The sequence below is a fragment of the Patagioenas fasciata genome, chromosome 1, assembly GCF_037038585.1.
Source record: "Patagioenas fasciata isolate bPatFas1 chromosome 1, bPatFas1.hap1, whole genome shotgun sequence".
Classification (NCBI taxonomy): domain Eukaryota; kingdom Metazoa; phylum Chordata; class Aves; order Columbiformes; family Columbidae; genus Patagioenas; species Patagioenas fasciata.
In genome coordinates this window covers 175,060,522-175,132,252 of record NC_092520.1, presented here as the reverse complement: position 1 = coordinate 175,132,252, position 71,731 = coordinate 175,060,522, and the positions used below count along the sequence as shown (strand labels likewise).

The 71,731-nt window shown below is 41.0% G+C and overlaps 3 protein-coding genes and 1 long non-coding RNA gene across 6 annotated transcripts in view; 1 reads left to right on the top strand and 3 right to left on the bottom strand.

Annotated features, from left to right (window-relative positions):
- Window positions 1–15,781, bottom strand: part of SLC25A17 (solute carrier family 25 member 17) — an 18,891-nt gene extending 3,110 nt beyond the window's left edge. Inside the window, 7 exon segments of the mRNA XM_065842036.2 lie at window positions 2,112–2,207; window positions 3,788–3,933; window positions 4,607–4,723; window positions 7,170–7,321; window positions 9,116–9,182; window positions 10,234–10,294; window positions 15,611–15,781. Of these exon segments, the coding sequence (XP_065698108.1) occupies window positions 2,112–2,207; window positions 3,788–3,933; window positions 4,607–4,723; window positions 7,170–7,321; window positions 9,116–9,182; window positions 10,234–10,294; window positions 15,611–15,760 (789 nt within the window). The 5' untranslated portion in view covers window positions 15,761–15,781.
- Window positions 15,782–23,710: 7,929 nt separating this feature from the next.
- ST13 (ST13 Hsp70 interacting protein) lies at window positions 23,711–47,377 on the bottom strand. Of its 3 annotated transcripts, none has more exons than XM_065844993.2 (12): window positions 47,189–47,377; window positions 41,340–41,397; window positions 40,217–40,286; window positions 40,035–40,105; window positions 39,467–39,533; window positions 38,814–38,898; window positions 36,677–36,787; window positions 35,217–35,319; window positions 31,106–31,222; window positions 30,341–30,404; window positions 29,077–29,159; window positions 23,711–25,475 (listed from the first exon to the last, which is right to left on the bottom strand). In XM_065844993.2, exons 1-12 carry the CDS (start codon window positions 47,296–47,298, stop codon window positions 25,347–25,349), a joined length of 1,068 nt encoding a protein of 355 aa, XP_065701065.1. In that variant the 5' UTR covers window positions 47,299–47,377; the 3' UTR covers window positions 23,711–25,346. The 3 variants fall into 3 exon arrangements, with proteins under 3 accessions (XP_065701065.1, XP_071657709.1, XP_071657707.1); XM_071801608.1 differs by lacking the exon at window positions 47,189–47,377 and adding an exon at window positions 46,682–46,787; XM_071801606.1 differs by lacking the exon at window positions 47,189–47,377 and adding an exon at window positions 42,498–42,632.
- A 304-nt stretch (window positions 47,378–47,681) lies between these two features.
- Window positions 47,682–65,510, top strand: XPNPEP3 (X-prolyl aminopeptidase 3). The gene is made up of 10 exons (XM_065852573.2): window positions 47,682–47,831; window positions 49,442–49,558; window positions 52,109–52,516; window positions 53,632–53,834; window positions 54,751–54,813; window positions 56,167–56,280; window positions 59,388–59,473; window positions 60,127–60,310; window positions 61,815–61,935; window positions 62,776–65,510. The coding sequence occupies exons 1-10, from the start codon at window positions 47,771–47,773 to the stop codon at window positions 62,940–62,942; spliced, it is 1,524 nt and encodes a 507-aa protein (XP_065708645.1). The 5' UTR covers window positions 47,682–47,770; the 3' UTR covers window positions 62,943–65,510.
- Window positions 49,509–51,628, bottom strand: LOC139826311 (uncharacterized). Its single transcript, XR_011736250.1, has 3 exons — window positions 51,241–51,628; window positions 49,998–50,053; window positions 49,509–49,869 (listed from the first exon to the last, which is right to left on the bottom strand). It is a non-coding gene; the product is annotated as an uncharacterized lncRNA (long non-coding RNA).
- Window positions 65,511–71,731: the final 6,221 nt, after the last annotated feature.

Here is a 71,731-nt window from a genome sequence, read left to right as displayed (position 1 = left end):
TGGACAGCACAGGTATCACAGATGCATGTTTCTGCTGTTCTCACCAGAAGTGTTCAGGGTTTCTAGCTATTACTTCTTTCATAGAGCAAAGAGAAAGAAGTCACCCCTGGTAACTGCAGAACTAGATACAGCCATTGTACTCCCCATCATCACAGGGAGAAGATGGAGCAGCATGGAGAAGTAACATGCATATAAGCCACTTTATTTTGCAGTGGGCCACCGTCAGAAGAATCCCACCACCACCAGGACACTGCTGGTCAGCTGTGCTCCAGAGAGGCAGCTCATCCCTGCCCAGGCCAGTCAGCAGTGAACTAGCTGATTTCAGCAGAGCAGCAGCAGCTGGTTAGTACATCCAGTTGGCAGCACAACTTACCAGAGCTGCCTTTTTTTTTTTTTTTTTAAACAAAGAATGACACTGTCACCAAGAGACAGAAAAAATTTGTTCAAAAAGCCAAAAGGAGACAGACGAAACATGAAGTAATAGTCACAAGATCATAACTATTTCTATAGCAGCCATGAAGTGGAGTGAGGGTTGAAGGTGTTCTATTGATGTAGCCCCATGAAAACGGTGCTGCTGTGCAATGCCAAAGCTAAAATCGAGCACTCCATCTTTCCTTCCAGTTTTCCTTCATACCCACAGAAAACACATCACAAATTAAAACCAGACTGATGTTGCAGCTTATCCAAACAAAGCTCAATTTGCCTAAATGTTTTTCTGTATCAGTCACACCAGTAATAAAAGTCTGTGTTACTAAGTTTAACTGAGACACATCCAGGCTGTTAAAACAGGATAAAAGCAGTAGCTCAGCTGATCATCAGAAGTTATGAAAACTTCAGAAAAGATGACTGCTAAGAAAACTACAATGTGGCTGACACATCTACAGTATAGATGCCATTTTGTGCATCATCAGGGTGAAGCAGAAAGCTGTGCAGGCACAGTTGTTTTACCTAGTGTCTTCTCAGGGTAGTAGCAACCACACAGTAAATATTTTCAAGTCCTGATAGTTTGAAGTATACCATTGAAACGATGTTTTTACAAACTATCAAAAATCAAGATACATTTAGCCCACTCTAATTAGAGAGAAGAAAAAGTAAAATAATTACAAAATCACACAAAAATCACTTTTTCCAGATGAAAAATTAACTAGAAAAATGCCCTAACAGACAAGTCTGAAAAGCAATATCCTTAGTGCGGAAGGCTCATGTTCAATAGCTCAACTAATTCTCTAAATTTACAGAAGCTTTAGAACATTTCTAATGGCTTTACCATACATGCAAGCTACGACTTCTCCTTACTTTGGAAAATAGACTTTTAGTTCATGTGGAAACATTTATTAATATTTAACTGTTATAAAAGCCATCAAGAAACAACTTTAAAAAACAAATTAAAGAGCACAGAAATTACACTACAATATGCTTGCTTATGTGGCAAGGTCTCTTCCCCGACCCTAACCTTGTCTTGTTGCAATATTACAACAATATTGGTACATGCTGAAGGCAGCAGCACTACCCAGCATACAGACAAATTGCAAGTGAGAATAAACTGAAGTGTTTCTATTACCTCTACAATTAGTGTACAAGGCCAGGCAAGTGGTTAAATATATTATTTATGAGGGAGCTCAGCTTCCCCAATGAATCACATTCTGGCTACTGACAAGGTCAGGCCATCATCTGAATAGAACAAAACCTATGAACAGACCTTTTTTTGGGTTACCCTAGGTCATCTGAAAAGTAAAGCGTCTAAATCCAGTTTGTTTCAACTTCCCACTTGACACATCATCTATTTATGTTCAAAGAAGTAAATCTACATTTTTGTAGTGCCTTAAAGCAGTATTGTTCATCAGCTTTTGTGAGACACTGTGCTAATGCATTATGTTGTCAATCCTACCAGCTACTTGAAACATATGTGCACCAGTAATACCAAGTTCTATCAGAATCTGTCAGTACTGGATCAAAGAAGAGAGGCATCCTTAGCAGTGACCCGCACTGTGCAAAAGGAGCTCTCAAAATGGCAAGTCCATTAACACGAAGAAAAACAAGCCATATGAACAGGGCTTGCATTACACAGAATAAGTCAGAAGCAGTTCCCCAGAAATTAAATTATTACTTACCCGCAGAATCGACTGCACTGTCTGCAGAGGATACGTGAGGGTGGTGGCAACTGCTTTGGCTACTGCACCAATGACAAAAGCATCCAAGGATGTCAGCTGTTCAACAGATAAAGAACATATTACTTCTGCATAGTACCAAACCAGCCAATTACTCATATGTGTTTGGTGATTCCGTACTGTTACTCGCTACCAGGTTGCCTAAGTATCTTTTGCATAAAGATTTCATTAAGTCTCTGGTCTTCTAATTTTAAGGAGTTAGTTATAGCTCAAAAAACTTTCCCAGAACTAAGGTTTAATTGTAACGTCTGCTTGTTCACCAACTTTTGCATTTCTCACTTGCTTACTATAACTTGGTTACTAAAACATAGTGGAGATAAAGCTATACAGCTAGACCAAAGTAAAGCACCAAGAGCAGACAAAAGATAAGGGAAGTGGCACTTGAACATACCATCAATGCATGACCGTTTCAGTTTTTGCAACTTTTTAAACTAACAAGTCACACAGCACTTGTGAAGAAGTGACAATGAAAGACTCCTTGAACATCACTCTCTAATCCCAAGACATAATCACTACACTATCAGTCAGAATTTTAGTCTTGATTACATTGGCTAAAAATCTCAACTCCTATTAGTTAAGAACACCTGCTGGAAGCCCATCAAAAAAGACTATAATGTTCCATGATACACCAAATACGTTGCTGTGTTGTCCAAAACAAAAGTGTCTACACAAAGACCATTGCTAAGAGAAAAAAGTATTTTACCTCTCCACTGATCATGGACAAAACATGCCCTAATTTAAGGTAGAACTGATTTATTTCTGTGTTTATTTTAAATCACTATAGCAATTAGCCAACAGGCAACTAACAATGCAGAGGCAAGCTCAGCTCGTCAGTCAAAAAATGTATTATCCATAACGTAAGTGGATAGATCCAGCCAAATGCATTCTAAAGTCACAAATTAACAGCAAAGCACTGCAGCTTAAACATATAGTCTGTTATGACATACTAAAATATAACACAAATGTTTTTCAATTTGCTAGGATCCTGAGTTCAGGTGACATGCTCTATCTGATATAGAGAAAAAAGAAAAAGAATAAAGAAGGGGACTATAAAGCAGGGACAGAAAAATGATTCTATGTCTATCTAGAGAACTGGGTAGGTTCCATTGCAAAACTGTGTTCAATTCTAGCGTTGATCCTTGGAAAAAGGATATTGAAGAATATCAAGAAAAAAAAGTGTTATTAAAATGACAACGTCCAGAACAAATCTGTGATACTTGAAAGTCTCAATATACTTTCTGAACTGAAGAAAGGGTTAAGAGGCAACTTCAAAACAGTTTGTACGTACATACTTATAAAACAGATAAATTAGAATTGAAATCTCTTCTTTAAATGAAGACCTGTGAACAGCTCCACACAAATGTGGACAAGAGATGCAGTTTGATTTTTATAGGAAGAGGAATTAATCACAGGAATATCTTCCCTGGGGACATGAAAGAGTCACATCTCACTTCACAATCATGGATCTTTTTTAGAAGACACACTAACTCAAAAAAAGCCTCTAAAAGTACAAGAACCAAAACAAAACCTACATTTCTGAATTTGCTCAAGTAACACATGTCAAAGAACCTGTATTACAACAGAGAATGTCCCATCACCTGGCCTCAAAACATACTCACTTGCAGCTGCTTTTTCAAAAGCTTCCGTTTAAAGCCTTCATAAAACATGAACTGTATGGCAGGATTGAAGACGAGCAGCAAGGAGGGGAAAGTCCCATTCCATAAAGCTAAGACTCCTTCATCTCGTATTATCTGATGAAAGGCATCTGAGGGGAAAGGTAGAAAAAAAATTCCTTAAAATTTTGAGTACAAAGTTCTGAGTGTAGAAGATGAGAAAAATTACCCTTAAAGCCTAATATTCCAGGTGTAAAAAATCCACTGCAGTTTTCTATGTTACTTTTCTTCCATTCTAATCGGGAATTTACCGGAAAATAGTGACAAAAGAGGTTTTTGCTCACACTACCATTAATGTCATCTACACAGCCACTTTTTTGGTACAAACTCAGCATCAACATTAAGGTCTTCTAAACCATTTACAGAACAACAATATTTATTATTTATTTTTAAAAGGAAGACAACCTGAACACGTGGCCGATTAAGAGATTAAGGTGAGTGAAGTTCAATTTGCAGATTCTCTGTCCAGACTCAGACTCCCAGCTACCACCTCACCGGTCTCACTACTACTCCAGAGTTTATATGACAAGATACTTGCCTTTGCAAAGGGTGTTTTACTTACAGGTAGGCACACTACAAACTCTTAATTACCATCAGAAATGGCCAAGTCCAGTTTCCTGTAAAACCCAATGACTGCAAAGTGACAGCAAAGCACAGATGTTCCAGTGTGTAATTGTTTATGTGAAAAGTCCTCAAACTTCAGAGCCCTCGATATATTTATTTTAATGAACTTCTCTTTGGTTGAAAACAATAACAGGTGCTTACCTATTATGCCTTTATAATTGGTTGGTACAATGTCTTCATTTCTAAATTTTGCTCCCTGCAGCTTCAGACGTGTGTTCACAACCCAAAGAGGAGTGGTCAAAAGGACATTCACTACACCTAGTGCAAAACACACCACAAAGAAAGTCAGTCAGAACCAGAAGACTTCAATAGTTTCTTATTCCCCTTAGCCCCAATTCACACACTACTGAAACTACTGGGAAGAAGAAACAGCACATGGCAAAAGTAAACTGGTAATTTGTAGTAAACTACTTCAGTATCCCCCAAACAGAGCAGCCAATTTTATGCCATTGGGAAGAGATTTCTGCTTCTCTTTCCCAAAACAAAAACACCAAACCAAACACAAAAAAACCAAAAAAACCCACACCAACAAAACACACAACAACAACAACAAAAAAACCACCAAACAACCCACACCACAAAAACAACCAAACAACCCTCCCCCCTCCAAACACCAAAACACATTCAAATATGAACATGTTTGAAGGAATCTTAAATGAAATTGCTGCTTTGCTGCGTAGTACACCACACTGGAGCACAAGATAGTCTACTTTTCATGCCCTAGTTCGCACCATGACTTGCTGCCTTTGTACTTTCAGAAACAGTGATAAAGTTAGAAGGATTATTTTATGAGGAGAGATCAAAACAGATAAATGCATGCAGCTTCATTACCAGAAGAGAGCTCCTACACTGCCAAAAGAATGAGAATATCTGGTTTCTAGATTCAGTAAATACACTTAAAAGGGAAACACAGGATTCTGCAAATATTTTAAATAAGGCTTAGAAGCGTTGGGAAATTACACACAATAACAAATTCCAAAAGTAAAGTCTGAAAGTTGCATATCAGGAAGTAGAATGGGGGAAAAGACATAGACAAACACACATAAGGCTACAAAAAAGGAGGTATTGCAAAGTACAGTTTTAAAATAACAGGGAGAAGGATTAAAAGTTGCATTACTTCTGCAATCACCTAGTACAGGTCTCTCCTGTTAAGGGCCAAGGAAGTTACTTTGAAGTAACTATATAAAAACAAGCTTCTGATCTTTCTTATTAATATTTCTGCATCACAGGAATTACCAATTGTTTCTACACTGGTTTGCTTTGTCGGGCTGACAGACTGAATTATTCCTTTTTATTGAGCTGGACACAGTATGTCACTATCAAGAACAGCAAATCTGAAAAAGCTGAAGCTTTACTACGTACATTGTGCCTGTTTGTTCTTATTCTTCTCCTTCAAGAGGGTTCAGAAAAGCAGAATATAAACATAATATTTCAGTATCCTTCATAACGACTATATTCAGCTTGAAAAAAGTTTTAAGCAAAATCAAGCACTAGATAAAGTAAGATACACTAAAGTCTCTTAACCAAAATCACGGTGATTACATTATGGAGAAACAGGTTAGAACACAACATACTTGTAATTTCTCACCCAGACTCAGTTAAAGGAGATAAAACTTCTCCAGAGTGGGAAGGCAATTTTTTAAAAATATATTTTTCCAACCTGTATTTGCTACCAGTAGTAGAAATGAGAGATGGGTAGGGAAAATTAGTAAACACATCAAGTGGACTTTTTCAATTTACGCCAGGTATTATTCCATAATAAGGACAGAAACCACAGACACTGAAGAAGTCATTTAACTAACAAGCTATCACCCTAATTCCCATAGCCTTTACTTCAGAATCTAATTATAATAAAGCTTCCCTCAGTGAAAAAGCTGAGTTAAGAATTTCTTTCCTCATTTTCCCCCAAGTATTCAGTCACTGGAAAATGAGGAAAGAAATTCACAATGAAAGTACAAGAAACTAGCAAAAAGTAAACAACCACCACACCCCCAGTAATCAAAAGCCTTTTTTGTGTGTGATTATTATTTTTTTTTAATATCAGTTTGTTTCAGCATGGTTGCATGAGCAATTGTTCCTGCAGAAAGAGTACAGGCCAAAACTTGCACATAGGAATCATTTTTCACCTAGCATTTCCTAGAAAAGCCACTAATGTCATTATTTCTTCAAAGAAGCCACTGTAGCACCCATATGAGAGCAAGGGATGAAAAAGAATATAAAGTTCCCACTGTACTTGCACACATATAGGGACTTACTGTTACTTCCAGATCACGACCCGTAAAGAAGTCTGAAAACTGGCACTCAAATCCTTACACTAAAAGCTCTTACTTGTCCTAACAAAATATTTCAGAATTGACATATATCTTTCCCTCTGAAAAAAGTATCACCTCTCCCTGTCACTTGTCTTCAACATTCAAAAAATGATGATGCCATGGTAAACAGGACAACAGCCAAATAAAACACTAGACTGCTACAGCACTGTGCTGTGGGCCAGAATTCACAACAGGAACAGTTAATGCACCTACTTATGAGGTGAAGGAGGACACAGAAGAGCAACCAACCAAAGCTGTGCAACACAGCAGGTCTGCACACAGTGAGAGACATAAGCACTTGGTGTGATCTCCGGTGGTCTTCACAAAGAAAAACATTAGATAAAATAAACTAAAAATACATTTTTGATGAAATTGAGACTTCTAAGTATTACCTGCAACAACCCCAAGAACCAGGTCTTTTCCAGTGGTTGAATGCTGACCTTTGACCCAGAGAGCTTTAAGACTATTAAATGTATAAAAATAAACAAAATTGGAACAGCAAAGGCTGGAGATAACAGGGAACCATCCTCAATACGGTGCCAACCTAATGGAGAGGAAAAAGTCATGGTAAGGGATCAAGCAAACTGTTCCTAAGATCTGTCTGATTTCACATGCTGGTGGAGGGTCCCAGAGATACAATACTGTGAACTACATACAATGTTAACTAAATATGTCTTTATCATTAATGGTAACAAATCATACTAAACTCCTGACTGTACTATAAAAAAATTAGGCACTTATAATTTATAATAATCAGGGATAATTCCACTAAAGGAGCTGTGAAGGCAGAATACACTTACAGTGAGAAGCTTGGGGCTCACTGACTTCAAAAGTATTTGCTTTCTACCAACAGCCAGCAATGAGCTACAAACATCCAGCAGATTAACAGATCTTTGAAGTATGTATGTTAGCATATAGACTGATACAGTCAATTCAAACCATATACTAAAACATACCAAGGCATGAGGAGAATTTGCCTCTCCATTGATAAATTGACTTGTCAGTTCAATACAACAAAATAACACCCCAGTAGATTCTCACATCTCCAAGGAAACAAAGCAATGCTTAACATAGCTGGAAAAAAAATTAAGACAACTAATCCTTCAATTAAAAAAAAAAAAAAAAAAAACACAAACCAGATAAACAAAAACCAAAACAACAACAAACAAACAAACAACAAAAAAACTAGAGCAAGGAAGAAAAAAAAAAAAGTCTGGATTCTTGCGTTCTTGCGTAGTATTTAAAGATGGAAGACCAGTTACTGAAGTCAATATTCTTCACTAAGGAGAGTTTTCCAAAGAGATATGAGATACACAGGTGCAAGCAATTTCTAATAAATGCATTGCAGTAAAGTCTACAGCAAATCAGTTGGGTGAGAAAAATGACATTACTTATTTAAATTTAACTAAAGTAATCACAGATGAAAAACTGAATTACTGATTTTTTTGTTTGTTTCACAGAAAAAGTAGGTTGACACTTTTTCAGTCTTTTAATTTCAGTTAACCTCTTAATTTTTCTTTTTTAGTTTTTTTTTTTAAATGACATTTACTTGCCACCCTCATGTGACAAATGTAACGCTAGAATATGAACAAAAGAGATCACCAACTGCCTGAGAAGTACTCTTGCATACAACTGTCAACTGCTCAAGTTCAAAGGTGGCAAAACATTATTAGCCAAGCTAAACTTTTGTCAGCTTTAATGTCCTGGAAGCTCCAGTCTACAGAAGAGTTCCACAGATTCACTTAGGAAAATACTTGTAACAAGGACACGCATACAACTGTTTTACCAAGCCAGCTCAGCTCAGACTGTGTGGCAAATGAAGCACAGCATTGCTGAAATTTGACTGCTTGTAGACAGAGCTTCAATCTCATCAGCATAAAGAGTTACTTGTTGTTTACTTCCACATCCTTAGGAGGAAGAAAAAACCCAACTGGGAAACATGTCTCAATTCTCCTGTTGAAACTGTCCCAGCTTCCCAAGAGTTTCATCTTGGTTATGAGAAATGGACACACCCAAGAATCCAGGCAGACAAAGCTGGTTTATCAGGTACATGAAGGTACATTTGTGTACAAACTTGCATTTCCTGAAGACACACAGCTACTCCCTAGTGGAGGCACAGTTACATGACTGAACAGCTTGATTGCATAAGAAAGTTTATTTGGATTAGCTCAAAATGAACACATAGGATTGTGTAAATCATATCACACTTCTATGAAGACATTTTAATTCAAAGTAAAAATCTGTCCACATGGGATAACTATTTCACTTTAACAGCAAATTCAAATTAGTTGTAGATCTTGCCTACATGAAGACAAGAGGAAAATTAGTATCTACTCACAGGCCTTCTTCTTTGATTATTTCCAATAGGACTGCCGGTGTTGTCTTAGACTTCCGCTTCTCATCAACTGGAAAACAAAGGAATCAAAGTTTTAGATTATTCTGAGTTTTAGCACTCATTTTTCAACTCTTTATCCTACCTATTCTGAACATACCCCAGAAGAGCATGTTTGTTCTTCCTCATAAAGGACAGACATTCCCTGCCTCTGTAGCAATTCCAGAAAGCATTTCCTTATTGTCATTTGTTAGGTAAGGCTACCTCCTCTTTTTTTTTTTTTTTTTTAAATTTTTCCCCAGACTAGCATGTTCTGTTGGGCATCACAGTATCTGTAGTTACCAATTCCTAACCCGATAATTGTGCCATGAACTGAGCTTAGGTTCACCTCAGGTAAGAGACTCGAGCAGGGCCTGCCTAACTGCCTTCAGAATTGCATCTTGGACTCCAGATCCAGCACCACTAGCAGAACAATCTCTTACAGTTAATCTGCAAACAGCAAAGCCTTAGCAAAACACTGTCTTGCCCAGCTTCAAAAGCTGCTCAACAGTGATACGGTGCTAATTTCTCAACCACATATTTCTGACAACCTGTCTGATGATCTCCCTCTAGTTCCTAAAAACACTTTAGTCACTGTACTAAAATGCCTGGTGATTTTGAGACTTTTGATCGGGAGACGGAGTATTAGAATAACCTGCATTTTTTTAAATATTGGACATTCCTACTCCCAGTTCTCACCATGACTTTTCCCTTTAACCCATTCTAAGGAATAATTCTAGACTAGATTATCATGACACTGCCCCTGTTCTCAGCAGCCAAAGCAACAACATACAAATGTAATACTGTGTAATCTCACATCTTTATTTTTATTTTTGGTCTTAGATAACCGTTTTAAATCCATGTCTGGCCACACATCACACAACCTTTTACAGGTAATTAAAAGGTTGCCCAGTACTTTCAAAAGGGAGAATTACCTTCATCTGGAGAAGTGGTGTTAGTGCTTAAATAGTGTTAGTGTTACGCAAGTAAGATTCCTGTTCATGCAAGATAGGTCCCCCTGCAACCACCCAAGCAGAGATGAACAGAAACACCGTTGTATAAAGAAACTAGAGTTTGACACTTACCCTGAAGTCTAAGCCTAGCTGTATCCAAAGGAAAAAATACAGTCATTGCAGTCATACTGCCCTGAAAAACAAAATAAACTGGCTATATAGTGTATCAGTTGCTTGTATAGATGACTGCCAGACTCACTGCAGCCCTTCTACCCCCAAACCAGTCTACTCAGTGAGTTATAAAAATGGGATAAATTCCATATATAATAGTGTCCATTTGAAGCCTTTTTTGGTCCCATGCTTACAAGCGAGGTCTTTTCCTCTTTTATTAGATCAAGCTGAAATGAAAACCATTAGAAGCTTTTTGCTCACAGATAAAGTTTTAAAGTGTGAGAGCTGATAAAGTGGGCATCAGAAGACAAACCTATTTCACTTTCTCTACTTCATATTAGTCTCAGTACCAAACTTGTTTTGTTTTCATTTTTGCTTTTTAAAAAAAGACAGACAACTTTGACACAAGCAACCCTTGTGTTACAATAACATTGTTTTGACTTCAGAAAAAAATCCCAAACTTTAGTTTGTGAAAAAACCTGACAGTACAAGTTTTTCAGCACTTAATCTAGCATTGTACTTAATTCCAATTTAGGCAGTAAAGATACCTACCTACCAAGACACCCCCTGTGGCATGAATTACATACAATGAATTAAATCATGACCTAGATGTAGCAAGATTCAGTTCTTGTGAATCCCAAGCTCTCTTCACTGCCTGTGCAATACAAGCATTAAAGCCTCTAAACAGAAAAGTCAACAGCCACTATTTATTTGCAAATGCCTTTATCTTCCATACTGGCCATCATTCCCTTTCAACCACTATTCAGCTTCTTCATTCTTCAGTACTCTTAACATTAATATTACACAGCTTTTGGAAAAGATACCTAACTGAAGAAGACCCTGGGTTGGTGTAAATCTGTTAACACACTACAGTAGTATCAAACGCATTAAGTGTCTGCTAAAGCTGTGGCAGTCTTCTGTTAGTAGCCATGCAAACTGTTTTAATGGTGGGAAGGTCTAGGATGTGGCAAGTCACACAAGCACTGTGTTTAAAGCACACTGCACAGTCTGACTTGAACTTCTCTAGTGCTATGTTATGACACCTATTTAGGTGAGCTTTGCCTCTGCAAACACTCCAGTTCCTCAGCAGGTTGCTTGGACCTCTCTCTACAACCAGCAACAGAAGATTATTTTTCATGTGGTGACGCCTCACTAAGACAATGCTTGGTTGAAGTCTTAGCAAGACTCTAGGTTTCTCCAGTTTTCATAACACCAGGTAGGAGATGAAAGGAAACACTTGGTCATAACTACCTGGTTATTGTAACACATTTATTTTGAGCTCTAGCCAAAACGGTTGGTTCTGCTCTCCCACGTACTTGTCCTATGTCTGCTTATCCTCATTACCTATTGCGCAAGCAGCTGAACAGCAAATAGGATTAAAAAACCCATGCGACTGAAAATTTAAAAAAATAAATTTCAGATATAAGGCTAATGCCAGCACAAAAAAGCGCCAGAAGGAGCCAAAATACACGTCCCAATGAGCTGCATTACAGCAACCTCAAAACAGTTACACACACAAATCTATGTGCTGAACAGCCACAAGACTGCACAGTCATCACAAGTTCCAGCTTTTCCATCTCAATTTATCTTGCTTCCATCCTCCCAAAGCGAGATTTATCCTGAATCCAACTCTCAACACAATCCACCATACAGCAACACAAACATTTTAACTCAAAATCAGAAAACAGAAATTGGGAAACAGGGAAGTGGCACACAGGACAACTGGATGGATACCAGATACAAAACAGAATATTTAAGTTGGATTTACTATGATCATCTGGTTCAACTGTCTGACCACTACAGGGCTGACCAAAAGTTAATGCATATTACTAAAGGCATTACCCAAATGGCTCTTAGACACTGACACGCTTGGACAACAACCACCTCTCTAGGAAGTCTGTTCCAACGTTTGATCACCTTCTTGGGTGATCAACATTCTTAATGCCCCGACTAACCCTCCCTGGTGCATCTTCGAACCATTCCCATGCACTGAGCCTTACAGGCTGCTTAAAACTGTCTTGAAACATACATGAAGCTACAGCTCAACAGAATGTCACAAGATAGCTCAGCCCATCTAACAGATTACTGCCAATAAAAGATAATTTGTACCCTCTCCCCTCCTTTTGCTAAATAGAGGAAAATAAACTCAAAAAAAGCAGAATTATTTTCCTGACAGGTTTATAAATGGATCAACTCCACTACATGGTGAGGAGACTGCCAGAAGCATCACATGGAAGAGACAGGATCTCATGGCTGGAAGGGAAATGAGACAGATGAGCAGGACCAGTCCTTCCCCCAGCAACAGAATTCTCAAGATGGGCTCAGACTCCTTACTGAATCACACTTGAGATCAGCAGCGAAAGTAACCCCTATTACTGATTGCAGGAACACAAACTGAAATGTATGACCCTGTACTGTTGGAAGGGTGAGGTTTTACTGTCTGTTGTCCCACCACCTCCCTGTCAGTGCAGAATCCTGGCAGTTTGCCAAGTCAAGTCATACCTTTGCTGAATAACCACCAGGACAGGTAGATCTGGCTTGAACAATACCAGTTCTTGGTCAACAGTATTTGCATCCCTGTCTCCTCCGTTCTGGTGGCATAACTTTTTGGGCACCTACACAATGATGCAGACAAGGAAACTAAACTGGCTGAAAGAAAAACTTTTTCCACTGGGTTACTACTTCAGTCATAGCACCAAGTAAAGAACTGTACAGTAGCCAAAGGCGGCAGTAAGTGGCCAGAACAAACGGCCTGAGGTGACCACTCCCAAGAAGAGGCGTGCAGCACCACAGCCTGAAGTTTGGTTTTCTAAAAAATAATAATAAAAATTTTAAAATAATTAAAAAAAAAAAAAACAGCAACCTTGTCAGCCAACTTTTGGAGTCAAACAAAGCAGCTTACCTGCTGCCATGGTACTCCTATAAAATTCACATTCCTACAGCTTTCAAAACAGACAGGTTACTTGAAAGCTATACATACAGTTAAAGAATACAGATATAATTCAATTAAAGTTAACAGGAAATCAAGTACTTATTTTTCAGTTGCTCAGAAAACTACTCATTTGTCTCAAGTGTGACTAGGTAGTCTAGAAAATACATGACCTTTCACCATAGTAGAACAGAACTAAAAATTACCATGTTGCGATCAGACATGTTCTTCTGACTCACAACCTCAGCACAGTTCTGTGGGTTGTTTTTTCTTTTTTTCAAATTCTGACATCACATCTGCACACCAGTGTGCTTTATAATAATTTAAACAAATGGTGAAACAATATCAGAACAGTTAGTACCCATGTCAAAGATTTTGCCAAAATTTATATATTATAGCAGCAAACAGAAATCTCAGAATTGATGAGCACATCTTTACTATAACAAAAACAAAACAAAACCCCAACACCCACAAACAAAAACCAAAACCAAACAACAAGATTTGCAGCATAAGGTGGGGGGGGGGGGGGGGGAAGTGCCACCTCATTTTCCAAAAAATTCTTGCTCCAGAGTTTTAAATTGTGTATGAATATTGGAGAAAGCAAGTGGAAGTTACAAGGGTACACAAGTCCAATGACTCAAAAAAGTTGCCTTCCTTCACAACAACATCACTGCAACAGATATAAGCATCTTCAAATACAATAGGGAACTTCTACTGACTTAGTTAACACCACTAGCAGACTTCAGATACAATTTTATCATGTGTATTAAGTTTATGGCTAGATTATAAATTTGGTTCAGATCACAAGCTTTGTTCAAGAGCATAGCCAGATTATAGTGATCTGTATCCGAGAGTGAGAAGCTGCCAGTGAGGGCTAGACAGTATTACCAACTTCTGTACCTCAGCAAAAGGAGAGTGAGTAGTATTTCTATGACAACATCTGAGAAAGTTCCACTTTTTGAAAATGGGAACAAAATCCTTGTTGCCTTTGAAGCTAAAACAAGCAGACTTGAGACACTTTGAAGAACTGACAATAATCCTATGTTTGTGATAAAGGCAACACAACATTTCAAGTCTTTTTTTTTTTTTTAATTTCTATGGGAAGCCAATTTAGAATCACTCTTTATTGTTCAGTAACATTTAGTGACTTTCATACTCTACAAGACATTGCGAGTTATTTTAAGGACTCATCTTAGAACAGGAAGTTTTGCCAGAACAGTACATCAGCAACTGCTAAAATACATATTTAGGTGTTCTTGTCAACCTGGAGCAACCCAGGAGTAAAGCTACATCTGCTTGCTTGAAATCCATCAATACATCTGGTCCAACATGTGCTGAAATTCTTAATCTGTTGGAAGTACAAGACTGATCTGCTATTTACAGAGCTAGCACTCATTGTTTCAATGGCTGTGCACACTATGAAATCTAGAGACACTTAACACTACTTTTTTATTTACCAGCGTCATAGGAAAAATTTAATTCAATAACCTATAAAAACTCTCCCTAGGTGCACCCTGCTTGCTTGATGTTTTGATCAACACCTATGCCTTGCCCCATGCTTCCTAAGTTCCAAGTATTCATGAGACAATCACAGAATGCAGATGCTTAGTACAAATCTTAATTTTCACAGGTGAAGTGTTGACTCTCTAACTTCTGGGAGGCTTACATGTTCATAGTTAATTTGATGCACGACTTCAGATGCTGATGGGCTCACTTTCTAAGGGAGCACACCTGCAGTAGCGATTGGGCTCAGAGAAAGCTCCAGCTCCTCAGGAGGAGAGCCAGCCTCAAGACTCATGAAATCCCACATCCAAAACCAGCAAAGAGCAAAACTAGGGCTTTGCAAGCATGCTTGCACAGGATGGGTGGCGGAGCTGAGACTCGGTGTCAGGGAGCCATACAATCACAGAACAGTTTGGGCTGGAAGGGACCTTGAAAGGTCATCCAGTCCAACCCATTGCAATGAGCAGGGACATCTTCAAGTAGATCAGCTTGCTCAGAGCCCCATCCAGCCTGACACTGAATGTTTCAGCCATGGGGTCCTCATCCCAAACCCTCTTCTTGGGACCATGAAGGGCTTGGGCACGACCGCTCACGAGTCACGTCGCAGCCCCGCGGGCCTGTCAGGCCGCACTGCCCTGGGCTCCCCGCCTCCGCCCCCCACCGCAGCCGCCCCCTCAGGCACGGCCCCTCAGTCGAACAAAGGCTCAAGTCGGTCCGCGACCTTCTCAGCGGCCCCCACCAGGCTGACACGGCTGCTCCGCCCGCCCGCTCACCGGGGCACGCGCCCCCGCCAGACCCCTCCGCCCCGTCACTGCCAACGGCCGACGCCAAGCAGACCCCTCCTTCCCCCCACCCGGCGCCGCCCGCAACGGCCCCACGGTGCGAGCGCCCGACCCGCTCGCTCACCACAGCCCCGGACACGGCGTGCACCAGGCTCTCGTAGGAGGCGATGGAAGCCATGGCGGCGGCTTTCGCGGGCTCCGCCGCCGGTCGGCACGGCTGCTCCGCGGCACCGCCGAGATCCGCGCGGCCAACCGCCGCCCCGGCTCGCGCCATGGCTCCCGCCCTCCTGTCACGTGCCGACTCGCCCCGCCCCCCGCCACAGCCCCGCCCTCCGGCGGGTCCGGCGCATGCGCGCTGCAGCGTCTCAAGCGGCGGGTGGGGCGTGGTGCTCGGGGCCACGCTGAGGGGGAGCGGCCGAACTGCGGTTCGGGGCTGGAGCGCTCCGTGAGAGCTGCCAGGTGGGAAAGGACCTGGGGGTGTTGATCGACACAGCCGGCTGAACATGAGCCCAGCAGTGTGCCCAGGTGGCCAAAAAGGCCTACAGCATCCTGACTGGTATCAGAAATAGTGTGGCCAGCAGGACCGGGGCAGCACTTGTCTCCCTGTACTTGGCGCTGGTGAGACCGCACCTCAAATACTCTGTTCGGTTTTGGGCCCCTCACTACAAGAAGGATATTGAGGTGCTGGAGAGAGTGCAGAGGAGGGCAATGAAGCTGGTGAGGGGTCTGGAGAACAAGTCTGATGAGGAGCAGCTGAGAGAACTGGGTCTGTTTAGCCTGGAGAAAAGGAGGTTGAGGGGAGACCTTATTGTGTCTACAACTACCTGAAAGGAGGTTGTAGCATGGAGGGTGTTGGTCTCTTCTCCCAAGTAGCAAGGGATAGGATGAGAGGAAATGGCCTCAAGTTGCTCCAGGGGAGGTTTAGATTGGACATTAGGAAAAATTTTCTTCCCAGAAAGGGTTGTCAGATTGGAACAGGCTGCCCAGGGAAGTGGTGGAGTCACCATCCCTGGAGGTATTTAAATGATGTATAGATGATGTCATGGAGGCACCCCAAGGTTAGTTTAAGGGACAACAGGGTCCAAAACAACTTTCATTAAACCGGTGAGAAACAGGGTTTTAGCACTCCAGAAGTGAGTTGAATACAGGTTTGGATGTCAGTTGAGGAAAATTATTAAGGGGCAGCAACTAATAATTCAGGAGGTCCATAGTGTGCATACATGTGGCATCACCAAAAACAATGCCAGAGCTGCCCCTAAATCAGGAAAGAGTACACACGTGCCTGAACACGGTGTGGGATTATTTTAAAGGGATACACAAACTCGTAATGAGTACGGAAAGTGTACACTCACGATTCTGTGAGGGTAAATTTATAATTACACTTGCAATCCTGTGAGGAGAAATACACGTGCAAATGTGCACGGAATATTACATGCACTTATGTGGAAGCACGGGAGGAAAATACACCCGCAATTTTGCGAGGATTAATTTACACGTGCTCATATTGAGCACGGAAAGTACGCGTGCAAATGTGCACAGAAAGCAGATACACTCACAATCCTGCGAGGGCTAATTTTGCTCACACCGGTGGCGGCAAGGCACGTGGAGTCTCCATCCTGGGGGGAGCTCTTGGCGGCAGCATCTCGCTCGTGCTCCAAGAGATCCGTGACAACGGGCGGAGTCTCAACGAGAATCCCGTTTTATAGCATGATCAGATCTGACTGTAGGCATTTCAGAAGCTTCTCTGCACCCCCACACTGGCTGTGGGGTGCCCCTAAAGCTTCCAAACATCCCACACACTGTCTGCAGGCACCCAGCGGCTCCCTGGTGCCTCAGCACTCCCTTCTCCTTTCTCTTAACAGCCCTGGCCAGGTGGCTCCTGAGGCCAAACAAAAGAAGCTGTTAGTCTCAAACAGCAGGGAGAGAGGGAGATGGGTCTGCTTCTTCCATGATGAAGGAGGGAGGGGGAGAGAAGGGGGAGTTTGCATTCTGCCACAGATGAGGACATGGTTTAGTGTGAGTGTTAAGTTAATGGCTGGACTCAATCTTGAGCGTCTCTTCCAACCAAATGATTCTATGATTCGATGCGAGTGGAACCAGCGTGGTCACGGAGGCCACCTGTGAACACTCATGAGAAGGGGTGGAGGGACAGTGCGGGAAAGCATTAGGTGGGGGAATTTTAGCACCTCACTGCAAGAGAGGGAGCTGGGGGGAAAATGTGTTGGTAGAAACCCTGGGCACTAAAGCAGATTGAGTTTTTTATGTCAGTTTTTTCCTCTGCACCAAGTAGGTGTACCTCACCCTTTTAGTTAACCCCACAATGACAACTTCTCTTAGTAAATCACCTGTGACACACTTCTACATGGAAAAGACTCAAATCTTAATTTTGAATTCAAGTGTAGACTCTTCACTGGCTATCTCTCCTGTCACTAAAGTAGCCAGGAGCAGCTTAGGTTTTACAAAACCATGGAACAAGTATGTAAAGTGACTTTGCATATTCAGCTATGTGTACTTTTGGAAGAAATGCCTCAAGCATGACACAGACTCAGATATATTCCTGCTGTTCTCTGTGACCCTGTCCTTCTTGTGTAGAGGGAAGATTTCACCAAGAGTCAGATTGTACTGCAGATCGGATTTAGATCATAAATGCACACCCAAATCATTCTATACTATTACTAGTCTATTTAGCAACATTATTAATACAACACTATGCCCTGTATATATTGCAAAACAGAATATTAACAGGTAACGCAACAATTGAAATATTCCAAAACCAACTTAATTTATTGTTGGAACATACAAACCTAGTGAAGCTGTCCAAGAAAAGCATTGGAAATGCTACAGATGAAGTGAAACAAGATTGCCAATGTGTTCTGTAGCGAAAAAAATGTAGAAAGTTTCATAAACACATGGCCTTAGGTCTTCAAAGAAACACTGCAAATTCAACTGTCTCCAGGCAAACTCATAGTATGTACAAGCAGAGCTTACTGAAGAACAGGAACCCCAAGCTGCCTCCTTTTGGTCAAATTCCTCAGTTCTTCTAGAAAGCCTGGAAAAACTGGACCAATTTAAGCAACTACAAACACGAACACATTCTCTGTACATGGACTGTGTAAGGAACATTTAATGAAAAACTGTTGTTTTTACATAACTGAGGACCTGGCGCCTGACCCTAGCAGGGGGGAAGGACCGAGAGACATCGGACTATGAATTCTTAATGTAATACACAGTTTCTTCCCAGAATACGGACTGACACCTGTATACATACTGATACCTGTATTTACTAACTCATTTAGAGGGGAAGGACTGAGAGACATCGGACTATGAATTCTTAATGTAATACACAGTCTCTTCCCGGAATATGTACTGACACCTGTATACATACTGATACCTGTATTGATAAGTTAATTTAGGGGGAAGTGTAGCCAAAGTACCAGGAATCCATATCTTAAATAGACTGATAAGGGAAGGGTATTGTGTGCGTCGGGATAGTCTGTAAACCCTGAAGTACCCAACCAATGGGGAACAGGGGAGGGAAATTGCGGCCGGGATTTTGGGGAAATATAAGCAGGGGCTTCTTGCCCTATTCGGTGTGCCTGCCTTTAGGTAGAACACCCGGTCTTGCAAAATCGTTATTAAAATATGCTTTGCCAAGAGATCCTGCCTGGGCCTATTATATTTGCAAAAGAATTGTTTCCTACAAACTGCATCTTAGTAATCTATTGTTTGCATAGTTTACATGCTATAGATTCCTGCACAAGGAGGCAAGAGATCTTGAGAAACTTTAACCTTGACAGATTTTCTTTGGCTGGCGCGCAGCTTTGTTTCTGATGGATGACAAAGAATGATGACACCCTTAGTGACTCCAAAGGTCAAATTTACTGCCTCTGCACTGTCTTACCTTAGCAAATAAAGGATGAACTCTGAACTTAAACCAATTTTACCCTACAACTCTCCTTGTTCTAACATTAATTTACAAGAAGAAAAAAAAAAAAGGCATGTCTCCATTTTTTGCTTAGAAATTCAATTAGAGACTGAAAACATGTTAAGACAGATTTAATTACTACTTTCAAAAGGACTTTCTGAACCTGTTGCAAAACTTATCTTTCAGAATAAGCTCATAAACTAGATCATACTCCCAGCACATTATGGATCTGAGCAACTAGAGACTAACAAATGAGACTGCATGTGCTGACAGTTTGAATTCATTGAACAGCACCACGTTTGATCACACAAACGAGGCAAGATCGGGTTTAAGTATAAGACCATGGAAAGACTGGCCTATTCCACAAGCAAGCACTGTAATCACATAGGTATTAAAAAGCCCATTCTTAAGCACATGTGTGTGCGCACGCTTTGCCTGTTAGATAACTGAACAGGTTTTGACTGGGCTTCTGGAATGCCATGGAGTTTTCCTTTCACACTTCATCAAGGCCCAGGGACATCAGAGAAGCTGAAATGCTTTGCAGTTTAAATTACTTGCATTTACCATTATTAAATTTAATCTCCTACCATGCTACTTGTTAAACAGCCTTACTTAATGTTTTGTAATGTTCCTTAGCCACCTTTAGTTTTACGTAGACTAAGTAGCTGTCACACACAAATTTTGGTGCATTGGTGTTTATTTTTTTTCCCAGGCACTTGATAAATGTCTAACATCTGTTCTAATTGCACATTTTTGTGGTCTCCTGTTTTTGGTTTTTTTTTTTCCCAGAAATAGTAATTCATTCCAGTTTTGATTTTTATTTCTTCTTGTTTGAAGTTTTCACCCAAAAGTCTAAAGAGAAAATATCACAGATTACAAAATGGCTTCTGAAAATCTGTTTTTCTCAAGCACTTTTCCTTATTGTGGGGTAACACACAAAAAGGTAGAGCAAACCTTCTTTTAGAACAGTTGTGTTAAATTTCACAAATAAACTGTTAGCAATAAACCATTTTTTAGATCCATTTTGAAAAATCTGAAATACAAAAGCACAGGTAGCACTTGTTGCTTTTCTTTTCCAGATGAGAGCTAGATACTAGTGACTGCGTTCAGTGTGAATTTTCTCTCACGAGAGGCAGTGCACTTGGCAGCAGCTCAGCCAGTTTGTTATCGATATAACACCATGATATTTTTCTATTTAATTCTGATGACTTCCTAAGAACTTGTACTTTCAGCCTATTTTAAAAATTAATTTTGTTAAACACTGCACTGGTTGTTAGGTGACTGCTCAGATTCTCCACTATGATAGTTTTCTTTCTGAAATGCAAAAACACAAACTAACTCCAAAGTTAGAACATTTAGAAAACTAAAGGTTTCAATAACAGAAATACCATTACTACTAACTGATTTAGAGATCACCTCTTTGTTATTTACTTTATAGTTCACAAATAAGAACGTTGTCTTTTCTACACAAATTATGCTCACCATCTGACAGTTTCAACTGCTGAACTTCAGGAGGAAATTCCAAAATAAACTGCTAATTCCAGTCCTGCAATCTTTCACATTTAGTTTCTTTACACCTAATAGCAACTTGTATTCCTTGTGGTCACTGAAATGTTTGTACATTAAAAAAATCCTGGTTTTAGTAAATTAATGTATGTAACAACAAAGATGCCAAAGTTTGTTACCCACCTGTTTAACAAAAAGAGTTGTAACACATTCTGCAAACACATTGATTTATTGACAAGATCTCAAGCTTCTGACACCATCCATCTAGAACAGACATTTCAAAAGCGTATTTGTACAAAGACAGGTACTTCATTAGCAAAAGGACAAGGTAACATCTTGATTTGGTTAGTTGTCAAGATTCAGATTTAGAGGAAGGTCCTTGATATTTACATTCAATAGGACTTCCAGTTGGGGGGGGTGAAGGAAGGTTCGTCCCCCATAAAATTCCTGTTGTGAGGACCACACCAGGAGAACATGACTTACCCAAGCTCTGATTCACAAGGTGATCAACGACTTGTAGCCCAAAGTCACCTGAATTTTTTTGTTGCTCCATAGCAGATCCACCAGCCACTACCTGACCTTCTTCATCTCTTTGTCACGTTAAAATTGTTCCTGCCTTCAATGTATTTGCATTTGCTTTTATCATACTACTGACCTCTTATGACTTGTCCTGCAGTACTCAATGTAGTGGTCTCTGCATCCAGCTGGAAGTTGCCATTTTTACTCCATTTCAGCTCTTTGCTAATCCAGAATTACTCTTCTACAACGTTGCCCTCACTGCATCATGCATGAAGTAGCATTGAGGCCCATCTCTGCAAAGCTCCGATTGAGGTTCATGAGTCACCTTTCTCAAGACATCAGAAGAAAATACTCCTACCATTTTCCCAGTGAATCTCCCTCCTGCTTGAGGATGCCAATGCACTTGTGTAACAAAAGCAGCCACTAACAGGGTACCCTGCAGCCAACAAAAGGAGACAACCCTCTCGCCTCTGCCACTGCTTCAGCAATCCACGTGCATTGAGAGTGCTGCAGCCTAGATGCCCTGCGGGATTTCAAAGCAGCTCCAAACACTCCCAGTCAGGAGCATGCCACGGTCCATGGGAAGGTACATGCCAAAGCTGACCTGGCTCCAACTCATCCTGGCCAGGTCCACAACCCCCCATCCCTTTGGGTGAAGGATTCTGCTCAGGCAGCAGTTGCTACGAGCTCTCTTAACAATGTTGTTTGCTCTTATATCTCGCAGAAGAGGGATGTATGGCATACGTGAGAGTGGTCTGTACAAGCTTTATGCAAAGGCCTTGAAGGTAACAAACAAGAAAAACAAAGTGCCATTTAAAAGACATTTTAAACTACATATACTACTGCTGGCCACTTACAACAAGGTGTTTCTACAACATAGTTTTACCTTTACATAGATTTTTAATACTCATTTATTGACCCGTTCTGCCCCTGGCCTATCACTGCTCTGCCCCACCTGCTTTCATCCAATTTTGAGGCAGTCTGGCTCCTGCCCATCTGATCATTGCCTTCCAACAAAGACAAACCAAGCCATCTGACAAACAGCTTTTATTCATGACCCAACATTGAAGCCAGAGAAATTTTCAAAAAAATTCTGGTAATGGCACCAGGTCTTGCATTCTCCACATGGCTATGCAGTATGGCTGACCTGACATTTTCCTTTGGGGCAGCAGGTGAACCAGAGAGGACAGACTCACACTTCAGATGACAACACAATTACAAGGCTTACATCCTTCTCTCTGGTAGTCCAGGTCCTCTAATTGGTGGCACTGGCTTGGCCAAACAGCGCAGTACAAGACGCTTCACACGGCAGAAACGCACACCTGCACCAGCACCACAGACACCACATGGTGTTGGCTGAACCATTCATACACCCTGGCAGCTTGAGTTCACAGTCAAATTGTCAGCCAAGCTGATTATTGCCACATATTTACAAGAACCACCCCACTGTGTGCTGTAATGGAAGCAAATAACCTGAAGGAGCTGCCAGTAAATACTTGAGCAACCACTAAACAACTTCCTCATATAGTTTCTTGTATCTCACATTTGGAACTTGTAATCTCTGGTCATTTCCTGGGCAGTTAACTTTCTGCACTTGCACTTCTCTTCAAATCAGTTTAGCTGCTTGGATGTCCACATGCCCGCTTAGGGAACTGATAGGTCCAGACATGTCCTCAGTTAACTTACTGGACAACATTAAAACAAAAAACCCCCCACACCAAGGGAGTCATGGGATGTGCATTCCCAAAGAATCACAAGAATTCAGCTAGATTGCTAACGCTCCCAAAATCTGGGAGAACGCTTCTCTTGAGTTAATCAGCTCTGAATAAGGGCATCTGATGTGTAAGCAAGCAGGCAGGACACAGGCATAACCATTTCCACTAGTTAGGGGAAACTTCCTACTTTTGACTAAACAGGGGTAGGCAGACACAAACAGCTAAGATGGAGTAACAGGAAACTGCAGGAAATAAAATCTATGTTCAAGATGCTCTAACTCAAGTGCCACACATATGCACCAGCCTCAATGAAGAAGATGCATTTCAGCCTGTCCTCAGGGGTTATCTACTTCAAGTATCTCCTCTCAAGACTATGACGAAAAGCCAGGCACCCTGCAATGCTCAATCATAACTTGAGTTAATTTGGTCATGAAGACAAACCCTTAAGCACTTAGTTCCAAGTTAAATCACAAGTTATACATACAGTTTAATTGAAGCACTTTCAGATTGAATTTAAGCAAAACAGGTTTTATCAGAAAGTTACACAAACTCAGAAAGCTTTATTTTTCAAAACCATACTTTATTTTTAAAGGCTGAGAGAAGTATTCGGAACTATATTTCTTAAGCAAAAAGATTCACATTTCATTCTGCAGGATCATTAGTATGAGAAAAAGCATTTGGGGATTTATTTGTTGCAACTGTTGTTGAGTTCCTACACCAATCCAAATATATTTTAAAATTGTAACCTCAGTTATGACTTAAGATACAGAATTAGAAAACAGGAACACAATGCTGAGACTCAAGTGGTGAAAAGGTAACTACGGTAATTTTTCCACAGAAAGATGATGTTTTATCTAAGATAAACAGAAGCAACAGCTGTCTTTACTGGCAGATAAACTGAACATATCAGCACAGACACTGCTTCAAGAACACCCCTACTGTTAATCTGCAAGTGTTAGAAGAATGTTTTGTCTGCTCCAGTTACTTCACCTTTTCCTCCATATCACAAGCCTCAAAACCATGGAAGTATGAACCAACAGCAGCTTTTTTTTTTTTAAGGAAAGGGATACAAGAATAGGTGGAAGACTACAATATGCAGTGAAGGAAGAGTCATCACCTCTAAACAGACAGTGGGACTTTGGTTGAGAAATGTTAATCAATAACCATGTAAGGACTCAAACCGATTCAGAACCCAGAGCTGCAATTTTTTTGGGTATTCTCCCCTTCACCGATTTGTAACTCTGCATTTACATGTTCTGGATGGCTTGCATTTCAGTGGGACAGAGGTAGTGATGGGAACAAGATTCCTTCCCTAAAGTTTCCAAATAGATGAAACCTGGTAAGCATGGCCCCAAGGAAGGGCAAGTGCAACCAGTTGAGGACCTGCCAACTGGGAAAGAACAAGAGCACAAGCACAGACAGTAAAGCTGCTTTCCCATACCCAGAGTGATAAATAAAATGTTGCGTAAAGGTGCTGGACAAGTATTGAGCAAGTAACAAAACTTCTGTGGCCTCTACAATGAATACTTCATGCCAGGTTGTGCAAAGGATAGGATTACACCTTTGCTGCACAGTTGTGGTGATAAAAATATTACATTATTTGCAGAACTTCCAGTGTGTAACTAGCTAGCATGGTTGTACTGATAATTTCAATAGCTATATAAAGTCAGTCATCCATTTAAAAAGAAAATAAGGACTTGTATTTGCAGCAGACAATTCCTTTATCCAGTTAATTCTTCAGACTTGTCCCACCTTTGCTATTTGTGACTAGGCCAACTTCTCTGTCCTAAGGGGATTAAGACAGACTTCAACTGTTAAAGTTCCTTCCTCTTTGCCACTGAGAGTAATTAAAAAAACCACAAAACAACAGAACAGCAGGTTTTTATCTTACACTCCTGGAATATTATAATTTCTTACAGAAGTGTTCATTCGAAGGAAACTGTAGTACTTATAATAGAAGGTTGCAACTCTCGGACAAGGAGAGATGGTTGAAACTAGGTGATCTGAATATAATCTGAGTGTGACAAACCAATCATTGAAGCAAGTCAATGCTTGGGACTAGAAAGCAGTTGTCCTTAGAACACTCCGTTTCTCTTCTTCAGAAGATCAGAGGTACAATGGTTTGTTTTATTGCAACATTGGTTAGCCAAATGCAACCCTCTCCATTCAGATATGATTTTTAGGAACCAGGGATTTTATGGTTTACTGGCAAATTTTGCAGACAATTTACTGATGAGATTCATGACCTCGGGTTTGTTCTGGTACTTGGACATATTTGCAGGATTCTGGAGAATATCTTGGAACGCAGTCATTATTTCTGGATCCTGCAGGACAAAAAGCAAAAATATCAGGGCATTTATAAAGCAAGTATACAAAATTTAGTGGTTATATAGTTCCAACACAAACCCAGTCTTGTTCAGCTTTTAACATGACAAGACTAGAGCAGAGTTTTGGGCAAGAGGTCTCTAAAAAGAACACAATGATACAGTGCCTGCTGTAAATGCTGCACCAGTAAACACCAGAGTCATTACTGAAGCTGTTACAGTAATAGTGCAATGTCTGAGAAGGGCGATAACAGCGCTTTTTCCCCAAAACAGAAGCCAAACACAGCCACCCCTACCGGATTATTTCTATTCAGGCATCTTCAAATGCATTTTGAAGGGAGCAGGAGCTGTGTGTATGTAGCATGAATGATAGGGTAACCCTCCTTAGAGCAACAGCTGCTACTCAACCCTTTGACCTCTGTTTCTTCTACAGTAGAAACTTTAATGTGCTGGACTGTGAGCAGATGATGTGGTAATGTTTGGGTTTAAAAAATGCATCTAGTTCTCAGCCATTTCCCACCTCCTCTAAGAAATCACAACAAAGAGAATCTTGTTCTCTCTCATCACACTATTGTGCTGCAGTTAATAAATGCATTCACATATACATTTAAGTCAGTAGTCAAAAGGGTACCAACTTCATCTTCTCTATTTAGTATGAGAAGAATTAGTACTTTTTTTGCACACTTCTAATACACCTTTGGCTGCTATTGAGTTAGTTTTACTCATTTTACATGTGCATGTTTTCAACCGTGCCCTTTAATAAATTTCTATAGACCGATTTTACATCTCAGTCTGGAAAAATGTTTCCATTATAAGCAACATCTACAAAGATTTGAGTTTTCTTTAATCCAGCTGAAGTGAAAGCAGTGTATTATGTCCAATACAAATCATCTCCATCAGCTATAATTTAATTTGCCATTCTTTCTAGCACATTTAAGTAGTCTCACTGAAAGATACAATCTTCCTTAGATTTCTAGCCCATTGCTACCGCAGATGTATTCTTTGGAAACCAGCAAAAACCAACTAGTGTCCTCAGAGCTGTCTGTGCTACAGTCCCACCACCCTGCATCTATTCTAGCATCAGACACAGACAACAGCTGTTTAACAAGTCTGATCCAAAATTGCAGTTGGAGGTGTGGACTCCACTGACATCACCCACGTGGTTCAGTCATGTTTTATGCATGTTTGGAACCAAGAGCCAAGTCTTATCTTTTGTTAGAAGCATTTACAATTCTTATATCTCTTTCATATAAAGGGAATCTGCAAAGCCTATGGAAAACAGGATGCTGAAGTTCAGAAAACAGACACTAGATAAATTTTCTCCACTTTACAGGATTCCTATACAAAGAATAAAAGACTACTTTCACAACTTCAACCTTCTTGAATTTCCAATTTCAAAACAGCACATGTGACTAAACAGATCATGCCGTGGTGTTAAATCTGTGGTTTCACGTGTATATGAACCTGGAACAAAAAGCTGAGTAAGCTTAGTCACTGGCTTGCATCAAAGCACACCTAAACGAGTGTTAAATATCCAATTTTACGCTATGTGTTTTATGGTCCTATAAATTCATAACAAGTAAACTAATCTGTACTCGTGCAACTCTGTGGAAGCCTTCAATCTCAGACTGTTTATAAAAATGTTTAATACATCCAAGGTTTCACATTGATGATCAATATTATAAAAATAAAGTTTTTCATCAAGAAAGATGTTTTTATACTAGTTTGCACAGATTCTTATCTTTATGCCAGTTATGGGCAATAACCTCTATACACCTGTCCATAGGTAGCCACATCCGGTTCTTTGGTTCCTTCTACAGATGACAAGCTCAAGTTGACAGCATAACCAGTTTAATCTAACTCATGTTCAGACACACACAGTTGTAAGGTTTACCAAGATGTTAAAAGAAACAGGCATATTTCAATGCCAGCTCATTGAGAATAGCCTGGAAGATGATGAGATGACAGTCACTATGTCTAAAGAGATTGAGAAGAAGGTCTATACTCTTGGGATACTCCAATTTCAGCAGTCAGGTGCTCACTATGAAAAGCCTCAACATACTGTCAGTTAAGTAGTATCTTAAGATTAACAATTTGGGAGAGACTTGGGTGATCCAGTATCTGCAGACTTTTCTGTAACACCTCAGATAACCTATGTAATAGCTGCGAACTACCATTATCTATCAACATATTCCATAGCTGCACTGAACAGAAACCAAGCAGTACGAACTACTGTCTTTTAAGGCTAGAGTTTACACTGCTGATTCAGAAAGGTCCAGAACATCATCAACTGGACACTTCAGGAAAAGAAGGTAGTGCAGACATAGGTGAAATGCTGAATAAATCACATATAGATGTAAAGTTTTTTGTACAAAAGAGGTCAGGAAGAGACACAAGGCTTTGCTGACAGGTTTTACATGTTAAAACCTGCCTGCATTACCAGGAAACACTGTCGACACACACTCTTGCAAGAGTCCTACTCTATGTTGGGGTACATATACTCAGCATGCAATGGAGCATTCTTAAAGGCACGTGGCAAGTGCTTAATGTTTAGCTGCACCTCAAAGCTCTGTTTTCAGCAACTCTAATTTCAAACTCCTTTATTACAGTATAAATTAGCCAGGTAATTAATACAAGTCATAGGATTTTTTTTTGATTGTTTGGATGCAAGTCAACATTACTGACTGTGGCAGCCTACACAAGAGGTGTGTTTCAAACCACCAGAAACCATTACAGAAACCCATGAACTTTTGCATGGAAAGTGATGCCTTTTTTGTGGTTTCAGGGCATACCAAATAAGGGCCCCTCTGTGATGCTTTTATTTAGCTGGGCATCATAGCTGTTCAATGAGCTGGGAACAAGAAAAAAACTGTATTTCAACCACAGCAATCCAGAGAAAGTAACAACACACTTTTACACATGATCATATTAGTATGCAAATGTAACTATATAGCTCAGATTTTTCCTAGCCCACCTGCCCCTAGAATTGATGTTGTTGGATATGTTCTAGTTAAGATGCTGGAATACTTTTCTTGTGTAAAAGTAGTCACGACATTGAGCAATTAATCAAGCCCACTGGGGAAGTTAAGTTTTCTTTTAAGATAAACTTAGAAATTGCTAGATGCAGAATTAAACCAAACACTTAATCCTCTACATAGAAAGACAGTTCTCATCTCAATATTATTGTAATGTGTTGTGTTGCAACAATATTAATCATTTTTTGTTTGTGTATAATTATCTCACCACAATGCGTGTGCATTCAAAAAGGAGCAATTGAACTATACCATGTGGAAAATAACCATAAACATTAGAGAGACTCAAAAGAGATGAACTCTATACAGCACATAGTTTTTCCTATCCTAGGCAAGTACAGAGCTGGGGGGAGGGACACCTTTAATTAAGCTCCCATCAATTTGAAAAACAGCTAACACTGATTCCAGACAGTCTGGTGCCACATATGCAAGGCAAGAATTTCACAACAGAAATAAGCAAGCATCCCATTGCTATCCCAAAGTTCACATCTTTCTTCCTTCCTTCCCTCAGCTCAGAGGCACTGTTCTCTCGTTCAGAACATTTAGCTTTGATTATAACAAATACTCACCTGCATGGCCACAAGGACTTCTGGGTCACTGAGAATCTCATTGAGACCTGGCATACCTCCAGGCATAGCCCCAGGAAATCCACCTGCAAACCCAAGACAAGAAGAATACATGATGAAGAGGAATAATATATGATGAAAACCACACAATTCATCTATAAAGGAGGCTCACTAAGAGACCAAAACACACTTCCTCTGCCACATCTCTAAAGCCCTGTCTTCCATAAGGCTACAGCTGCACCACTGAATGGAAAGCAAGGTCTTTACCTTCTCTTTCTGTGAAGACCTACATCTCACTTAATCCATGCTTTTTTTAACCAAATTGAATAGGAGGCTTGTAATGAGTGTCAGGTTCTAGTACCTTGTACACAGATGCAGATATTTTTCTGGTTAACTTAAATCAGGTAAGTCTCAAGTTCAATAACATAAGCAGTCTGAATGCCTGGGGTGAACAATTCAGAGCAAAAGAAGGCAGATCAGTAGTAGCACATCCCAGGTACATTCCACATTTGGCAGAAATTTAGGTTTGAAAAAAATTGTACCAAAGAAAAAACAAATTCTTGAAGCAAATGTCTGAAGTTCTGTTTTTGAATCAGCAGCTACCCCAGCTGTGCTGAGCAGAGCAGATACAGTCTCTCTCTGGTTCTCCTGACAAGCTGATTGGGCTGGAACATGCACACAGCCTACCTCAGCTAGATCCCAATCTTCAAGAGCGTCAGTATTTATCCTTGTTTCTCCCCAACTTCTTTTACCCCCAAATAACATGGAAAGCTTGATTTTCAGGGAACTATTCAAGGACAGTTTTCCTATAAGGTAAACTGGACTACCTTCTTGGAGAAACTCTTCTGGTCAACAACAGCTTACAACCAGCACAGATTTCCCTAATATTCAATCACAATTTTCAACCTAGAACTATTGTTCTTAAGCAGAATGGGTCCAAGGCACCCTGTGTAATTTAAAAAACATTTTTATACTACTTTTTCAGCACATACTATTAAGCAAATATCACACCTTTGTATCATTACATTATCCATCATTACTGATCTCTGCCTTCCTTCTATTTGCTACCCAGCATCAGTTCTCTAAGAAAAATCCCATCCCTCTGCCCACTAGTACTTAAAGAGTTGTTTGTAGACAAGTTCTAAACTTCAGAAAATATTTTTTCTCCCTGTCTTGAGAACAAATGCAATAAAAACTTGGTTATTATAGTCTGCATGGAAATAACAATCACCTCTGCGTCAAATATTGGTGCTTAAAAATAGAATACCTGGGAAGCCACCTGGGAAACCACCAAACTGAGCTCCTCCTGCCTGTCGTCTTGCTTCTTCCTCCTGCAGATGAAGGCACATCATTCCACAAAAAGCAATGGAACTACAGCCCGTTTTCTACTGCTCAACTCGTTGTAAGAGAAAAAAAAAAAATAGCATACCTGCCTGAAACAGTCTCAGCTATCACGACAAACAAAGCACTGCACTAGATACAAAACCACTGACAAGAAACAGCACTCTACTCTTACTTTAGTATGTTTTTGCAGAGAAGTTATGCAGAATATGTTTTTACTGACTATGAACTGTATGATTTGTTTTAGCTCCTTAACTTACATTTTTAGAACTAACTGCCACCCCCAACACATTAAAATATATAAGTAAAGCATGAAGAAAAGGTAAGCAAACTGTGTCAGGAAATTAGGAAAAGCAGTAAAATATTATCCTGAATTTAAAACCTCCCACTTTGGGAGACATTAGCACTTTAAATGAAAACTATTCTGGCACAGTCATACAATAACTGACTTCCTGAAATACAATATTAGTAAGAGATTTTAGGGCCTGTTTTTGTCATAAGCAATAAAAACAGATGCAGTACAATGCCCTCTTCTCCAGATTTTATTACTGGTCAAGTAATAAAGAAACCAAGACAGAAACCAACTCCCTAAAATTTTATTTGAAAACTTAAAGTAACTCTTCTCTGCAATTTGTTTTAACCAAAATAACTATGACACTCTCCAAATTGTTAAGAAATCCTAAGTATTCACCCTTTGTGCTTTCTCGTGCTCCTCCCGTGCCTTCTTCACCCTTTCCATTCTTTCCTTGATTTCCTTTTCTTCACGCTTCCGCTCATATTTTCGGCGATGTTCTGCAATTTTCTGAGCCTGTTACAATGGAATACCAAGATTTTGTATACATTTGTAGCACATCACACAAAATATTTCAATACAAAATACATGTAAATGTAACCACCTGTTTTTACCAGTTTTTAAAAATCAAGGTTTGACTTCACATCCTGAAACCTCCTTTGTTTTAGGAGCCATTTGCTGATTCCTCTCTATGGCAATCAGTTATTCATGTCTACTCAGTCCTAGCAGTCTTCACCAGAACATGCACTCCAGCATTACTTTTTTGCTATAGAGCTCTGAGACTTGTATCATAGTTAGAATCTAAACACATTATAATTCTACATCCCTTTGTGCTTTATGCTGAAATATTCATTTCTTCAGGGCTAAAACCAACAACTGGCCCAGAAAAGGGAATTTTCACTAGCACAACAACAGGGAAATATCATTCCCCCTGCGCACACACACTGCAGGTAGTGCTATTGCTGTTCCAGATGCCTTTGCAGCATATACAGCTAGACATAAGCAGTCCAAAGAATTCCTGACCCAAACCAAGAAACGGCTGGTGAGGAAGAAATTTGCTTCCTGTTATTAGCTTCTTCTCAAGTCTATCAAATGTACAAGCCCCAGCAGAGAGAGTAGTTAGCAATTAACTCCCCAAGGCTCATTATAACAATAGAAAACTAACTGTAGCGCTGCCTTCCTGAAACATATCCTTATATAGCATTACAAAAAATGGGTCATAATTCCACAAGTTTTGTATGATAGTTACCTTGCATCACCATGTAACTAAAACACACAGCAAAAATCAAGGTTCAAGAACAGAGATACTACCTACTATTATTACAGGTACTCTTCTGTTCTTTCAGAATACTCTTTAAGTGAAGAAATTGTTTTAAGTAGTTAAGCTTCAATACAAGTTATTTTAGCTAGAAGATGTTCATTCCATATCACATCATTCTTGAAGTACATCTGCCAGAGAAAAGCACAGTGCAGGCAGCAGGACTGGCTGATACAGAATGCAGTATGCATTATCAGAACCTGATGTACTGGCCACTCAATAGTTCATTAAGAGAGAGGTAAGTGCGCTTTTTTCTCATTTGTTTTTTAAATGAAGCATAAAGAGTTTCCAAAGTTTTGACTTTCATTGTTTTAATGAACTAAGCATTTATAGAATTTGACTTGGACTTTCAGCTAGAAGTGCCACAAACAAAAAAGCACTAGGAAAGCTGGAACTGAATAGATTAGATGAACAGATCATCTTCCTTTATTAAAGATTAAAAAAATCACCCATGAAAAGACCATACATTTTTTTAATTTGAGCTACACATGCAGATGTCCACAGTTGCCAACTACAACTCAATGTATCACAGACATACTCTGCTGTTTCTGTGCATAGGTAGATTAACTGGGAAATAAAAGGTTCCCCCTCAGCCGAGCATTAAGTATACTTCTTACAAGAAAGATTAAGACCTAATTACATTTACTACAGATCAACAGTCTCCAATGCAAACAACTAATAGGGTTTAAGATGGTTGTCCTTATTGTTTTGTAGGAGACAGTGTCTTCTACAAAGACATGACAAAAAAAACTGAAGGCTGAAGTTGTTAGACACAGGAATGTTCACACATATGGCAGGTTAACCTTGGCTGGCTGCCCAATGCTCACTAAGCCACCCTCTCACTCCCCCTCCTCAACAGGACAGGGAGAGAAAGTAAGGTGGAGAAGCTCCTGGCTTGACATAAAGACAGGAAGATTATTCATCCACTACCATCTTGGACAAACTCAACACGAGGAACATTAATTTACTGCCAATTAAAAATATAGTAGGATTATGAGAAAGAGACATAACTAAAACCACTTTTCCCCTAGCCCCCTTCTTCCTAAAGCTTCACTTCACTCCTTTGTTCCCCACTCTTCCACCTCCTCCCTGCACCCTAAGCAGCACAGAGGGATGGGTCTGTCATCAGTTTATAACACCACACCTCTGCCACTCCTTCCTCCCCACGCGTTTTTCCTGCTCCACCATGGGATCCCCCCATAGGACAGTCCATCAAACTGCTCCAACATGGGTCCTCCCCACAGGGCAGAGTCCTTAAGCAACAGACTGTTCCAGCATGGGTTCCCCGTGGGCTGCAGCTTCTGCCAGAAAAACAGGTTCTGCATGGGCTTCTCTCTGTGGGCTGCAGTTTCTGCCAGGAGCCTGCTCCAGTGTGGATTCTCCATGGGCTGCAGGATGGGTATCTGCTCCATCATGGACCTCCACAGGCTCAAGGGGGACAGCGAGCCTCACCATGGTCTTCTCCATGAGCTGCAGAGGAACCTTCGCTCACATGCCTGGCACACCTCCTCCCCTTCCTTTCTTTGCTCATCTCTGTGTCTGCAGGGTTGCTTCTGTCACATTTCTTTATTTCCCTCTCACAGCTATTGATCTGCATTTTTTTAATCCTTTCTTGAATACATTATCACAGAAGCAGCACCAACGTCGCTGACCAGCTCAGCTTTCACCAGCAATGAGCCTGGTTTGGAGGCAACTGGAACTGGCTCCATCTAACAAAGGGACAGCCCCACACCTCTTGTTAGAAGAGGTCAGCCCTGCTGCCTCTACCTCCCCCAAACCTTGTGGTGTAAATCTAACACAACAGCTGCAATCTGTGATCTGTCAACCACTTGACAGGAATATGCAGAACAGATGAAAAAGAAAGCCTGCTATCAACAGTCTTATACGTGTTACACTGAAGTTCTGCCTTAGAAGAATGTCAGGGTCAATGCTGAAAACCAGTCTTGCACAGATAATGCTGCCCTCATGGGGCAGACTAATGAAAGCACAAATCACAGCAAAGTTCTTCCTTTGTAAAACACATTTAGGATGAAGCTTTGATCAATTCATAAACATCTTTGGGAAAAAAAAAAACATCCATTATCAGTGTTCTCTTGCTCTTTTGAATGTTTTTAGTCTAGATTCTAAAATGCCTGGCAAACTTTAACTGCTTCAGGTTGTTAAGATTTTATGAAGGAACATATTATTTCATAGTTCAGTTACATACCCAACCCCAATGTGCTGGTTTCGCCGAAACCAAGTTAATTTTCTTCATGAAGGTAGAAACTTTTTTTGTAGCTCACACAGCAACTCCTTGGATTTAGTTTGAGAACAAGATAACACCTTGCAAAATAATTAATGTTTTTCTTCAAGTAACTTTCCAGTGCTTTTGAGTTGGAACGATGAGATTGTAAAAACTGTTACTTTAGTTGTTGTCTGAGAGGCAATATCTTTCCGGGCTCTCTATCTACAGGTGTGAGGTAGTTTGGAAGAGGGGTGTGGATGGGACAGACTATGACTGACACCCAGGCTGATCAGTGAGAACATGCCTTGCCATTGGCATCATGCTTCATGAGAGCTGGGTTTTCCGGCTGGGGAGACCCATTCTTGTTCTGCTCTGTTGCAGATGAGTTCTCTTCATGAGTTCCTTTAGTTCAGTCTTTTGCCATTCTGCCATTTTGCAGTGGGCTCTGGATCTTTCTGCCGCCTTCTCTCTTCCCCAGGGACTGGCTGTTCAGGACCAGGGTGCTCTGTTCCCAGGACTGGCTACTCAGTGTGGATGGAGTTTGTGAGGAATTGCATTGAGTTCTCTTTTATTTTATACTCTTATTTCCATTTTACAGGTATTATTATTATTAGTAGTAGTATATTAGTATCATTTCGTTATTTTATGAAACTGTTTTGATCTCAGTCCATCAGTTTCTCCCTTCTCTTTTGATTTTCTCCCCTATTTGGGGAAGCGGTGGGAGTAAGCAAGCGGCTGTCTTGGTTTAGATTGCTAGCTGGATTTAAACCACAACACACAGAGACTCAATTCCTTTACACACAGCCATAAACAGCTGTGATTGAAGACAGAAGTATTTATAAACTCAGTCTGAAGTGTCAGATGACACATGAACCCACAAGACTATGCATACTGGAAGAATCTGAAAGCAGCAAGCAATGTCACTCAAACAAATAGACAAGGGACCTCCATCACGCCTCCCCACTTACTCTTGGCTGCACCTCCTTCAGCATGGCGCTAGCATCCTCATCATAATCCAGTTTACAAGCAAGTGCGAGATCATGAGCAGCCTCCTCCCAGTGACCCAGAAGTCTGGAATTCAGAAGACACCAACATTCAGAGGGAAAAGCAAACTGAACTCTGATAGTTCTTTATAGTACTTACAACTACGTGGCATTCATTATTTTTATCTGCATCTATACAGACTTACAGAAAGTGTAATAATCATGGTGTTCTCTGTAACCTGAACACCATCATGCCATTAAAGGATACTTGTTTGCTTCATAATCTCAAAAAAACATTTGCTTGATTTAACAACGAGGGTAAAAAACCCTCAATCAGGTAGTGTTGTTGTTTGCTATAATGAGGAAGGGTCTAAAAAGGGAGAAGGAACCCTACCTAAACACATGAAGCACACTAATAAAAATGCTCTGCATCACTAGAGACACATTATGTGTAAAACTACATGTTCAGTGTTCTGTACAAGTCTACACCACTACTACCTCAAGCTTAAGCAGACCCTCTTTACTCAGCACTCAAACATCCTAGCTAACTGGATACCCCATGTCTTAGTTGAAGGGATCATACAAGCTACCGTGTCCACTTCTTAACTATTCATTGATAATCAAAAACCTAAGCAAATGGTGGTATTCCTAAATGGTCAAATCACTTCTGCTTACAGGAAAAGGTGTTAATCCAAACTACGCTCCAGTCTTCTCTTAGTTTCCATGCCATTTATTAAAACTGTAGACACTAACAAGCTACTTTCAGAACTTTTTTTTTTTTTTAAAAAGCGCATTTTAAACAATGTTCTATTAGCATTTACTGCTGTCATTTTTATACAGACTGTAAGAACTGTCACCTTATTTGGTTTTGGTTGATTTATTGTCATTTAAAAAAAAAAGTTTAATTTTACTTTCGGGGGGATGCACAATGGCCTAATGCTGTTTCAAATAACTATGTTGCTTGCTTAATACCACTCTTCAATTGCAACGAACAGTTCCCTTAATAACTATGCAGTTTAATTTACTATATAAAGAGCTCTAGGATCTAACGGAATAAGGTCAGCAGAAAAATGTTTAAGAATTACAGGTTAGTAAATAAAAACTTAATTAAGTGAAAACAAAAGACCTCCGAACAAATAAAACCCATAGTCCTAGAACTTAGAATCTTTGGCAAATGTTATTTAGAACAGCAGTAAGCCATGAGAAGATTTTTTTTTTTTAAAAAAAGTAGCACGAGAAATATTATTATTAATTGCCATCAATAAATTACCATCATCCTTTCTTTCCTGTAAGCCATACACTCAGTACAATTTTTTTGCCTCAGAGCTACTGCTCTCATGTACCAAACAGACAGTTCAGAGACGCAGAGAAGGAGAGAACGCATAAACAAAACTGTTTCCCCCAAGTAAGAAAAGAGAATACCAAGTATAGGTACAGTTCATTACCTATGGGCTTTCCCCCTCCATTTGTAGGTCTGTGCCGAATCAGGATTAATCTTGATGGCTCTGTCACAGTCTCTAATGGCAGCATTTGGCTTCTGTAGTTTCACAAAAACACTGTGGGAACATTTATTGTACGTATTGAAATACCAAGTTACTAACTTAAGCTGGAAGTAATTTTGGATGACTAACAGGCACGCTAGTAAGAGAATACAGTTGAGGAGCTGAGTGCAAAAAGATTTCATCGTGATAATGAAGTCACCAAAATTTAGTTTCCCCCACACACTGCAGGTGAACCATTAGCAAGAAACAAAAGCATTCATTGTTCAGACTAGAGCCTTGCCAGCAAGAACAACTTTAGTGCACAAGGAGAGGATACAGAAATGCAAAGTACTGTTCAATTCCATGGTGTTTAGAACCTATAGCAAATGGAAACCAGCAATTTGAACAAAACAACATTAATATTATACATGCCATATTACTATAGTATTTAAAACAGTAAGACAAAGAAAGCGCTAGTTATCATACAGGATGAATGGCTAGAATAATCAGGTACTACAAAAGGAGATGAGTCATAAAAACTAGAAGAGGCAAAACAAAAGCTCAAATCCAGAAAGTAGCCCTAATCCCTTGTCAGTTAAGTGAAATAACTGCACATTTTACAATGCACAAGCATAGCAGATTAACTAGTAGGACAGTACTTTAAGAGGGTCAGGCACTTCAAATTAAAAATCTCTGTAGGAAACACTGAAAAAAAAAAAAAATCCTGAATTTAAAAAGTATTTGGTATTCAAGATACTCAAAGTCAGAATCTCTGCCCTTTTAAATCTACTTGAAAACAATTTATCAGCCTGTAAGTAACTTCATCATTAAGGTGTGTTATTAAGCAAGCACAAAGTTACACATTGTCCACCTCTTTGTTTCTAGAAGACAATGTGCCAGTTAAATGGTCTCAAAGCTACACCTTGCCAATGAGAGACATTTCAGGGCTGCTGGCTGCACAAAATCCCCCAGCCTCCCAGTCACACCAGCACCCCCCCAAACCAAAAGCCAAGTCCACCCAAGATGGATTACTCACAGCACTTCAGCACTGTTGTTACACTGCATGTTTTACAATATCCTAATATACTGTTTGCTTATTTCTACAATAGACCAAATTGAAGTAACTTTTAAACTTTTCCTAACAGAATCCCAGTCCTGAGACATTATGGCATTGTAAGAGGCTTTAAAAATACTACTATGACAGCAACAACAATAATTTATTAAGTGCACAAGTGGCAGTACACGCAAAAACTTTGATATGGAAATGAAAAAATAGCAAGGCACGTACCAGTTAAGGTATAGTAGAATAGAACAGTTAAAGGACACTAATTAATCACAAAAGTCAGCAGAAGTAGAACATTTCTTTGAATTATACCTTGCTATGAAAAAGATCCACTGAACTACCACATCATCCATTGTTAATGTGGTTTTTTTTTGTGTAAAACAAGGAAAAAAAAAATCTGTGATAACTTCTGCAGCCCATACTTGACCAGCCTTCATCAAGAATGATGAAGACAAATATGTTTGTGCATTATGAAGTTAGCGCTATCACACTTCAAATCTGGCAATGTTCCAAATGTGTCATCTGCAGCCTGGTACATGTAATTAGCAGTAAGGTGGATATTGAATGGGTTGAGAAATAGTATGTCCTGTTCAAATATAGACTGTTGAACAAGAACAAATCTACTTTCCAGTGAACAAATTCACTGGGCAGGTACAATAGGGAGAGAATTCACATGATCCACTATTTACTTTGCATCAAAACAAGACATGATTTCAATCACCCTCTCAATGCCAGAATAATCTTCAGATTTTACAAATGTTTGTTATCCAGCATTATTCTAACTCAACATACCAAAAGCCATATTACTGTAATGCATTTTGTAACATAATTCTTTTACTCTATTATCGAGATTCTTTATATGGCTGTTTCAGTAAATCTGGTTAATCCCATGTAGAAGAAAATGCATTAATTGTACTTTTCCCTTTCCCTCATGTGGTTTAAGTTTACATAAATCCTCAGGTTACCATTATATTTAGGTTCCTTCAGTAAAATAACTGAACAGGCAGAAATATAAATCACTAGTTTTTAGTGACTCACCTTGCCCTCTTGGCATATAAGATGGCCAAACATGGATTCAGCTTGATGGCATCTGTGAACAAGTCAACAGCCTTCTGAAGTTCACCTAAATATGAGGAGCAGTAAAGTTTCAATCATTATGCAATGTAATTACATCTAAATTGCCAAACCTGCCTTACAGGGTGTTCTGTCCCTAGGCACTTCTTAAATGGAAGATTATCAACACAGGAAAATCAATTTCTCCCTCTTGCTATGCTACTGAAGTACAAACTCCAAAATTAATGCTGGAGGGGAGGAAATACTTTTCCCAGTTAAATTTGTACATTTAACTTTGTATGCAATCAAATAGGAAGTCACCTCCTCACTACATAGCTTCTTACTGCACTAAGACAAACCACTAGAGACACTAATCATAATATGCAGGGAAGTACTATAACCATCAATTTGTAATTAAGATGCCACAGTATCTCATTATCCCTGAGCAAAACTACAGCTACATTCGGAAGACAGTACTTAAAGAAGCTTTCATGTTCTAGGTAGTTTGGGGTATCCAACAGAAGTGGGTTTTCTCTTCCCTGAAAGCATTCAAAATGGTCCAAGATATTTCCTTTCTTTTTTCAAAAGGAGGACTAAACCTAATGCCCTTGAATATGTACCAAAAGGCAATTTATCACCTTCACTTAGAGCATTCATTGCTTCAATCTTCTTCTCATTAGCTTGATCCATCATCTCTTCAGTTACCTAAAGAAATAGAAAATTAAAAACATGCACAAAACCCAAAAGCTGTAGAGTCCAGGCCAGAATTACCACGCTAAGACAGTGCCAAAGAAGGGAACTGCAGTTTTCTGATTCCAGAATCTTTTTAATTTGCATTAAAATCATAGTAAAAAAATTGCTTCCAGCTTGGAGACATTAGCCACCATTATTTTTAGCTAGAAAACGCTCAAAAGAAAAATTGAATAATGGTATACTTCTACATATCTAGTTTTCACAGGTGTTTTGATAATTTTTTTGTGTTTTCTGACTTATTTTCCTCATTGAACTTTTTGATGGACTCTTACCTTGAATAAGACTGTGGTTTTAAGTCAGTAAGTTTTCTATTTAGGAGAAAAAGAGCCACAGCAATAGCTGGCTACCTTGCTAATACAATACTCATCCCCTCCTCAGTTGCTAACCTTGACTAAACTCAAAACCTCTCCATAGCTTTCCTATTGCCACAGACATTGAAAATATTGTGCTTACCTCCACACTTTCATCTCCCATTTCTTGAGGGTCATCATTGTCTGGTTCAATCACTCCCTCATTGTCAATTTCTGGGGGAAAAAAACAAAACACAAGATCAAGCTCCATTTACAAACAGAGAGAGGATTTCCAGAATCATGCCTTAACTGACTAAATGTGATAAAGTCATCTGTTTTCCACACCTAGGTCACTCTCTTCACTTTCTGGTTCAGGTGATTTAGCTGGCTCCTCTGGCTGTTCCTCTGCTTTGCCCTGAAAGAGAATTGTATTTATAAGCATACATTATTTCTGACAGATATTCTAGTCCCACCCTAATAAATAGCATCAGAACATCCAAAATTAATCTTCAAAGCATCAAATACCTCTACAGCTAAACAGTTTTTCTTATTTCTCCTCTCACATTAAGTCTATCATGCATGCAAATAATTCGGAGGCCAAATTTTGACTCATGAACTTCTACTGTTGGTAAAACCTGTCCTTCAAATTCTCTCTAATACAATTAAGTTAAAGTCCTTCAGCAGTGAACAAGAAACTGGTGTCAACGATTAAAATATTGTTTTCATTTGCCAAGGTCAGAGATATTTGCCACTTATGCACAGTTAGACTGTTTTGTCAAATGTTTTCCTCTCAACTGCTAACTACATTACTGATTTCCTCTGAATCCCATAACTTGGCACATCCTGCTTTATCACAGACATAAGCTGCTTGTCTTGATATTCTCTGTCACAGACTACACCCACTACATATCACTACACAATCGCTCCATACAGTTCTAACTAGCCAGTAATTACAGCATCCACTGTCTTGTTAAAAAAAAAAAAAAAAAAATTCATTATCTTCCTCAAACAAACAAAAGCCAACAAAAAACTCTTCCACAATACTGCCTTACAGAGCTGATGGTTCAACTGTTCAATTAATTACCTATCAAATTCACTAACATTTATTCTCATGCAAAGATTAAAATTTAATCCGCTAATGACTACAGACGAGGTATATAAACAGCGAGGACATAAAAAAGAAATCTAGACTTCATTTGGCACTTGCATCACACAGAGCATCAGGCATTCAGGATAAGGGAAATGGAGCATGATAACACTTGAAACAAACTAGGAAGCCATCCGAAACAATTAATGTATGTCATGCAACGGGCAGGCTTCAGACTGCACTGCCACACTCACCCACCCTGGCATATTTGCCTACCCTATTTGAGTGAAAACTGATACCAGTTTTTACCCCTCTCCTGCTCAGTAGTTTTTGCAAAGAGTCCAAATGTTAGTTTTCAATGACAGATTCTTCATATCTCACCTTATTTGTCTCCTGTGTGGAGGCATTGGCTGGAGCAGGTGGTACTCTGCCTCCCATGCTTTTAGGCAAAATAGAGAAGAGAAAAAATAGTAAGATTATCAAAATAGTGGCATGTATTTTGTCAATTCAAATCCTGCAAATCATCTCCACATTCTGTTGTGACACATAACACGACGATCCAACTCACTGTAAAACCAGCAAATAAAAAGCACACATTCAGCAGACTTCTCTTAGTACAGCATAACGCACACTGTCTCTGTCGGCTCTTCCACCTAGAACTCCACTGGGACTTGTAGTCATGAACATCACATATCACCCTCCCACCCTTACTCACACAGAAAACCCGCCTCCTTGGCTAAAATGGATTTTCTCCTTAAAACATATGTTTAAAGTCAAAGCTAAATATTATTATTATAGATATTACTAAAAATAGAATTGCTTTTGGAACAGAAATCAAACAACTTAAGAGAACCCTAATTGCCTAAAATGCTTACGTGACAGCACCAAGCTGTGTGGTACAACTGACATGCTGGAGGGAAGCGGTGTCATCCACAGGGACCTTTACAGGCTTCACAAGTGGGCCTGAGCAAACCTCATGAAATTTAGCAAGGCCAAGCATAATGTCCTGCACATGAGCCAGAGCAATCCCAAGCACAAATATAGGCTGGGCAGAAAATGGACTGAGAGCAGCCCTGCAGAGAAGGACTTGGGGACATTGCTTGATAAGAAGCTCAACATGAGCTGGCAATGTGCACTCACAGCCCAGAAAGCCAACCGTGCCCTGGGCTGCATCAAAAGAAATGTGGCCAACAGATCAAGGGAGGTGATTCTCCCCTCTGCTCCACCTGGAATACTGCTTCCAGCTCTGGGGCCCCCAACATAAAAAGGACATGAACATGGTGGAACAAGTCCAAAGGTCACAATCAGGGGGCTGGAGTACCTCTCCTATGAGGACAGGCTGAGAGAGTTGGGGTTGTTCAGCCTGGAGAAGAGAAGGCTCCAGGGAGATCTTGTAGCAGCCTTCTGGTTCCTAAAAGGGACCTACAAGAAAGCTGAAGAGGGACTTTTTACAAGGGCAAGTGGTGACAGGACAAGTGGTAACGGTTTTAAACGGAAAGAAGGTAGATTTAGATTAGATAGAAGGAAGAAATTCTTCACCATGAGGAGGGTGGTGACACACTGGAACAGGCTGCCCAGAGAAGCTGTGGATGCCCCATCTCTGCAAGTGTTCAAGACAAGGCTGGATGAGGTTTTGAGCAATCTGGTCTAGTGGAAGGTGTCCTTGCTCCCTTGCAGGCTGATCTTTAAGGTCTCTTCCAAATCAAATCATTCTATGATTCAAGCAAAAAATTGTTGTCTAGAAAACTATTCCATTTCTTTTACGTATTGCAATATTCATGCCTTTCCTCAGCTACAAGTTAAGGAGCACTCTTTTCATATAGAATAAACTTCTACATTATAGCAACTTTGGTCAGCAGCCAGAAATAAGCATTGGCTTATTTCTGTTTCATACAACATCTCATCATACCTAATGGCAGGCTGCCACAAGGACTACCATTCCCATCCATCCTCTGCCCTACGTTCTCATCTACTAATAGTTTTATATTGCTCTGGCCATAGGCACTCCAAAGGGGAAAACAAAACAAAACTAAAAACATTTCTGTCAACGCAACAGGCTTGACCAACTCCCTGGGGTCCCACGCAAGTGGTTAGATATGATGCAGGGGAGAGGAGAAGGCAGTGGGCAAACTGGAAGGAGGAACTGGCAGGGTGCAGAGTATCTGCTTTCAGGAATTAGTGCAACATAAAACTTTATCTGAAGGATGAGATCCTACAGCTTCTTCATTCAGTCCAGCTGCTGCAGCCCCATTCTCCCCTCTTTCCTACCACCTGTCACCAGCACCATCTCACAGTCAGGCCCCAAACTGGCTAAAAACAAACCTGGATGGGGGGGATAGGATGGGGACAGGGATGAGCTGGGGGAGAGAGGGTAAAGAGGGAAGAAGAGGTGGCAGGATTGACAGGTCCTGGCACCAGGCCCTGCAGCAAAAGGCAAACAAACAGCACTATACCACTTCTAGTTTACAAGGATAAATTGTTAAGAAAAAAATATCACAACTTCTGAAAAAAAGGCACCTTCTGAAGCTACTGCAAAAATCTAGATGTGTCCCTGGAATGCTGACATTGCTTATTCTGTGTTACACTACAAGGATTAAACAACTGTCTTATTCATCATTCTACAAGTAGGCAAAAAAATACAGTACATGTAGTAACCATTCCTCCTAAATTTTTGCCCTTGTAGGCTGACAGTAAGACATATAATCCTCTACCAGTCTGTAAAAATAAAAGTTCTCTCTAGGACTGCAGGGAGTGCCTAAGGGAGTCTTGAAACTTCTCCTGCACAAATGGAACTACAAATTCTGAAGCATTTTAGTAGTGCTAATAACTAAAACCCAGGCTAACACAAAGCTCACAAGACTCATCTAATGCTTGTTGGCAACCCTTTATTAAAAAACAACAACAAAACAAACAAACACACAAACACAGTAAGACTCTTTCAAAGCCTGGTTTACTAGAAAGAGACTGAGAACCCTCTAAACCGTGTAACTCAAAAAGGTCAACAACATTCCCAGCTTCCAATACTGTATTTAAGAACAGCTCAACCTAAAAAACCCCACAGGATTCAAATTCTAGAGCAATTCCAAATTATCTGTCTCAAGATCAGCTGATTTTACGTCTGACACATTGAACCATCTCAGGGCTGAAACAACTTGGTCAGTCGCCTCTCTTCACACTCCCTCAAAAACTATCCAAGCTTAGAACAGTCTGTAACAAATGTTTAACTAATATATACACACACATTTTAAAATACAGTATTTAATGAACTTCCAAAGCTCAACAGTTTCACTCCTAGTCCTTGAAAATGTTTTTACTATAAGTTATCCTCTACTGAATCTACAGTTACAATCCCAGAACAACTTGAAGGCAAGTTACTCTAAAATCACCCCTTAAACCAGTATTTGATTACAATAATTAAACACACAGCAAGGGTGTGCAAAGTTTGAGATGTATTTAACCTCAACAATATACAGATATGAGGCATTCTTGCAAGAAAAGGCAGGTACTGAGCTGTATAAATAGGGCACACATGCACCGCAAAGATTTTAAATTAAACCTTTGTGCTAAAACAGAGTTGTGCAAATCCACTAACAACTTTTGAGAGCTGCCAGGACTCCACTGCAACAATGACGCTATGCTTCCACTCAGCACAGTGAGAAGTGCTGCTTTTATGACTTGCTAGAAGAACTGCAACTGATATTTCTATGTCTACTTTCATCACTAACAGCAACATTATCCTTAGAGAGAAACTGGATTATCACGAATTCAAGAGGGTCAAAAAATCTGAACAAAACAGTGACCAAAAAAAAGGCAAAACGCCCTGTTGATCAATCAGGGATTCTGTGCTTTCCTTTCAAGGACTGCTATTGTTTCTTTGCTCAGTTACAGGTTTTCAAAACATATTCCCTTTGATGACTCATTCCATAACATTTCAAGTCAAAACATTTGTTTTTTAATGCAATTATGAAAAACCAGGCATGACTAAGACAGATGTCAAAACACTTTACAAACATGGTCATACACTAGCGTATGCTTTCTATACAAAAAGCATCCATATAGAAAAGAAGATAACTGCATGATGCAATATTAACAGCTAGTCAGAAATAAAGCATCTCATTCTGGTTTTATGAGCAGTTAGCATAATTTAAGATCATTAGCTTTAAGGAAAAAAATAATCAAATCGATCAACAGAATTTTCATTGAAAAATTTAATGACGGGCTTCAGTATAATTTAATCATTATTCTGCAATCACTCGCAACATTACTTTAGTGACTACACCTATATCTTTCAAATTAATACCAGTAAACCTGCCAGAGATACCAGACCCCTTATTTCCACCTGAAGCCAGGCCATGCTAAGTTTCAAGCAGTTTCCAAAGAACAAGGCGGCCCTATAAATGCACTTAATAGTGCTGCAAACAGCACAGATATGGAATGGAAGAGGGAAAGAATTCACCAGACTTTCTGTTTGACATGAAAAGTAATTTGGCTACGACTCCAAGTATCCAAATCTATGACTTACCTAAATATTCAGCTCAAATATGTGAAGAAAACCAGAAAACTTCAGAGAGCTACAGGAGCTTCTATTTTGAAATATTTTTAACTTCTGAGATAAAGGTATCAGCGAAGATTTTACACGGAAAAAATGCCACAGTTCAAAACCTAATTTTTATACTTCTAATACAGGCGCCCTTTTATTAACCAAATAAAACCTCTCAAAATTAATCTGGAAGCCAGAGCCATTAACATGGAGAAAGTCAGAAATCAGATGACCACCTTTCCAGCCCCTAATGCTTTCCCTGGCCAAAAGAAGTCAGTGTTTTTCCTCTCCCTCCCAAAATATCCTGTTCACACCTTCAAAATTACACAACAGAAGAATGAAAGTAACCTAGGGTGAGGCACTCTGAAGTCTTCTACACAGTATCAAAAGCAACTACAGACCTGCAGGAGGACAAAACATACATGCATTTTTTTCCTAGGTATACGTGCAGCTACTGTCAGTACCTCAAAAATAAGTGAAGTTAATAGAAGTAGTTTCACAACCATGCTAATATTCAGATGCATAAAAAAATTAAAACATCATCATAAAAAAAATAATTTTAGCCATTTTTCATTATATGACATACTGTGAAATGCCCCTACGTACATCTACATGCACACAAAGCCCCACTACTTTTTCAGCTAATTACAAGATCTATACAGCAGGAAATACAATTAAAATACTTTCAGAGTAAAATTTAAAGCAAATTTTGTAAAACAAATCCCAGTTTGTCACTAGACAGAATCTTTTCACTTCCCTTTTCATAAAAGGTGTATCTGCAAGGGCTTTCCTCACTTCTCAGAGACCTTTAGAGTTGCGAGTGTTGTAGCTTTGAAAGCCAGAGAAACCTTAGCTGAATACAGGTGTTCTGTGAGTTCCCTGCAGACAGCAAAGGACCTCACTCCTTCCAACCTGGTGGTTTTGGGCAGTCATAGTGGAACCCAATGATACCTTTATATTGAGAAACAACAGCTACATACAGGCCACACGTGCACAGAGGGACTATCTGCAGTGTAATTAACGCACGTCTTAAAAGCCTCACAGGGGAACAAGATTTCAACTACTTGATACGTGGAACTTGAAGGGGAAAAAAAATAAGCTTTGGAAAGGAACCATCCCGCTTGTTAAAACCACCAGGTATTTTATGCTTTTGGGTACCAGGATGCAAATGAACGCCACTCACCTCCCAGCAAACTCGGCTCCTTTCAAGACAGGCTAGCCAACTCTGCTGCATAATGCGAGAATTAGCTCGGTTTTAAGTATTACTTCTGGGGCTTTCCAGCCTGGAAAGCTGAGCCACAGAGATGGCCGGGGGGGAGGCTTTTACAACAGGAATAGCCAGAGTTAAAATAAATAAATAAAACGAGTTAAAAAAAAAAAAAAAAGAAGAACCACAAACAAAACATGTTTTTTTAAGGCTCGAGCTGTAACCGCGCCGCGCGGCAGAAAGGCACTGGCGCGAAAGCAGCAGCGCACCAGGGCCGCTCCCCAGCCAAGACCCCGAGAACCGGGACCGGACCGGACCCGCAGCGGTGACACCCGCATCCCCCACCCCGCCCCTTCCCAGCCACGTAGCGGGGACGTGCGCCGACACGTGCCCCCTCCACCCCACCGCGTCCCGCGCGAGACCACCCCTCCCCCTCCACTACCCCTCACGGCCACCTCAACGGCGGCGCGGCCCGTGACCGACCTCTCCACCCACTCGCGGAGGAAGGCCAGCTCCTCGGTGTGCAGCAGGCCCGGGTTCTGCTTGCACAGCCTGACGAAGGCCCGCAGCTCGCTCAGCTTGCGTGCGTCCATGGCGGAGCAGGAGGCAAACGGCAGTTACAGCCCAACCGCCGCGCGGCGCCGCCAACACTTCCAGCCCGCCCCGCCCCTCCTGCCGGGCCCCGCCCCTCCTGCCTGGCCCGCCCACCCACAGGCCTAGCCCCGCCCCGCCGCCGCGCAGCGGCGGGAAAGTTCTAGAAGCGAAGTTGGCGGCTGAGTTTTGCCCGGCGTGGCGTTTGTCCCCCTCCTCGCTTGGCGCTGTCGCCCACGTCCCCCCGCTGCCAGAGTTTCGCTGTAACCCGAGTCCCTCCTCGCGCCTCCCCTCCGGGCGAGACAGGCGGCCTCCGCGGGCGCCTAAGCCCGTGTGGCGCCGCTCATTGGCGGCGGGGAGGGGCGGGAGGCACCGGGCGCCCGCGCTCGTTGATGGTGTCAGCGCGCGGCGCCGCGCTCCGGGAAGGCCCCGCCAAGCGCGGGCTGGGCCCCGCGGTAACCGCGTCCCGGCGACATGTCGCGCCTGCCGGCCCGGAGGCTCCTGGCGGCGGCCAGGGGCTGGCGCGGCTTCTCAGGTCAGCGACTCCTCCCGCCCCTGCACGCCTCACTGCACCTCAGCGGTGCAGCCCGGCGCGCTGCCGCCAGGTCCTGCCCGCCCCTCTGCAGCCCAGCGCCCGGGGCTGCGGTAACTGACAGCCCGGGGCCCGCTGGGCGTTATCCCTGCTCAGAGCCCGCCCGCCCGGCGGATCTTAGGGCGTCCGTTCCGCGGTGGGTGCGAGGGGCGCGGGATCGCAGCTCCCCCCGGCAGCGGAGTCGTAACCCCGATCACGGTGAAATCGGAGGGCAGAACGGCTCATTGCTTGAAAAATAAAGCAACAATGTGGAAAGTTCCTTGCTGCTTTCAAAATATTAATTTATTTAATGCTTCTTGTGTTCTTCTGTCTCCTTGCAAGGTGTCCTGTTTGTCTTTTGTGTAGACAGAGAAGAACAGTGAAAACCTTTTTAAACTGCACAGAAAACTGTAATTCTGTTTTGCTGCCTGGGTCTCCAGACTGTTACTCCAGTCAATCACCCCATAGTGGGTACTTTATATTATGACTGTCAATTGTTATGCATAACTAATCTTCAAGTAATGGCTAATCATACTGGCTCCCACAGAAAACTCATGGTCTATATGTTCTGCTGTAAGTTTTGAGTCTCAGCTCCCTAAAAGGCAGGCAGCTGTTTTGCTTGCTTATGCTAGTGAAGAGTTGATTATCATCTGTTCCAGAAATCCAGTGCCGTGCTCTGGCAGCATGGTCTGCTTTTATAGTAGGCACATGGTAAGTGACATAAAACGGAACCAGTTTCCAGAACATGAGCTGGTAGCTGTTAGGAAGCTGGTTACCATCTCCTTCCATGTGTGTGATGATTTATATCTAGGCACAAGCTACCATCTGTTACTGAGAATTCCAAAATAGGTAACATTTGTGAGGCTAATATTGAATTTTAGCTTTTGTCTTGTGCACACCCCCAGCTCCCAAATGCACACTTGGATTTTCTTTAAAACTTGTCTGTTTTGGCTGCGTGTGGATTTGGAAGAGAGATACATAACTATGTCCTTCTGATGAACTGTTTTCAATTTGGCTAATGCTACTGTCAAGTTAAAGACATGAACAGGAACTCTTGAATATCTTTCATACAAAAAAAATCACATCATGGTATAAACCTGTAGAATTTGATGTCTTCTTTGTGGAATTGTTGGTAAAAAAAGAACTAGAAGGGCCTTGAAAACTATATAATTGTTCCATATGAGTGGCATTTTTGAAGACATAGTCAACAAAAGATGATATATAGGTGGTGTTCTTCAAGCCCTGCGGTGTTTGAGGGAAGCAAAGGAGGGAGAACAGCCAAGTGCCTACAGGTGCAAATCAACATAGCTTTCTGGGTTTTTTTTCTGGATTGTCAGGTTTAGCATATGTTAATTTTTTTCAAACTGTTTTATGAATATTTGATCATAAGTAGTTGAGTTGTGTGTACATTGTTTTATAAACTACTATGGTACACAACAACTTGAAAAGTAGGAATATTTATGTCCTATAAGGTGAATGAATTCTGCTAAGAGTCAGATGACTGGAGTATAACTCTGCAGTTTGCTAACTGGAAAGCTCTTTTACCTTGACATGGTGTTTTTTTTCCCCTCTAGTTTGTGAGTCATGTGGTCTCCGAAGATTTTCCCTCCAGCCTGCCCAGCAGAAGAAGATTCCAAACCGATATTTGGGCCAGCCCAGCCCCTTCACACACCCACACCTTCTCAAACCAGGTTAGATTCAGCCCTGTATGAGCCAATCATTGGGTTTCTTTCTTGTCTCTATTTTGCTGTGATGTCTAAGACAGAGTATATAAGACAGTAGATTTGCTGAATCGTACAGGTATCTGATTTCAGCCATTTATGATTACCTTCATTAGGCAATAATTATATTTAGTTGTTAATTTCTGTGTTTGAGATGATACTGATTGCAAAAATAGGCTTCAGGTGTTCTCTTTTTTACCTTTTTCTTGTGGAGTGTTTGGTGTTACTGACTTTGATATTTCAGACCTTTCATGGCAGTGGCATTTACTGAGTTTGTTGTCCTGCAAATACATATGGTTTATATTAAGGGGGAGACGCAAGCTGAACTGCTAGAATGCCTCGTATCCAGTGTCTTGTGGGTCACAAAATAAAGGTGTCATTCAGAAAAGGAGACTATGGAGAGACTTACGGCTAGATGGACACCATTTGCCTGAAGAACATGCCCCTTTAAGGAGAGTTTTCAAGCTGTGACAAAAAGAAGAAAAATAAACTTGTGGCTATAAAGTAAGATGATAGTCATGAAAGAGAAGCTGAGGTTGTGCAGTTTTATGAGTTTAATGAAAATGAACATGTAGGTATGAGACAACTGTAGTTAAATCTAAAGAAGAAAAATGGAAGTAAAAACACATTCAAGAATATGTCCAGGAAAACATTCTGATTATGTTATTTTTCCATAGACAGCTATACAGAGAACAGATGAATATGTAACTATGCACTTACATATTTAGCAGTAGAATAATTCAGGTCAGAAGGAACCTCACAGAGTTAGCAGGTCCACCCTCTGCTGAAAGCTGAGCTAACTTCAATATTGTATCAGGTTTCTCAGGGCATTAACAGCTCACAGTAAATGAGGCTGACACTTTAAAAGTACTCACAGCTGAAACACTGCAGATTACTTCTAGCTGCCCATAGTATTTTCCATTTAATAAAGGAGTGATGTTTTCCTTAGAATAATACAGCATTGGTTTATTGCAATTATTGTTTTAAAAAGTAAATGCCTTTAAGGCAAGGAGAATTCCGGGCCTTGCAGTCAGAAGACAAATGGGATTCCCGTGTTCCAGCCTACTGCAGCTTCTGAACTGCACTGGACTGTGTGATAGTTAGAAAGCTGACTGGAATGCAGCAGAGCATAGGAAGTTTGCAGTATTATATTGCAGAAATGTGAGCTCAGATTGCATGAAAACAGTTTCTGTGTTCTCATTTCTAGACCTACAGAGTAAAACGAACTTTATGGTTTTATTTTTATTTTTTTCTTTAAAAAAAAAGAAAAAAACCCCAACTTTTACACCAAATAGGTGTTGGGGATGCATGGTGTTGAAAAGGTGTAAAGTTTAATGCAAATACAAATACAAATGTACAACATACGTGATTTTCTAAACTCGTTTCTCAAACAAAAACATTCTGAATGGAACTTCCCACTCCCACCCCACCCATGCAGGAGTCCACTTACAGTACAAGTCAAATTTCAAATTTTATTCTAGAATTGTCACTCTGTAATATGTTGAAGAGGAAGAAAATATTATGAAAGTAGAAAGTTAACAGTATAAAAATTCAATCTATGTTAAAATAGGATGTTAGCAAAAGTACTGATTAAGGGTTATGTATTGATTTAGATAATAGTTAAAGTGTCTCACATTTTAAAAAATACGTACTTAAGCAGTCGTTGGTTGTTCTTTCAACTTCAGTCTGGTTTTGGTGAGTATCTTGATCACTGTACTTTGTATTCTTCATGACTGGAGCAGTCTAAAGCATACTTTAATCTAAGAGATGGTTTATTTAGAGTCATTAGGAATATAGTATTTAAGTTAGGAAAAGTCCTAATTGCTAATTATTGAGAAAAGCTACATCTGCCTTGGCGAAGATTCCTTCTCTTAACTGGAGTCTGTCGCCAGCCTGCAGTTTGTGATTTCTTTCTGCCGGGGTCTTGTGACCAGTTAAACTCTGCAACCTCGGTGTTTCTGCCTGATCTCCCAGTAGCTGTAATGCTCAGTCCACCCCTTATGGTTTAGAACTAGTTACTTTATGACTTGACCTAGCATGTATTTGAATAGACATTCTAGCTCTATCTGAGGAAATGAATGCCCAGCCACAGGAGATAATCTTCTGTTCAATGTCCAGACGCTGTAAAACCCATCAGTTTTCAGCAGTCAAAGTTCTGTTTGCTTTGCCCCTTTCCTTTTTTTTTACATGTTTTTCTGAAAACACCCATCTGGTTTGGATGTTTGTCTGTATCTGCTGGATTTTGTGCTTTCTCCTTTTGGACAGAAATACATAACAGCAAATCCAATTTGTTGAAATAGATTTCTGTCTTTGTGTGATGAAGGAGCAGATCGAGTGAGGATATGCTGTAGGGGTGGAACCTCAAGAGATGCATGAGAGAGCAATGGGAAGGCAAATGAGGGACTGCACTGAAGCCGTGAATGTAAAACGCATCAGGGGGTAGGCAGGAATCTGGCATGTGACTAGTAAAATATCATGAGTGCCTTGAATTTCTCCATCTGATTTAGTTTGTATTCACAGGAGAGGTAACCCCAGGATTGTCACAGGTGGAATATGCTCTTCGTCGACACAAACTGATGGCGTTAATCCAGAAGGAAGCCCATGGCTGGGGCGGTTCGGACCACACAGTGATTCTGCTGTCCAACCCCACGTACTACATGAGCAATGACATCCCCTATGTTTTCCACCAGGACACGAACTTCCTCTACCTCTGTGGCTTCCAGGAGCCTGACAGCATCCTGGTGTTGCAGAGCATTCCTGGCAAAGCGCTGCCCTCCCACAAGTCCATCCTTTTTGTGCCTCGCCGAGATGCAAGCCGAGAGCTGTGGGACGGGCCCAGATCAGGCACAGATGGGGCAATTGCTCTCACAGGAGTAGATGAAGCTTACACCATCGAGGAGTTCAGGCACTTGGTGGCCAAGCTGAAAGGTAACAAAAAGTGGAGGGGGAATGAGATGAAATGTGGTTTGCAGGGTCTGAATGGTGTGGTCTGCGACACCAGTTCAAGACTATCATGAACTTGGGGAGGTGCAGGAGATACGACAGTATGACAAAGGCAGTTGGAAGTTCTTGTTAGCTTCTTGAGGGTTACCAATGGAAATGTAGTTTTGGAAATAATAGTTTTTCTTCCCCTCTGAATTTCTTGTACACTCATGTGAACACCAGCATGCACGTCTGTGAAACATAAGGAACAGGATAAGCAAGAGAGCATCGCAAACCATGTTACTGTTTCAGTCATATCTTTTTGCTGACGGAGCCAGAACCAGATTAAGTGTAGGAAACTTGATGGTATTTTATTCATAATAGACTTGGAAAATGATCCACACAGGGAGGTTGTTAGTCCACTCACCTTTTTTAGATAGATGTTGACTTATTTTTGAAGTAGACATGTTGTCCTTTAGACATGTACTTCTGCATCTAACATCACCATGTACCCTCAATACTTATAACCCAATGTGAACTTAAATGCATTATAAAATGAAACTGGAGGTTTATGACAGTATAAAAACAGCAAGTGCTTGAGGCATTACACAGATAAATAGAGTTTATGCTGAAGTCTTACATACCATCTCGGATTCTAGTTCTCTTGTTTCAAAAAAGGAATTATCTAAAATAGAAAAGTCACAGAAAGGGCTACAAGGATGATTAAAAGTATGGAGTGTGTGTGAGATACTCGCTGAACAAACCTGCTCAGTTTAAAAAAGCAAAAACAGAAGATAAGGTGTGAAAGGTGTGTATGGTTATGTAAAGCACAGAGAGGATGAGTAGGAATGATTACTTGCTGTCTTTCGTAATTTACAAAGGGAACACTGAAATTATCAGATGGCAGGTTCTTTTCTGCCGGGCAGCTTTCCAGCCACTCTTCCCCAAGCTAGTATACTGTGACAGTAAAAGTGTCGTATGGTCTGTAAATGCAGATTCAGAGGAAATCAATTTCTCAAATATAGCAACAAGTCTAGTTTAGGAGAAATGAGTTTGTTCAGTCTGGGGAGAACATTTCTGCATTTATTTTAATCTGTGTCAGCTTTTGTTTTGTATTCCAGGTGAGTCAAACATTATTTGGTATGACTTCACGAAACCAGTGCACACAGAGCTTCACGCCGACTACATGCAGCCCCTGACCGAGATAAAAGCTCGGCACAAAACCCACATCCAGGGCATCCGACATCTAGTGCAAAACCTTCGGCTGATCAAATCTCCTGCAGAGATTGAAAGGATGAAGATCGCTGGGCGGCTGACGGCAGAGGTATGGGGTCATGTGTTCGCCAAATGAACTGCTGCATTCCTTTAGAGCAGAAAGGGGAGGGAGTTGTGGATGGAGTGATGTGGGCTAGAAGGGCAGCTTTGGTCTAATCCGTTACTGAACTGTTGTGTCTCAACCATGAGCTGGGCTCAGCTCCCTCTACATGAGATTGAGAAACAGGAAGGCTTCTTGGTCTACCAGCTTTTCTCAGTGTAGCTCCAGTGAAGACAAACCAGCAGCTGTTAGACCGAGTTTAAAAGCAGTATCTATTCAGGAACAGGAGCAGCCTCTTTACTCTCTTCCCAACCTCCTTGCTCCTTCCCCACGCTAGTTTCTTTCCCATTTATTCTGTTGATTTTGAAGAAATGGGATTTTTGTGAATGCTTTGCCAGTGTATGTCTGTATTCCCCCTTCTCCCTCAAATACCTTTTGAACTCATTGGCCAATTTAAACAAATCTGACAGATACCTCAAATGCAATCATGTTTTTGTAAATATTATAAAAATAGCCAAATAGAAGAGAGAGGCACAGTTTGTTCTCCTCTGAATAAAGCACCCCTATTCTATGTGAGGGAATCTGTGGCTGTGACAACTTGTAAAATTCCAACCCATGGGATCAGCTTCAACCATCTAATTATTTTTCAAAAACTAGAGTCAATCAGCCACTAAATGTAATTTCACAGGTAACATGGCTTAATCAGTTCTAATCTTGACAGTACTCTGGATTTTCAGTTGCCTCTAGTTCCTGTGTTCTGGCCCAGCTGATTTTAGGCTTTCCTCAAAAGACAACAGGTAAAAAACAAACAAGCAAACAAAACCAAACCAACACCAAAACTAACAACAAAAAACAAATCAAAACCAAAGTAACTACCCTCAAGTTCAGGCTCCTTTGCTAACTGAAAGGCCCTTCTTTTTCACAGGCTTTCATAGAAACAATGTTCGCCAGCAAATCGCCGGTAGATGAAGCCTTTCTGTATGCAAAGGTGAGTACTTTGTGGTTGGAGGCAAGATAGAAAGGCTGAATGTTGGTTATCCTTCCAGGAAACTAGAAATATCAGATGTCTCTATAATGCGCCTCCCACTGCAGAACCTTTCTCCTTTACCCAACTTGTGTGGTTCCTAAGATGTGCACAAAACTCATTGTGAGGAATTCTTCAGCTGGACTTCCTGTACCCTTACTGAAGAATGTAGTGGTTGTTGAAGTTTATCTGCTATTGATGTCTTTTTTCTGTTGTATTTAAAACCAAAACCTGCTAAACAATCAGAGATAAAGTTATTATCTTATTCAATAATATGGTTGTATCATATATAATTTAAGTAGTTACACCACCTGATTGTGAAGCCTGCTTCTCTTGACTCTAGCCTCTTAATACATCAGGTTAGCACAGCTGTCTTGAAGCAATGTAGACACCTCTCAGTTACAAAATAAGGACTAATTGGCCTGTGCATTTGGTAAGGAATTTTGTAAGGACTTGCAGTGAGATGCCTGTTTGAGAAACATCAGCAGGCTTTGACCCTCTGTTATAACGTAGATGAGTCTGTGCTGACATGGCACTGAGAAGCAGTACTGACTTGTAAAGAAAATTATTTTCATTAAAGTGTATTTTACAGATCAATTTTTCACTCCAGATCAGGATTATAAAACCTGCTTTACTACATGTAGGCATCCTGGAGTGTTGTGTCCCACGTCATTTTGGTAATTATAGAAAAGACATGTTATTAATGTATTGAAGATTTAGAGGGTCTTTATAGGTGCAAGTTTTTTAATTTCCATGCTTTTATCAGCTTTATCACTCTAGAAAGGTAAAAAAAAATCTTGAGCATTTTTGGTTTTACCCTTTGCATATCAAGGTAGTGCATGCTTTCAAACCTCAATTCAACAGAGTCATGAAAATAGATACTACTGTAAATATGCTGGTAAATTGTAATTTTAAAATACAACAGCAAAACACAACTGTTACCATGCTGACATTTAGGATCTTTGAGAATTGTTTTATGGTAACTGAGAGCATTACTTTATATAACAACAAATCCTCACCTAGGTTTATGACAACGTAATGAATGTTTGATACAGTATTGAACAGTTTGTACTAAAAAGAGATTTCACGAGACCAGATGCAGGCTTAAAACACTCTTGGATAGTTCTGTATTTTTTCCTTCCAGTCTTCCTGGAAAACCTTCAAGGCTGCTTTCATTTAGTGAATTCACTTTCCAGTTTCACTTTGTGTTGTACAACTTAAGAAAACAGTTGTAGGACATTAATTATAATAGCCCCGGGATAGTTAACCATCTGAATCGGCACTAACAGTCTGCTCTTCTCTGAATTGGTATTGCAGTTTGAATTCGAGTGTCGGGCCCGTGGTGCTGACATCTTGGCCTACCCCCCTGTTGTTGCTGGTGGCAATAGATCAAACACTTTGCACTATGTGAAGAACAATCAGCTCATCAAGGTAAACCATATGCTGTCCAATGATTTACAGTGCAGTGCTGTGACATGCTGTTGCCATATGTATGCCCTTGCTGCTCTTGGTTTTGACTGAACAGATCAAAACAAATATATGTTTTCAAGTGAGCAGAGGAAAGGATTCCTGCCCTGGTTAGTTTTACAGTCAGTGAAAGATTAACTTCACTCTTTGCACTTTCTGCAGTATTTTCTGAACAGTGGAGGTACTAGCAAACAAGCTTGCAGATAACTTCATTTAGTGAGCACATGTACTGCCACACTGTGTGCAGCAGCATGTGGTGCTGGGTGGGTTTCTCACCTCACGAAAGAGAGGGACCACTGCAGCAGGCAGAGCCAAGGCACTTTGGGGATCTTCTGCTGTCACTTGCATTGCTTGGCCTTGCCCTGCAACATAGAATCGTAGAATCAGTTTGGTTGGGAAAGAACTTCGAGATCATCGAGTCCAACCATTAATGTAACTTCCACGTCCCTAAGAGCCTCATCTATGCATATTTTAAACACCTCCAGCGATGGTTATTCCACCACTTCCCTGGGCAGCCCGTTCCAGTGCCTGACAGCCCTTTCCATGAAGAAATTTTTCTTAATATCCCATCTAGCATAAGGTGCAAGAGTGCATTCTTGCTCTGGCAAAGCTGAAAAACATTTCAGACTCCATATAGGCCAGCAGAGCTGGTAAGGGGAACAAGGAGGGAAAGGATCAGCGTTAAATGCTGAGAGGTGGATTAGATGGCTGTAGGTAAATTGATGGGTCATGTCTTGTCTTATTCTGAAGAGTCACATTATTGAGGTGAACCCATTCCAGCTTTCCTGACAATACACCTTTAGATTCAGATAAGTATTTTCGGGAGCAGTATTCCCCCACTGCTGTTGTCAAAATTCACTTTTCAGAGGAGCATATTTTTCCTCTGCCTTAATGCAGGATGAAACTTTCCCACCAGCATTGTCTTTTCTTGAAGCTGGCATGCTAGCAGACCTTGAAATGATCAGCAGAGACAGACATACAAAAGATATGACAGGCTGCTTTTGGCAGGAAGAAGCCTCCTTTGTTGTCCTGTCATCCAAGGTCAGGCGTGCTCAGATAACTCCAGTTGCTTGTGTTAATGTTGTTCAGCTAAATGATTGTCACTTGGTTTTTTTCAAAATTGTTAGGTAGGAGGTTAAACCCATAAACTTGACTCTTCTTTTTCCTTTGTGTGCTACTTCCTACAGATCTTGTTGCCAGATAGCTTAACAAAGTGTCTAATTTGGAAGGTATCTGAAGGCTGCATGTGGCCTCATGTGGACGTCATTCAGTCTAGCACTTAGTAGGCTCAGCTTTAAAGAAAGAGGACAAGATGCACTTACTGGACAATGAAATCACAGGCTGAATTCCCTTAGCCGATAAATTGTTACTGAGCTTGTTTAATTGCTTGGAAGAGGGCAGGTGCTATAATGTCATATTTTACTTAAAGAATTGAACCAGATATTCTGAAGAAGTTAAAAATGCAATTTAAATGGATATTTAGTGGCCTGTCTGTTCAATGGATAGTGATATCTGCTCACTGCTAGTTTATCTACTGTGTGTTTGTGGCACATAACTGTACACAATGAATAGTAGCTATCACTGGAAGCAGTGCTAGCAATGAAATTCTACTGCTTATTTTTTACCTTAACATGCTAGAATTATTCCTTGTCTCCTGGTTTTGGCTAGGATAGAATTAATTTTCTTCCCAGTAGCTGATATGCTGTGTTGTGGGTTTGGGATGAGAATAATGTTGATAACACAGAGATGTTTTAGTTTTTGCTGAGCGGTGCTTACACAGAGTCACGGCCTTTTCTGTTTCTCACCACTCCACCAGCAAGTGGGCTGGGAGTGCAGAAGAAGTTGAGAGTGGACATGACTGGGACAGGTGGACCCAGGTGGCCAAAGGGATGTTCCATACCATATGATGTCATTCTCAATAGGTAAACTAGAGGGGAAACTGGCCAGGGGGCCACTGCTTGGGGACAGGCTGGGCATCGACTGGCAGGTAGTGAGCAATTGCATTGTGCATTGCTTTTTTTCTATATTATACTATTAGTATTTTCCCTTCCTTTTCTGCCCTATTAAACTGTCCTTATCTCAATACACAAGGTTTACCTATTTTTCCTGATTCTTTCCCCCATCCCACTGGATAGAGTGAGTGAGCAATTGGCTGCGTGGTGCTCAGCTGCCTACCGGGTTAAAAACTGCCTTGTCATTCCACATCACGGCTGCTGGCACAATCACAGATCTGTGGAGTGAATCTCTGTAAAAGGCCTTGGATTGCAAGTAGCATAAATCCATAGTGAATTTAATCCAAACTTTTTACAGATCTCACTACTCTATTTGTAGTTAGACCCTTTAAGGAGGGAAAGCAAAGCAGTGGGTTTATTCCTGCTCCTTTGTCTTTTTTGCATGGCGTTTTGGAAGATGTGCAGTCAGTGATTTGATAGACATGGAACAGGTTTGCTGAAGTGAACTGGAGGTTCACATCGTCTTAAGTTTTTTCTTCATCACCAGACAGATTTAGAAGTATATCTTAGAGCAGTCAGGGCAGTCCCAGAAGTGAACAGAGAGGACAGTACAAGCTATTCAGTAGTGCATTTACAGTAGTGATACACTGTCGGAGAAGTGATTTTGCTGGTTCTTCCTACCTTGTGACAAGGCTAAATCTCTAGCCATTGCTGATCATGTGGGTAGCTCAGAAATCTATGGTTTTTGTTGCAAAACCCTTCTGTCTCAATCACTGGTATAATTTGCTGGTGTAGGCGATGCAGGTTTAAATGGGACTGCTCTCTCAGAGTGCAAAATAGTGGAAGGAAAATGTCTTTTTTCACTCCAAAGTGTTTGAAAATCAGCATGTTCAGGCTGTAGATAAGCATAACAGTCAGAGACTACCTTGCAGAGAAACAATCTGACTGAAATAGCTTAATTATAAGCACCTGGGTTGTTGCTCTGCAAAAGGAATTCACATTTCTGCAGCTGCTTTGCAGAAATAAATACATAATCTTCTTTCTTGCTCTCAGACAGATAAATCAATTTGGTTAATAGTTGGACTGACCCACAGGGCATTTTTTCCTGTTATTCTCCAGGATGGTGAACTGGTCTTACTAGATGGTGGATGTGAGTCTTCCTGCTATGTAAGTGACATCACGCGTACCTGGCCCGTCAACGGAAGGTATGCTTCAATAATGCGATTTTGAAGAACTTTGAGAAGCTCTTAAATAATTGATGGAATGAGTGTATGTGTGTTTAATCTCTGTGTGAGTATTTTTAACATATCTCATTTTGTGGTTCTTCAGAGTAATCAAATTATATAAACTAATCTTTCAGCATGAGAAGCTGAATTCCCACTGTCTCATTAATTACTGCATGAAAATGTGTGATTACTGCTATTTTCACCTATTACAGCATGCTTAAAGTGCAGAGAGGGCTTTTATGCCTTCAGCTGTGGCTGACTGTGGTTATATGTAAAAGAACAGGAGTTTAGTTGACCTGTACATAGCTCTGTCAGTTGTGGATTTGTTGGTGTGTTGTCTCGGTGGTTCTGTGTTTAATTCCTATATGTTTTGATCCAAGTGCATTCTTTTTCCTGTAGTACCTTTGCCTTGCTTTGGGGTTAGGTTGTCAGCTGAGAAGCTCTGCCCTGACCCAGTGTATGGAAGAGCATGTTGGAGTGATGCTTTGTCTGGCATTTCATATATGGAGCGAGTTGCTTTCTGTTCTGACTTTCCCTTCTCCAGCACTGAACTGAATCTGTCCCAAAACAGGTTCTGGTTAGAGGTTTCATTGTGAGAACTGTCATTTGTTCCTTTTCTCAATGGTTTTCAGGTTCACCAAACCCCAAGCAGAACTGTACCAGGCTGTCCTGGATATTCAGAAGTCCTGCCTGAGCCTCTGCTCCCCAGGCGTGAGCCTAGAAAATATCTACAGCCTCATGCTGAGCCTTATTGGACAGAAACTGAAAGAGTTGGGGGTTCTAAAGAGCAGCATCACTGACAACCACTTCTTCAAGGTACTCTAAGTTTTTTTTACTCCAGCTTCTTCCCCACTAGGCCTGACTGTTTTCTCCTTGGGTTATGGTAGTGGCTTCAGTTTGGCTCAGGAATGTGCTTTTGAGATTAATCATCTAATTGTCCCCACTCACTATGCTTTAATTCATATTGCGGGGTGGTCTCAGCACAGGATTGGATTTCTCGCAGACAAGGCTAAATTGAAGGTGTGTTTCAACCATTCAGTGCACAATTTAGTCTCAAGTAGCCCCCCAGCCTTATGTGCACATAGTGTAAAAATTTGTTCTTCAACACTTGCTGTTTCTTTCTGTGGATCCATTCCCATTGTTCTGCACTACTTGTTAGTGTAGGCGCAGCTTTAGAGTACAGTCTGAAGGGACCTGTAGAGACACTGGCACTAACACAAAATTCTGGGTCCAGGGCTGGCTGCAAGCAATTAGTCATATTTTTGCGATCTGTTGAACATAGCATAAATCTGCAGTGCATCAAAAGATGCAGCCTATTCTCAGTTGTTCCACCTGCTGCCTCTTCTGCACGATTTTGTGTCAGCGTTGGGATTCACAGAACTACCTGGTGAACAGACTGGGGAACTGATCTGCTGTAGAGCTGAACCTGCAGACAAAAACAGGACTGATTGGCAGTTTGAGTTTATTTGGTCCCACTCGCTACAAACCTGCGTGATTGCTGGTGTCAATACAAGAAAGATGGTGGAACCAGGTGACAGAACTACCCCTTTGGCAGCTGCATGGATCTCTGCCAGATTTAATTGTCCCACAGTGTCAGTGCAGTAACAGCACAGTGTTCTCTCCTGCCAACGGAGGCTATCATGATGGTCTCTCTCAGCAGGTGGCAGCACAGCCAGATGATACCAGCATCTGCAGCTCAGTCCCAGTGAATGTGAGGGGCATGAGGCACAGGAGGAGTTAGCTCTTTGATTCCAGCTGTCAAGAAACTCCACCCTGGAGGGAGGGGGATTAAGATGATGCAGGGGGAGGTGGTGTCAGTGCCCTGTAGAGGTAGATTAAAATCCTGCTGTAGCTGCTGAGTGAAATCAGCACAGCATTCACTCTGCCAGGCATAGGAGACCTTTTTGCCACATCATGTATCAGCTGTATCAGCTGCTGTTGGTTGTCACGGTCTGCTGATGGGAGCAACACAGGGCTTGGATGTTTAAGGGGTGGAAAGGGTTGGGGAAGCAAAGCTTGGTGAGCTGACAACTAAAGTCTTGCCTGACATGCTGAGGTAGTGAAGGGCTTGGACTCTTCTTCTCAGTGAGGGGGAAGGGCAGCCTGCAACATGCTCATAGTAGGCGCCTGGTACACATGGCTTTTGATGGCTATCCAGTTCTGGTAAATGGAAGACAGCCCCTGATGACCTAGTCATGGCAGTAAGATTGCTAGTTAAGCACATGTAACTGTTCTGTCTCTTCTCCCTAGCTTGTGTATTGGAACAAGAGATTAGGCTGTGTTTAACTGCCTCCATGACACTTGTTTTGTCTTCTGCTAGGCTGTTCGAAAGTACTGCCCACATCATGTGGGCCATTACTTGGGCATGGATGTTCATGATACCCCAGATATATCTCGATCGCTCCCGCTCCAGCCAGGCATGGTGATAACCATTGAACCAGGTAAAAAGATGTGCAATCAGTGGTGGACCAAAATATGCCAGCACTGAGGATAACAGTGTTGCTTTGAGTAGTTAGTTGATCCCTTAGACCAAAGCATTCAGGTCCTTTCTGGTGAAACTGAAAATTATCACAGTATTAGAAAACATTAAGTTATTCCCCTCCCAAAGTCATTACAGTATTAGAAAACTCTATTTCTCTCCCAAACAGAACATATTGTGGGAGTATACTCTCAGAAAAAGTGTGTCCAGCAGGAAGCAGAGTAATGTAGACCTCAGACTGCTAGTGTTTGACCCAGAGCAGCACAGATCAATTGCAGTGCAGAGAAGCAGGGTAAATTCACTCGTGCTGTGTTCTGTGTTACTGTGACTGTCCTGTCACAGGTAGTGTGAGTCTCAAGCATTGCAGTCTGCAATTGCAGGCATTCACAACTTAGCTTTGCGAATTAGGCATTTCACAATGAATCAATCTTTCTGCTTTTCACTGCATTTGGAGTTGTCAGCTGGAAACTGATACTTAATGCTTGGCTCTTCTCTCTATTCAGAACATTGTTAAAATCGTCATTGTGAACGTAGTGTTGAGAGCAAGAAGTGCGAAGGCCAGCTGCAATTGTGGAAGTTTTTATTAACATGCTAGTGTCTGTAGGCACAGAGGGACACTTTCCTTTCTTAGCCCACCAACTGCCATGAGTGAGGGGAAAGAGAGCAGCTTTCCTTACTAAAATTTTTCAGAATCAAAGTCGTTATGTTGCTGAAAATCCAACCATGCTCTCATGGTTGTTCAGTAAGGGAACGGTGTTTTTCTGGATTGTGTTGTGTGTTTTAATTCTCTTCCTTCTTTCAGGCATTTATATCCCTGAGGATGATGTGAGTGCCCCTGAGAGATTTCGTGGCATTGGTGTGCGCATTGAGGATGACGTTGTGATAACAGAGGACGCACCTCTCATCTTGTCTGCCAACTGTCCCAAGGAGATCTACCACATCGAGCAGATCTGTGGCCGCAGCTCATGATGCCCCTTCTCTGCCTCTTCTGTGCTTCTCAGGAGATGCAGCCCTGCAGTGATGCAGATCCCTGTAGTCAAGTGATGGAGGGTGTGGACAGTTGATGGCAGATTCCAAGACTGGGGCTGGGAAGTGGAATGCAAAAGGCTTGGGTACTGAGGGATAAAAAAGCAAAGCAGCCTTCTCCATGTGCATTTTCCTTCTGATTTGTTTAGTGCTGATGTTGAGCTGTTGTAGGGCATGGGGATGGATTCTTCTCTCTGCTATGTGCATCCATCTGTTCTGGTGCCCTTGGAGGGATTAATTTTGTCAGTCCCACCAGGAGGGCTTCTGCCTGGTCCCTCTCCAGACACACAGGTGCAACTGCTGAGACCAGGGCCTGGTTGTTTACCCTTCAGTAGTAGTTTCACAACAGTCAGATTTTAACAGTGAAACTTCAATAAATTGTGTTTTGGAGGAATAAGGTGTGTCAAACAGCTTTGATTTTTATAGAGCCCTGGAAAGTAGGGGTTTGGTAGTTAGGAAGATGGGTTTGGTTTAGAAGTAGTTTTATCTGAAGCTGGTGGAGAACGCTTTTAGTATTATAAGGGTATAGATGTGTTTGGGCCTTGTTCTAGGAGATGCAAAATAGGCCAACAGCAGGGAAAAACAGCTCTGGTCATTCAGCTTATTGGGGTGTTTAGTAATTTCAGACAGCACAGATATAGGGCTCAGGAGGTTGGACAAACCCACTCCTGCTGTCTTCCATGTCCTCTTTTGTCCCAACTGTCCATTCCAGTCTCCTATTCAGAGCCCGCCTCTCTCCTGGGAAGCAGGGCCGTGCTGGGCTCTGCTGGCGAGCTGCTGGTTGTTACCTACATGGCAGGTGTCCAATTCTGGGACAGTCACAGCACCTTTCAGGTTCATGCTGTAAATGCCAGCAACTTCAGCAGTGCATTTTTGAAGAGTCTGCACTATGACAAGTTGCAAGTCTTTATATGGTTTTTCTAAAATAATTCTCCTTTTCAAAACACTGAGGGTGTAGTCACAGCTGCCTTTTGGGTTTTGCTGAGTGAAATCAGTAACTAATGCTCTGTGATAATATTTTTGAGGCAACGGTTAGTGTCCAGGATGGATGAGAAGTAAAGAGTTGTCTTCCCTCAACATCAGCCTACCACCCGGGCCATTGTATGCAGTAGTAAATACACCTACTAGAGGCAAACTGTGTATTTACTGAAAGTATGTTGACAGTTATTTAACATGTCTGAAAAATACCTCTCATCAGTGCATGTCATTTTATTTATGCTTGCTTTTGCATCACATCATCTTCCTTCCTTTGTGATGGTAGTTTTCAGTATTTTTTGTCTGTCATTCTTAATTTTCTCTTCTTTTCCTATATTGTCTATTTTTGACCAACTATAATGTCACTGTTTCCTAGTCCATTTTACTTTCCAGTCAAAGTCACTGCCTTTTCCTGGGTTTGCCCTAATTCCCCACATTGAATGTAGTCAGAAGCGTGTGGGGAAGGTAGTCAGGGTTCCTTAGCTCACCCTCTTGCTCTGTTGCTGTGTAACCTCTAGCAAAACCTGCTTTTTATTTTTCTTTTCCTTTAATTTTCATGTCACTTAGTGAAGGCCAAATCGACAGTGTCTTGCATCTCTTACTGCTTTTAATGGGAGCTGGGTGCATGCGCTGAGGTTTGAATTTGGCACTTGAAAGGCAGCCAAAGACATACTATAACTTTATTTTTTAAACATGATGAAAAGTAAATGCTTGTACAAAGTTTAGTGTATCAAGTTTCATCTAGTTAAGAGAATCTGCTCATCTTTGATGGAAGCCTTTGTCAGGTGTTCATGTGTTACAGTGATACATACAGTGTGAATTGTTAGAAGGCAGGCTTGTTAAGTGTGGACGCAGAGCTGGTGAATACTTTTGATGTTATTCTGATCTGTAACATATTTGTTGTTCCAATTACACCTGTTGGAGCCATGTCAACTGAGACAAATCTTGAATTTTGGAACTATGTAAGGAACTTAAAATAACATTAACCTGAGAGCTACATGTATGTGCTTATCTGCACATCTGCCCATGTACCTAACAGAGTTAATAATTGTACTTACTGTAAATAAGCCTTTGAAATACATACGAAAAAGTTATTTTTAAAATAAAACAATTTGTAGAAAGCAATTTATTGGGCCATTGAGTTGCATGGCTGTCAAACAGATAAAAGCAGCTCCAGGAAGGGCATTGTTTTTCAGGGAGATTTATAAATTATCTGTAACCTATTTGGACTTGAAATAACATTGTCAAATGTAGGCATGCTCTAATTCCTACTCCTTTTGAAAAGCTCCTGCAGCTTGCAAACAGTTTCTGTCAGTAAATAAGTGTTGTGGGGAGTAATGTATCTACTGGGGCTGCTGCGCCCCACCATGCCAAGCGTGTCAGATTTAGGCTGTGTTGCTCCATGTTCTGTAATTCTTCCACAGTGTTTAGCCATTTCTTCAGCATAAACTGCTGCTAATGTCTTGAATCTGTTGTTCCATGTAAAGAAGAGTGCGTTTTGCAGAATATATTAAATATGAGTCTTAACAACCTAAATTTTTGAAGGCTTTTTCTCCCAGAGGTGCGTAATTGGTGTCCCTTGAACACAATCAAGTCCATGAATATTTTACATGACAAGAAACACTGAAGAACCCCTTCTCTGGCTGCAGGTACCCAGAACATACCTGCAAAAAGGTCTGTCCCATCCTTTCAGATTGACTGGTTTTGCCACAGGGGAGGCTCCTCGCTCCAACCACTTGGGTCCAGGAGCAGCGCTTGGTGGCAGCACAAGGTGCCAGGTGCCTGATGAGGGTGTTGGTGGGATCACAGGCAAGTTCACTTGGGGAGAGATTTTATTGCAGCTGACTCACAGGTGTTAAGGGCGTCAGAGTACAAGAGAAAATGAGAGCCGGCCATCCCTGTGGAGAAGACACTTTGCTTTCGGAGGAAGCCCAGGAGCCTTTTCTTGGCTTTCCCATTTCACCTTCTACCAGGGGCCTGTTTTGCCTTGCAGAGAACTAGTTAGTAGTAAAGTCCTGGTGTTAAAGTACAGTCTGAGCAGAGGTGTTAATTTGCAGATATGTCACTGTCATCAAAATGGAAAGAAATTTGGCGTTTAACACAGTTTGGCATTCTAGCTCTTATCTGTGAAAAATACAGTATGTCTTTCCTAAAACTGCATTCATTATTTTGCAAAGGAACCTGATGGTGTAGGAAGAAGCGAACTGAGAGAGCACATAAAAGAGAATGGAAACGGAGGTTTTGGGTAATGTACAATGCAATAGAGAAGATTCCGGGGAAGTGTGAGATTTGGAGCTGCAGGGGTGTGTGCAGGTGGATGTGAGAGCAGGGAGAGAACAATGGGGTGTAAAATGGCTATTCAGGGTGTTGTCAGAGTGGTGCGAGAGCTGCAGGAAACTGGTTACAGGAGACCCTGATTGATTTGTCCTGCTCAGGAAGGGGGAACAAAGGAATCGGATCGTATTGATGAAGTTGGTCTTAACAGTTAGTTTAATTATTTATTTTAAAAATCAATAGAATTATCATATGAGAAAATTTTCTGCAGTTTCATGTTATTGATCATGTGTCATATTTTAAATAATGTGAAGGGGAAGAGTATGTTTCTAGGCAAAATCTTCATCATGATGGAGAGAGCAAGGCTGAGGTTACATGCCCTTATGCTATTCGAATTACTGCTGTGGAAATTTAGTAATTACTCCCAGGAGGATTATCATAAAGCAAAAAGAGTTAGGGTTAAACTTAGAAAAAAATCTATATGAGATAAATGACAAAAATGCTTTAGTTATGATGAGATGCTTAGTACTTTGTGTAATTGGACAAAGAAACTCAGCACTGCAGTGAATCGACATTTTAAAATTTATTTTAAACTGAGTTGTCTAGAAACCTATATAGGCGTCTCTTCATTAGTATGCAGGTCTAAACTACATTTAAGTTTATAATTTTCTGAAATCATTACAGCGTCCCTGTTAAATGTGCTCCCTGCATGCATGCTCAGCTTCCACTTGAGTAAAGATCATCGTTGGGACAGTGTTATGACACTGGCTCTAGGAGTGAGTCTGACTTATAAAATTCATTGTATTTCAGAGGTGAAACAATGAGTTACATTTTAAAGTTGAATTTAAAACGCATAGTGAGGCACAGTGGGCTCAGTAATACCTCATTTCTCCCCTTGGCTCTTTTCTTCTTCTCAGAGTTTGTCTTCCTGTCCTAACTGGCTCAGCCCACCTGTTTTTTTCTCTGAAGCGCCACCTGACATTGTCTAACCAAAACCAGACTATTCAGAAGATGGGCAGAAAGGAGGAAGGAAGAATTTCCAGGTCCTCCATGCGTGAAACCTTCTCTTGCTGGCTCATAACCACATATGGCTTTTTGACTGCCATGGCAGAGTTATCCATTAACAATGGCAAAGAAAAAAAGAAAATAATCCCTGTCTGGATAAGCCTGATGACCAGAGCTTTGATCCAAGAAAAGGTTAAGAAGCAAGCTGGTTGTAGAGCCAGGACTGAGAACAGCTGCTGTATGGCTCAATATGTTCCTTCCCCTTGGATGCTGGGGAAACAAGTAGTACTGCAGGAGTGATGTGCAGTCTCGATTTGGGATCTTCTTGGGAATGCTGGTCTCAGGCATATGGTGAGCCGGAACTGACAGTGGTTGAAGCTCTGTGTTGGTTTTCTCCTTTCAAGACCGTGAAGAACCAGTGCCTTTTTAAAGGAATCTCTTTTTTTTTCATTATTCAGGCAGGAACATCATGGCAGCAAAGGTTGGGAACACTCAGCCTGTGGTTCAGTCATCAACTAGGAGAAGCTGGCAGTCCAGCAACAGCTGGTTGAAATGCATTTCTTTCCAGGGAAATAGGCTCACTGCATTTTTTGACAGTAAATCAGGTCAGTATGAACAATATTTTGGGAGAGGGAGAGAGGCTCAGCTTCTTTTTATTCCCTGGCAGAATGAAGCTTCTCCCTCTACATGCACTTTTGGGAGATTAATTCACAAAGGGATTGGCCGCTGATCCAAGTTCAGGTCAAGCAGTTTGATGCTTGTACCAGGAAACAGCAGTTGTTAGGTAATTTTTTATCATGTCAATCTTTTACTCGGAGAGGTAGTCCTTTAAGTTTGGGGATAATATACCTTGTTTTTCCAGTCTAATGTGCCCACACAGTGCAACATACATAGAACTTCAGTTTTGCCTATGGGAGCTATAACCAATACCTCTGTGATTAATAGTGTTACATCTCAGATGTGTACACGTAGCAAACAGTGTAGTCATTTGGAGAAAGCATGGCTGCTAATGGTACAGAAGAGGTTGGGGTTTAAGTTTTCTCAGTGCAGGTCTCATTTCAGGCTACAAAACCTGGTGTTCCTGATACTGTCTCCAAACACCCTTTCTTACCTCGTCTTGGCAGATAGATCGTTTCTGTTGAGTGGCCTCTGTGAAGTTCATCATTTGTGTTGGCATTTCTGTGCTGTTCTCTCAATGTGCCATCGGGATCCCATTTTGACCTAGTAACTGCTTAACATTTTTAACGTTGCTTCTCAGATAGACAAGGCCTGGTATTAGGAGAGTTCCCATCATGGTACTGACGCTGCCGTGGAGCCGGGTCTGGCCGACTCGTCACACACGATGGGGACGCCCTTTCAGCCCCATTGCACATCTTCTCAGAGGCACAGAGAGACACGGCCCTACTGACAGCTCAGGAATCTCCAGTCCTCCCATCCCCACGCAGCTGCCCCTGTCACAAAGGCCTTACATTTCCAACCGTCCTTCTGACTGTTCCCCCACCAGACTTGCAGAGGTACCGCTCTGCAGCTGAAATTGCTGCAGCCTCCAGTGTGCTCGTTGCACTGACCCCATACTTGTTGTCAGACTCCATAAGGTACCGCTGAGGTTCCTGTGATGCATTGCAGATGTCTGGTATGTATATTGCTTTGTAATTTATGCTTTACCCTGTTCTTTTTTTTTTTCCAGGCGATGAGCTTTTTAACAGCTCCATAGGTGTTACTGTGGTGACTGTAACCAGGCAAAAATATACAGTTCACATTGAGACAGTTTTACATTTGTGGACTTGGATACGATTAAGAGATTTTTTTTTAAAGGCTCGCTGTATTTTTTGCTCTTTCCTGCAGAATAGAGACATTTCTAATGAACTTTCAGTTTCACAGTATGAAGTGGATGATTCACCTTCAAAAGCATGTGTGTATTAGTGTACGTATATACAAACACACACATATTATGCAAACAAAGGTTGCAACTTCTAGCTAGTTACAGATCTAGAAATTATTTTCTCCAGGCATCATTAGGATTGTTTAGATATTTTACTCTTCATTTCTTTATGTTTTATTTGGACTTCTTGTCAAATTTAATTTTACCTTAGAATTCCCAGGGTTATAATTCTTGGGGTTTGAATAAGTGCATTATCTATAATATATTTTACTGTAAAGCACTGCCATGATGCCTTAACATTGCCTCCATCTTCAGGTTTCTTTTCAGTTTTATAATACAATTTCCATGCAGCATGAGGCTTTTGAGAAGACAACATTCTGTGTTTCTCACCTGAGGAATGCCTTTTAAAAAAGGTGAGAATGTGCTATCTGAAAGACGTAATTATTACTCTTGAAATTAAAAACTGTAAAGTATGTGAGTTTTGAGCCCAAATCTATCATTGTAACAGTTTCTTAGAAAAATAAAACAGAACAAGTGAAGCGATTAACAAAAAGGATTGTAGTGCAAACTTAAATTCCTAATATACTAATAACTGCAAATTAATCTCAGCAATTAGATATGAGAGCTATTTGCCTCCAGTGTGCAACTCTCTCTGAAATTTTAGTGAATGTTGATAATAAATTAGAAGACTGATAAACTGTTTCTCTAAGCTCATTTGAGACAAGAAATGCACCAAATGCTACACTTCTTAAGGACTTCATTTTTAATTAATCACGAGCTAATAGAGAACTGTTGAAAATCCTCAAGAATATTGCCTGTCTTTGCTTAATTGAGCCAGTGAATGAAAGGGTGGGAGGCACCCTTTCATCGGGCAGTTTAAGCACCTTAATGGCTATTGCAGCCATTGCACTTTACCTCCTCAATGCAGTGCTGAGCCTGGTGTTTGGTGTGTGACAGCAGCAGATCCCTCAGTGAGGAACCAAGCCTTGATCTGGGGGCTGGGGGAGGGACGTTTCACTCATTTGCTCCAGCTGTTAACCACCCCATTATTAAAAAATGTGTGCACCTTTTTTGCCTGCCCCCTACCCCTCCAGTAGGCATCATAGGGAGGATAAAGAGCAACTTTATATGTTAAGTGAAGAGCTTGGATACCTGCTCTGGGTTGACTTTAGTCTTGACAGTGGAACTGTGACTATACTTCTATAAAAATGCCTATAACTCTGAACTTCATGTCCTCCTTCAGTTGCATTTCTCGGAGTCCCAGAGCTGCACGATAGGGCCGTTCACAGATTAGCAAGGAAAACAAACCCAGAAGGACAAAGAACCAGAAAGGAAAGGAATAAAATAAGCAATGAAGCAACATACATGTTGCATGACTTTCCTCCGGTAGAAAGGATCTCTTGGACACACACACACAAGAAAATCAAGTCTTCCAGTTAAATAGTGCCATATCCTTTTTATTCTTTTTTTCACTAGGACTTCACACAATCTTTGTGTGTTTAAAAAATAAAAAAAATCAAATGTAAAGTTGCAAAAGGGGCTGCAGTGTGGCTCCTCTGGACCTGGACCTGTGCTACATGGGGGCCTGCCCCACTTTTTGCCATCATGTTTGTTCCAAAAAAATAAGCAGTTGTGCAGGACATGACCATAGGCCAGACGTTATCTAAGTCTCTCATTTATTGCCTGAATCACTTGGCTTTGCAGATCTCAGACTACTTATACCAAAGCAAAGCGAAAGGAAAAATCCAAATAATGAAGTAAGCGCAAAGGAGGGAACTGAGTAATCCTGTGAATCAATGTTGCCTGTCAGGTTTCATTCTGGAATCAGGATCTGGTGTTTGAGAACACACCCATTCTTGAAGCTGTTTGTGTTCTGTTATGTTTGATCACTTTAACTTCCTGAACAGCAAAGGTCTTCCCTTGAGGTCCTCTATGTCTGTCTGTTGTTCTTGCTTCACATTTGAAACCATAGAATGATAGAACAGTTTGGGTTGGAAGGGACATTCAAAGCTCATCTAGTCCAACCCCCTGCAATAAGCAGGGACATCTTCAACTAGATCAGGTTGCTCAGAGCCCTGTCCAGCTTGGCCTTGAATGTCAACAGGGATGGGGCATCTACCACCTCTCTGGGCATGATACAAACTTCATGTACCTCCAACTTTTGTCCATCCCACTTGGTAAACTTGCACTGGTCCAGCTATAATATATCTAACAGGTAACAAACATACTGTGGCAAGAGTTTCCATCCTGTCACCTGATGTTTTCAGAACATTTCCATTGGAAAGCTCGCTCCAGACTGCGTGCTGGAAAACATTAATTTCACTGAGTGTGGTTAGAAGGAGAAGTGACCTTTCACAGGGTCCATAACCTGGATTTGCCCTGAAAAAAATGTGGAGAAGATCTGGAGGGGACTGACCCGGGCAGCCTGTCCCGGCCTCAAGCACTGACCAGGAGGGTGTCTCTGTGAGAGCTTTATTCTGTGCTGGGAGGAGAAGGGGTGTGAGCCTGTGTACACCCAGCTGCACACAGCACCGTGTGCTTTTCCGCAAGCTTCCTTTTCCATTCGAACAAGGGGAAGTACATACACACCTACTTT

Bases quoted from the DNA above. Each gene is read 5' to 3' on its own strand.
- ST13 (XM_065844993.2), bottom strand. From the start codon at position 47,298: ATGGACGCACGCAAGCTGAGCGAGCTGCGGGCCTTCGTCAGGCTGTGC. The intron at 38,899-39,466 runs GTGATAAATTGC...CCTCATATTTAG, and splicing joins AATGAATGCTCTAAGTGAAG to GTGAACTTCAGAAGGCTGTT. The intron at 30,405-31,105 runs GTGAATACTTAG...CTTCATCTGCAG, and splicing joins AGCACGAGAAAGCACAAAGG to GAGGAAGAAGCAAGACGACA.
- XPNPEP3 (XM_065852573.2), top strand. From the start codon at position 47,771: ATGTCGCGCCTGCCGGCCCGGAGGCTCCTGGCGGCGGCCAGGGGCTGG. The intron at 49,559-52,108 runs GTTAGATTCAGC...TTGTATTCACAG, and splicing joins CCCACACCTTCTCAAACCAG to GAGAGGTAACCCCAGGATTG. The intron at 54,814-56,166 runs GTGAGTACTTTG...TTGGTATTGCAG, and splicing joins AAGCCTTTCTGTATGCAAAG to TTTGAATTCGAGTGTCGGGC.